General features: G+C 36.1%; 4 protein-coding genes across 4 annotated transcripts; all 4 read right to left on the bottom strand.

Annotated features, from left to right (window-relative positions):
• Positions 1-296: 296 nt before the first annotated feature.
• LOC146137611 (uncharacterized) lies at positions 297-25,277 on the bottom strand. Its single transcript, XM_083394396.1, has 33 exons — positions 25,197-25,277; positions 24,490-24,712; positions 23,828-23,947; positions 22,806-22,928; positions 21,982-22,140; positions 21,224-21,343; positions 20,795-20,917; positions 20,417-20,575; positions 19,636-19,755; positions 19,245-19,367; positions 18,700-18,858; positions 18,445-18,564; positions 18,089-18,217; positions 17,714-17,872; positions 17,243-17,362; positions 16,811-16,933; positions 16,436-16,594; positions 16,154-16,273; positions 15,436-15,558; positions 15,004-15,162; positions 14,087-14,212; positions 11,795-11,838; positions 11,168-11,384; positions 10,074-10,193; positions 8,775-8,894; positions 7,969-8,127; positions 7,732-7,851; positions 7,409-7,537; positions 7,033-7,191; positions 6,561-6,680; positions 5,648-5,806; positions 5,126-5,235; positions 297-551 (listed from the first exon to the last, which is right to left on the bottom strand). Exons 1-33 carry the CDS (start codon positions 25,275-25,277, stop codon positions 297-299), a joined length of 4,560 nt encoding a protein of 1,519 aa, XP_083250522.1.
• A 737-nt stretch (positions 25,278-26,014) lies between these two features.
• LOC146137612 (NACHT, LRR and PYD domains-containing protein 12-like) lies at positions 26,015-38,838 on the bottom strand. The gene is made up of 10 exons (XM_083394397.1): positions 38,743-38,838; positions 37,742-37,853; positions 34,832-36,630; positions 34,326-34,487; positions 33,615-33,776; positions 31,380-31,541; positions 29,527-29,685; positions 28,624-28,785; positions 27,725-27,886; positions 26,015-27,489 (listed from the first exon to the last, which is right to left on the bottom strand). Exons 1-10 carry the CDS (start codon positions 38,815-38,817, stop codon positions 27,424-27,426), a joined length of 3,021 nt encoding a protein of 1,006 aa, XP_083250523.1. The 5' UTR covers positions 38,818-38,838; the 3' UTR covers positions 26,015-27,423.
• Positions 38,839-50,801: 11,963 nt separating this feature from the next.
• On the bottom strand, positions 50,802-56,286 carry LOC146137613 (uncharacterized). The gene is made up of 7 exons (XM_083394398.1): positions 56,168-56,286; positions 55,322-55,428; positions 54,614-54,638; positions 53,604-53,678; positions 52,727-52,843; positions 52,302-52,403; positions 50,802-50,902 (listed from the first exon to the last, which is right to left on the bottom strand). Exons 1-7 carry the CDS (start codon positions 56,256-56,258, stop codon positions 50,802-50,804), a joined length of 618 nt encoding a protein of 205 aa, XP_083250524.1. The 5' UTR covers positions 56,259-56,286.
• Positions 56,287-58,635: 2,349 nt separating this feature from the next.
• Positions 58,636-59,436, bottom strand: LOC146137614 (uncharacterized). The gene has a single exon (XM_083394399.1). The coding sequence runs from the start codon at positions 59,434-59,436 to the stop codon at positions 58,636-58,638; it is 801 nt and encodes a 266-aa protein (XP_083250525.1).
• Positions 59,437-60,842: the final 1,406 nt, after the last annotated feature.

Genomic DNA, 60,842 nt, shown 5'->3' on the forward strand with positions numbered 1-60,842 from the left:
TTATAAAAGTGCTTTAAATATTAGAAAAAAATAGTTGCTAAACTTTGGCACGGGAAAAAGTTATAAGATAAAAATTGGCACGTCGGCATGTTTTAGTTGGGCAGCCCTGCTGTAGAGCTTAGTTGGAAGAGCGAAGGTCCCGGTATGGCCCGAGGTCGTTCGTTCAAACCTCACTACAGGCTAGTTGTTTTCTAGCCTGCCTTTTTTGCATCATTGATCGACAGACTCGGTTAGTCTGCGATGACTTTCGGTGTACTGTCCTCATAAAATATGAATTTAGTGCTTTGGGTATACCGTCAATCCCTTTGTTTGAAAGTCCAATAGATGCACCGGCATTTTACAATCAAACAGCCGATGAGTGAAAGACCGTCATTTTTCCTAGCTTTTGCCTTTGCAGCATATGGAAGCGCCGCTGCCACCCGATAAGCGCCCGACGTCGACGTCACTTTGCCAGACGACGACGTCATCATGTCGCCAGAAGACGCCGACATCACGCAATCTGCGGAGACGAGGCCGAAGAAGAGGAAGTCTTGGCCGAGGATAACAACGACCTTGGTAGAGTTAAATTCAAATTTTTAGTGCTCAAACAAACAAGGGTTGCCTAATCGACTTGTAGTTCTTTGTTAACAATTGGAGCGAATTAGTTGCTATGTACATCTTTTAAACAAAAAAGGAGACCGGCCCATGAAGTTAAAAAATAGTTCTCTAAAGAAAAACATCCGCTAATTGGGTACCATGTCTGGACACAAGTGCCTAAGCCTAGCAACAGAAACGACTATAGGATACAGTTTATCCTCTTTATAATCAAAACTGTAATTTTAAGTTTGCAACCTAACATAAAATATTACTTGACTACAACCTATTAGTAACCTACTTTTCGCGATTCCACTACTTATCTTGAGCTAGGTGTAAAATCCCTTTTCAAACTACTATACTTGGCTGTATAGCTTTTTTATGATTTTTATTATTTTCCGTTTGGTCGACAGATGAAGTTGAACTTGAAGATTCTGCAGAACAAGAATAGATCTCACCAAAACATCAAAGAAAGAAATTGATTTCTGTCTATCACGACTGTGCGAAATAAATAAATTTCGACCCAACTATCATTGGATTGTTCTTTTTTTAAATGATTATTTTACGGTGATGACACACCATATAAGGTTCAGGCAAAAAATAACGAGAAACGTGTTTTTGTTTTGTATTTAAAAAAACAAAAACCTAATCAGTTTTTGACATAGTAATATGTTTAGACTCAAACAACGGTATTTTGTAATAGTTGCATTTCTTGACATTCGGTAACGAAGAACTATTTCCCTGTAGGCTAGTCTTGTTTATAACAAATTTCAAAAGCAAAAACCCGCTGACTAAAGGATTGAAAAACATTGTCGTGTACAACGTAACAGTTAATGGTAATTTAGCGAACGAGATAATCGTGTGACAAGTTTAAAATTGATTCTTGTCTTACTTGTCGTAAATGTAAAATCTAACACTTTAAGATTATACAATTTTACCTCGATTTCAGGATTTCAAAATATCGACAACAATATTAGTGAAATCGTTGCCGATATATAATCAAAATCCATGTATTTTATGCATATATTGGCTTTTCTTTCTGACGCAGATTTCAACACTAAAATTGCCAGTAAAAAATCCTGACACATGGCAACCACACTGATATCGTAAACAAGGTAAAATTCGTTTTGTCACACGTTCGACTTTCGCTTTGATAAATTCTGCATAACAACCATCGTTGACAGTTTTCAACCTTCAATATAGAGCAGTGCTTCGCAACCGGTGTGCCGCGAGACCATTCCAGTTTGCCGCGACCTTACATCAGCGTTTTTATAGGTACTTTTCAATAATCAGTCGATTTAACGCGAAAAATGTATAGCTCATCAAGGCAGGTATTTTGACATTAGGCGCTAATTCGTAATTTTATGAACTTTCCGTAATATTAAAACTATAATTTTAAACCGACCGTTCTATCACCAGAATATATCACATATTAAAATAGTTTTTTAACTGACCCAACTACCAGGAGTATAAAAATACAACAAATGTTTTTAAACTTTACACTAAAGTGAAAACGTAGATTAACCATACACTCGAAAAACATAAAATATCCTTGTAATCATATTATTGGCATTATGTAATTGCAAAATTTGTCTTGGGGTTATTTTCGAAAAATAAATTAAGCAAAAAAAAATACAACGCACCAATGACAGGTTTCATTTTTCGAATGGCATGAAAGCCATCTCTTCTCTAAGATAAAGGTAAAAGAATGTAATTCGTAAATTGTTTAGCGCCTAGGGATAATATACCTAAAGCAAAATTCAAATGTCAAATACAAAATGTCTGTTTGGGAGTCGCGATTTAGGCTATACCGTATATCAGTTTCACACAACATACTATATTCCAGTGGTTCTCAACCGCCGGTTCGCGGAATATTACAACTTTATATCTCAATTGCAAAATGCTAGATGTTGAAGGCCTATCCATCAAATTTAGAACTTCGCCAGATCCGTAATTTGCAGCATTGTGATGTAACATAAAGATAATGGTCTACTTTATCGCACATCACAAGTGCTGTGCCCAGGTATAACACGTATGATATTAAAACAAACAGCATCAAATGTTTAATAAAGTGAAAAAAAATGTTTTGAAATTTTACCGGTCAGTAAGCTAAAAAGGTTGAGAATATTCAAAAAAAATATTCAAAGAAAATTGTATTTTTTCAGTTAGCAAATGTCATACCTAATGCAAAGCACAATTCCTAACAACTGAGTACATCAATTCAACAAATCCGTGCGGAAGAGGACGATTTTCTGCTAAAGCCATTTGTCAAATCAGTTAACGCATTTAGGAGTTTGGGAAGAAAAAGTTTTCTTCTGCGCAACAAACGCAGAACTAAACAACCCTCAACTATAAATGATGTTATGTTTATCGACAAACAAAGCGTTAAAATTTACAAAACAGCAGTGTTAGTTGACAAAGTTTGCTCGGTTTATTAGTTAAAAACAGATTGAAGTCTGAAGGGAATGAACGCAAACGAGGATGGCCAGGGACCAAAGTTTTTAGAGGTTATTCCGTTTGATACACGTCCAGTGTAGCGGGGAAATCCTCTTGATTTAAAGAGAGCAACAGAACCACCTTTGCCTGCCAAACAAAATCAGTTTTCACGTGAAACCAAAACTAACTTGATGGGTATAGTTGATATCGTTACTTGAATCACTTGTGGTTCAAAATCGAAAAAATTATAACATAATTTTCATAACTTAGGTACACTTTGCACAGATCTGTAATGTAAATTGATAATAATAATCAATGTCCTGATGCGCACATGTATTGTCATAAGTTAAGGTGAAATATATAAACACCTCACTTATAAAATATAGAACGCAATTCTTATCTTTCTGATTTTGTATTCATTGCTCTAAACCAGTGGATCCCAAACTGTGGGCCATGGCCCAGGAGTAGGGCACAAGACTAGTTTCATTGGGCCATAGAGCTATTTAAAAATATTGCAACTAAAAATGTTATGTTTTACAAAAATAGCTGTTATCATATTCAAAACTATAATAGGAACGAGGCCATTTTTTGGCTGTTTGTAAGCAATATACGTAAAGGCAAAATCTCACGCATATGTTTGTTTCGCTACGCAGTTAGCACGACAGTTTATTTTAAATTCAGTTCGTTTTCATCGAGATATTTAAAATTTCATCAAGATATTAAAAATTCAATTTGTTGTCATCGATATATTCTAAAAATAAGCCGAAACTAAAAACGATTATTTGGATGTTGTTAGAATCAATGCATTTATTGTGAAATTAGCCGACTATATGTAGGCGTAAATTGGGATTACAAATGGTAACGGCACATGGAGGCCCACAAACTGTTTTATGAAAAAAATTAGGCCACGGAATAAAAAAGTTTGGAAACACTGCTCTAACCGATTAGTAACTCAGAATGATACGAATTGCGTTCCAGCTATATAAGTGAGCTTTTTATATATTTCACATTAACCGAAGGTGATGGTACAAGTGCGTATCGAAAAGTCTTTATCAGGATGATGTCGATTTACTTGACCCTTAGACTTTGATATTCATTATCAAATTTCCATTAATCAACGTTAATATGTAATAATGTGGCGCTAATTATTTTAACAATTTGAGTTTTTTTACACCAATTATAAACCAAATTATATCTTTAATTTTGTTTCTAATTTCTCCTCTCGGCAATAACAGAATTATTGTTGAACATAAACGAGTTACCCGTGATAATTCTAGAGTGAATTGCTGCGGCGCATATATTCGAGTTGGAAGTGTAGAAACCTGAACCCCACACGCTGTAGTTCACATTTTGGCAGCCAGCAGGACAAAACAATCGTAAACTGCTGGAAGCTTGAGAATCGCCTTTTTTCAGACAGTTGCCTATAAAAAAAAACTCTGATAAAGAGAGAGATTTTAATTTGATCCGTAGCGGCATTTTTACAAAGCCACGAATCCTTTAAGTGGAACCCATAGCTAACTGAAAAAATCAAAAAATAAACAACGCTTAAAAACGTAAACAAAATATCAAACACGCTTGATACAGATTGTAACTACCGATATGGTACCGTTAATACACAAAAGTTGAAGAAAAGTTTCAAAAGATTTCCTGTGGTGCCACTGTAAATGCTTTTTTTTTCTTACTTGCACAGTCGAAACCGTTTCCATAATAACCGTCGTTGCATTTGCAAGTGAAAGAACCACTGGTACTTGTGCAAGTTGCGTCAGCATGACAAGGTTGTATTTTTATGTGGGCACAAACATCGAAGTCGCCTTATGCAAAAACAAATTTAGTGCATTTTTAGTTGAGTGTTATGTACACAAATTTTGGTAACTGAACATTTATTTGTTACTGTTGTTGTTAAGCAAACTATTAATCGAAATGCTAAGAAAAACAATTTTCCATCAATTGGGAATGAAATTATTGTTAAGTGAATAGGATGAGAATTTGAATTAAAAATAGTATAGACTCGGAGTCAAAATATATGTTTGTTTTAGTGTTACATCATAAACTTATGAACATGGAAAAATGCGTTTTCATATTTCAACATGTCAACAGCCGTTTTACTTGTAAAAACGAAGGACGATTTCCAAGAACCGTAGCTTCTGGTCAATATGTTGTTGTTAAAACTTGCCGTGTAACGCGGAGCGCCTATGACTTTATAGACTGTAACCAATCCGCCAGCATCTTAAACAGAAAAGATGGATGGCGAATAAACGATACTGATTATATCATTGATAGCTTTTCACAGTGTTTAAACAAGTCATTTTGAATAAATAACAAGTCAAGTCCAAGTCAAGTCATCAATAGAGCAAGTCTATTTTAAGTCAGGTCCTTGTAATAAAAATTAAACTTTAAACTATTAAAGTTGGTAAACTTTTCTTGTTATAAGCAGTAACTCAACTAAAAAATAATATAAAATAAAGCATATAGGGTGCAAATCGTTTTATGACTTAATTCAGTCAAGTCATTTGTCCAAAGTCATCGACTTTATTCATTTTACAACACTGGCTATACATTATACATTAAAATTTTTCACATTTGATTTTGGTACAAATAAAAAAATCATACAAACTAAACTAAAGTGTAAAACAATTACCTGAGATCACTCCACTATGAATGGCGGCTGCGCAGATATTGGAGTCGGAAGTGTAATATGTTGTTCCCCATACTTTGAATGCGGTCTGACGGCACAATGAAGGACATAATACATCGAATGTTGGTGAAGATTCCGAATCAGCTTTTCTTAAGCAATTGCCTAAAAAATATTATATAAAATATTAAAGAATTGCAAGCCAAAAAGGTCGAGTAGATCGATATCATCTTGATTAAGACGTTTCGATACGAACTTGTATCAATTGAAGTAAAAATGGTACAAGTTACTATCGAAACGCCTTATCCTAGATGTTGTCGATCTATTTGACCTTTTTGGCTTTGCAATTTATCATCAAGCTGCATTACAGATCCGTGCATAGTGTACCCCAAAGATGCTTGCAAATTCCTGGGCAGCTTTGGCAAATATGATTGATGGTTAAATTTTACCATACGAAAAAATTGTTTTCACTTCTTTGAACAGCGGAAATTGCCAAGTTATTAAAACTGTTTATGTGTTTCGATAAGAGTTGCTTGATACAATTTTGCGTGTTATCCGTGTATTTTTCTTACTTGTGCAAACCGCACCGTTCCAGTAATAACCATCGTCACACGTACAAGTGTAAGAACCGTCGGTATTCTTGCAAGGTGCTTCAGTATTACAAGGTTGCATGTTGGCACATATATCAAAGTCACCTATAGCAAGAACAATTTTCTTAGCGCTTTTCTTATTTGTTGATTGCTGGCAGTTAGTGCAAACTGCGAAACATTTAAATGTAGCATTATAAATAAGGATTTTATGACGTCAAATGTCATCCCAATCGGTATGCCCTAAAGGTTTGATTAGTCCTAATTAGCCTATATACATAAACAATGTTTGCTAAAACAACTTGTTTATTTTGCAAGTGATATTTCATTACTTGTAAAAACGAATGTAGAAGCCCAAGAACCGTAGTTCCTAGTTGTTATTCCGTTCTTTAGACTTGCATTGTAATGTGGAGCACCAGTGATTTTGTGCACTGAAACCATTCCTCCAGCGTCTAAAATAACAAAAAGATAAAACCAACCAGACAACCACAGGCTGATAATGGTCGAACTAACTTTACGTTATACTTTGCTTGATAAATAAAATTCCATAGTTTTAAAAAAACAATCAGATACAAGACCTGAAAGGTCTCACCGGGTAAATATTAAATCACATGTACAAAATGTGCATCGGGAGTCTTAAATAAGACAATAACCCAATTCGCTTAGTTGGTTAGTATTGAATAAAAGACTAAAATATTCTACAAGCGTATATAAATTTGTTTCAAACAAAACTATAGGTTTAATGTTGATAAAATTTGTATTGTCATACAATGACGATTATATACATAAACGGTAATGGCCTACTTGAGATCACTCCATTGTGAATTGCAGCTGCGCAGATGTTTGAGTCTGAAGTGTAATAATTTGTTCCCCATACTCTGTAGCCTTCCTCATGGCATACCGAAGGACAGTAGAGATCAAAAGTAGCAGAATATTCCGAATCAGCCCTCTTACCACAATTGTCTTAAAAACATTATCAAACATAATTTTGCGTAAAAAACTTGGGCAAATTACTTCTCGAAAATTGCATTACATTATGAATCAAGTAAAATGTAGCGATGTAGATTGCTACGAATAAGGCTACACAGTTTTAGATTTGTATAGATTTTGCTCCAAGTCGATGGGTTTAACTAATTCTTAGACTACAACTTTTTCTGACTTCTGCCTTTATGTTTCTTACTTGTACAATCAATGCCGCTCCCGTAATAGCCATCGTTACATACGCAATTGTAATTTCCATTGATAATCTTGCAAGTTGCGTCAGAATGACAGGTTTGCATTTGTACGTCGGAACAAAAATCAAAGTCGCCTGTTTTACAAAAAAAAATATTTATTGAAATGTCATTAATTTCCACAAAAATGTAAATAATACAGTAATCGAGAATTTAAGTAAGCTAAAATATAGCTTATATTTGTTTGGTTTTGATGGAGCCGTTGTTGAGAGGATCTTATTGACAAAATTAGGTGAATATCAGAAAAATTAGTTTTACATGTCTGTTTTACTTTTAAACACGAACGACGACTGCCAAGAACCAAAATTCTTAGTTTGGATTCCATTCATCTCGCTGCCACTGTACTGTGGAGCGCCATCAATTATGTAGACGGAAACCAATCCACCGGAATCTAAGAATTTATTAAGGGAATGCTGTTAACAACCCACAAAACAGCAATCACTTTCTGCACAACTATCTCAATGTCAGGTTTATTTAAAACACAGACAAAAAGTGTAAAAAGACATACTTGTAATCACTCCACTATGAATGGCAGCTGCACAGATATTCGAGTCTGAAGTGTAGTAAGTTGTTCCAAAAACTTTGTAGCGTTCGCCGTGGCACACCGAAGGACAATATGTATCGAATTGCGACAAGTTTTCCGAACTGGAATTTCTTCCGCAATTGCCTGAAAAGTATAAAAACTATGGAGAAATGAAGTACAAAATCATAGTTTCCACATAACTGTTGACAACTGTGTTTAACCGAGTTTAGAATATTAGTGAATTGTTTAATTTGCGCAATGCTGCTAAGTTTTAGACTATCAATTATCCTTTTCTGAAAAGGTTCACATTTTAAACGTTGTGTATACTGGCATCAAACTCTCTTTGCTGGCCTTTAATATCCCAATTTCTTTTCCGCATAGGATTTTATAGTATTTTTTTTTTACAGTAAGCTTACTTGAGCAATTGATGCCGTTCCCATCATAACCATCATTGCAAACACATGAAAAAGATCCGTCGTTATTTGTGCATGTTGCGTCAGCATGACAAGGTTGCATGTTGGCACATATATCAAAGTCACCTAAAACAAAGGCAATTCCAAGTAGTACGAAATTTTCCAACATAATGATATGCAAAACCAAGTATTGCTCATCCAGCAGTTTTATTTTAAACAATCGACGTTTTTGTCTTGCAAGATTATCCTGATAAAGGCGTCTTGTATAGGAAGTCGAAACGTCGATTATTAAGCATATAAAACTGCTAGATAAGCAACACTCGGTTATACATTATGCCTGGCAGCAACAGCTTATTTCATAATTAAATGCAATTTTACTTGTGAAGACGAACGAAGATTGCGAAGGACCAAAAGACTTAGATTTAATCTTGTTCAATGCACTCCCATTATAACTTGGAGCACCACCGATTTTGTAGCCTATAACTGTTCCTCCAGAATCTGGAAATAGGGAAGAACGGATTAAGTTTGTCGGCGAAATTAGTAATATCTTCGTTTTTTCATTCAGGAAGCATGTTTAACCATGAATTAAAATTGTTAATCCAGAACTTGAAATGACAAAAAAATTAACGACACGTCCAAATAATTTTAAGACGAACTTAACGGAAAATTGATTTTATTTGACAAGCCGTCCAAGACTCATATAATAAAAAAAAAATAAAAATAAAAAAAAAACATATAAAAAAAAAGAAGACATTTCAGGCTTGAAAACAACAACAAATGTAATTGGTCGATTTTTGATTGTTTTGAAATAAATCATTGTTATGTTCATATGAACTTTTAAAGATTAAATGTAAAAAAAATACTTGGAATCACTCCGCTGTGAATGGCTGCAGCACAGATGTTAGAGTCGGAAGTGTAATAAGTTGTTCCCCATACTGAGTAGCTTTCATGCTGGCACACCAGAGGACAAATTAGATAGAACGGGGATCGAAGTTCCGAGGCAGCCTTTTTAGCGCAATTGCCTAAAAATTAGATCGAAAAAATATATATGAAGGCTGAAACATAATATGGCGAACATAATCAAAATTTGTATGCCATTGAACTTTAGGAAAAGTACTGCAATGAACGGAAAAGAAGCAACTATAGCTTTTAAAAGATGGTAACATGTTGCTTTACGACTATTTTGTTACCGTACGTTAAAAAATACAATGATATACTTTTTCAAATTTCCATCAAAATTTTATCTGCTATTAACAAATTTGCGGACATTTATTTCCCTAATTTCTTACTTGTACAGTCGATACCGTTCCCGAAAAACCCTACGTTACATCGGCAAGTATAATTTCCAAGGATTTTATTGCAAGTCGCCTCAACATGGCAAGGTTTCTGTAGGACATCAGCACAGTAATCAAAGCTGCCTGTTAAAAAAGAATTTGGTGAAATATTACGATTCCCAGAAAAAAAAATATAAAAAAATATATAAAAATATTTGTTGATTTCTGTTATGAAATTGTTACCAAAATCGAAATGTGTTGGACGACAAATTTTGATGGAATTTTAATTAACTTAAAATAGTGTATGCTGAATCATCAGTTTTCATCTTGCAATTATTGATGGGAAAAGATGTTGAAAAAAAAAGGCCGAAATAATTAATTTTACGGACGAACTGCTTTATACTTGTAAACACGAACGATGATTTCCAACCACCGTCGCTTTTGGTTGCTATTCCATTCATTTTACTTCCCTTGAAATATTGAGCACCGCCGATTTTGTAGACAACAACCGTTCCTCCGGCATCTAAATAAGATAGAACGACGAAATTTGGTTAGACAGGCAATAAAAACTAAAACCTAACTGGAACGTAACAAATAGAAACAAATCTAAATAAGAATATTCTCTTGAACCGTACCGGGATACTTCTTTAGTTACATAAACATTAAACAAGAACATAATACCGAATAACTAAAAAACAAATTACCAGAAACATGAGCAAAGTTGATGGCTCCTCAAGAAACTTACATTCCCACAATACAAGACTGCGAGAAGAACAAAACTATTTTCAAGTGGACGCTTCCACTAATTCAGAAAGAAAAACCATAGTTTTTTTAGAGCCCAAATATTGGGCAAATTTAGAGTTAAATATTAAACGAGTACCATACAAGTATTTTGTTAAGGCAATTAAACTAATGTTTAATTGTAAGGAACGCTTGTTTTATTTAAACTAATATTATTGAACTCTTACCACGAAGGAACGTAAACACAAAATCAAACAAACCCCAGACAATTAAAACTGTTAAATTAGCTAATCTAAGAAACAGGTGTAAGAATAATATATTTTAGATATAAAAAAAACACTGAGTGCAATCAGTTCCGCATCAATGATTATTATAAATCATACAGTTTCCACAATGGGGGTCGCCGGCTTAGCAGTAAAATATCAAACTTGTTTTAAATGTAACGCTAATTTTGTTTAATAAAATGTATTGTATAATGCGTTTTTGTTTATCTTGTATTTACAATAAATTATTTTTGTACTGTATTTTGTTTCGCCTTTTTCTTGTAAAAATGCCTAAAACGAATTGAATCTCAGCCAGGGGGCAGTTTACCATAAATGACTTAACAGTCTTTCGCCGCCCCCTGGGAACAGCGGACGCTTCTTTTATTTCAAATTTCTTGCATGTATGTACCATTGTTTCGAAACTAAATTTAAAGCTATCCATCTATTATGTAAAAAAAATCTTGCAGAAAAACAAATTCCACGCACAACTTACTTGAGATTATACCGTTGTGAATGGCTGCCGCGCAAACATTTGATCCCGAAACGTAAAAATTTGTTCCCCATACTCTGTGCCTCATTTGCTGGCAACCTGCCGGGCACTCAACGCGAAACGTATTTGAAGATTTCGAATCACCAGTTTTTTCGCAAATTGCACTTTGCCTTTTTGTTCTCTTCAGTATTGCCGAGACTTCACCGTTTTCTACAATAGACTAAAAAGAAAATCAAACTGTCACATTCTTCGGCCATAACTTTTTTTTTTATTTGATAGCGTTAACTATGCATTCACCATTTTTTTCCCAACGGATTGTATTTAAAGTCGTATCTTAAAAAAAATACCTTACAACTCAAATATTTTCGGCAGTTCACAGAATAAAATAAATTACCTGGTGTTTCAATGCTTTATAGCCTAATTCACGTTTCATAAGGTACCTCACGTAAGACAAAACTATGTCTTTGACGGGTGCCTTGGTCCGCATTTTTGTAGTGCACTTTAAACCACTTATATGTTTCGACAAATTTTAAAAGGACACATTTTTCGCGAAGTGACTCGAAACAAAATTTTTAGATTTAACTTAAACCAGGAAACATTAAGCTTCCTAATTCGCAATGTTGAACTTACCCGAGTGTTAATTTCATCTGCAGTCGTTATTGCGTGCATGCCAACTGTCACAAACACAAGAATAAGTACAATTTGTGCCATTTAAAAAGTTTTGCCTACGTTCTGTAGGAAAAAACACACAGCATAAACAATATAAATTAACAACATACTCTGTTTAATGTATATGAAATCGCACAGCCTCAACTAGAACTGAACAGCCGAACAGTTTGAACCTAAAGAATATTTGAAAGCATAGCTATATACCCTACTATGCCCTCTATAAACGTTTACACACGTTAAAATTTTTGACTTATCATCACGAGGTAATTTTGTTTTTGCTGCCTTCGGCGTTTAACAGTAAAAATACCCAACATTTCTAGGTAAATATTAGAAAACTGGAAAAAATTGTTTTGCAAGTGACGTAGCCGATTAGAAATCCGCGTCTTAAACAAATCTGGCATTTACGTCAGACCGCAGGTCATGGTGTTCCCTTTTAAACTTTTGCTGAAATAACAAAACAACTGAATCATTATGCAACTAATAAAACTCAAAAAATAGCACTATTATAGTAAAATCAACTTACAGTACACTGGTTATTAGAGCTAAACACACCCATTTCTAATCAATTTTGGATTATTATTGATAAAGGCTATATAATAATGAGTAAGCAGAACATAACTCCATCGTAAAAAATACAGTAGACGATTGTAGTTGGTTTCACTTGTTAGCTTTTTTCCTTTTAATTTAAGTGTAATAAAACAGTAAAATTAAAACTTTGAAAGTTATGCGAACATACGATTTTCTTATAGAGAAAGGCCAAGCGCGATTTATCTCAACGATCTTCTGCAACCGTCTGCGTCAATGCATCAGCCAGTTGTACGGGACAACAGATTAGATGACGTCGGTTGACCCGCAGGCTTGTTTATAGTCCTAAACTCACGAAACCACCAATCGTGCTGCAATCTCGTTCGACGTGGATTTGGCCTACAAATCGAACAAGTAAAATTAGTTCAAATACTGGAAGTATTTAAACAGGCATAGATGCTCATATGAGCAACACAAATTATTACACTTGTATTTCGTATTTGCCTTGTTAGCTATTTCTTCATTTTAAGGTTACAAAACGTTTAATGCATATAATCTGAGGCAGTTTTATACTTCTACGTTTAGCATTTGGGTAAACGCGAAAAAAAAGGTTAACGAACACTGTTTTAAAGTTCTGAAAATCGTTTGAAATTGTGAACATCTTCTTCTGATCAGTTCTTCGCTTAGGTAAATTGCCCATCTCCACAAAAGCCGCAAGGACAGAGAATAAAGCAGATTAAGCGAATCGCAACGCACTTGTAGCTTGTCGCGTGCCTCGAAAAGCGCAAGTCGTCCTGTTATCATTACAAGTCCAGAAACGTCTCTTTACAAGTTTTAAAGAAAATAGTGAAGTACAGATGTCGAGAACGTCGTATTTTATTTCGATACCCGAGAGTTTGGACAAACAAACTCTGGTCCGATCCGATTTCAAGCGACTTCACTAATGTTAAACAAGCACTTATCACATTAAAACGTGCAAACGTCATGTTTTCCAAGTTCATCAAACTATTGCCCGGATAAGCTTATTATTCTTACATTTTGTAAAACCAAATACTATTTAGTGTAAAAACACTCAGTGAGATCGCAAACGAAAGTTAAATGACTCAAATCAATTTTGTATTATATCAGCACCGATACTACCCTAGTATCGATCGCGAACCAAGGCTCTGATCCGATATTATCGGACATCATCAATTAGAAGTTATTGCTAACAAAACTCTCATAAGATTTGCTCTTTTGAACATTTATGAACTATATGACACATTAACTTAACTTAGACCATATACAAACTCACCCTGACAAAGACGACCTGCATAGGTTGCCGAAACGTTGATAAAAATTAAAATTCTGTTTTTTTTTTATTTAACTTAGACAAGCAATTTACACAAAGCGCTCAAAAAGGTATAACTTAATGTTGCAAAAGAGCATGGACTTTAAATCAAAGCGTTTTTTTCTCTGATCTTATTCACAACTCTATCTGACTAAAATAACAACAAATACCGTTTCATTGAAACTTTAGTATAATTATCGTAGAATTATTTGTGTCCAGTTCATTTGTTAACATGCAATGTCGACCACAATATGAAGCGTTTTCAAAAAGCAATTATGAGCAATATATATATATATATATACCGACGAGGAAACATTTTTCTCGACGAAATATAAGCGTATATGTTTTTCGATTCAAGGGGTAATTATGAAAATTTGGCGATACAAGTTATCAAAGACACAAGTCAACAAATGTATACGAGGATCTCCAAGCAGCATATTTCTTTGTGGTTATTCCGTTCGATAAACTTCCAATGTAGTTGGGTAGTCCAGCAGTCTTGGTAACATTTACAGAGCCACCGTTGCCTGAAAAACAAAATATCACCTTAACTACATGAAGAAATTAAAACGAAACAACTTCTTGTTAATATTGCGTTCCATGCGTTCTAAACGTCCAATAAACACCAAATAAAATCAAACGGTATTATCATAAACTAAAGTATTTATGTATGTGTGCGTGCAACTGCGATCTGGTCCTTAAAACGTCTTACTGACCTTCAAGACTCCGGTTGTCTTATTGTCATAAACGTAGGCCTACCATATGTTCTCTTTTAGGAGGTTTGTCCTCTTTTCTCGATAAAAGTGATTGGTCCTCCGAGGACGCTCAAAAATGCCCAATGTCCTCGTTTTTCGTTTTCCGAGTTAGTTGCTTATTTTTTCAACAAGACTTTTAAGCAAGACGTTGTACTTATCCCCCAAAAAATGCAGCCATAAAACACGCTGAGTTGCTGGTTTAAAAATGTTTTCAAAGAATGTTTAGTGAACTGTTAAACATAAAGAAAGAGACAGCCTTATAGTTAAATCTGTTTCGAGCATCTTGACGGTTGTATATAATTTGAATGATATTTCGTGTAAACAACTTTACGATCTAGTTAAAAATGATCATTTCTTATTGGCAAAAGTTGAAGGAACCGCAAAGTATTCACGGGCTGTATCGGAAAAACAAATTTGATTTGTTGTTTTTGTATCTGTTTGTGCAACTTTTCCCTGCACAACTCACAATTCAAAAGTAACTATTCTACTTTCGTTTCCCTTGCCAGTAAAAAATGTCCTCTTTTTGGGTGCTAAAAATATGGTAGCTGTACATAAACGCTTACCCGAAATAACCCCAAAGTGAATGGCTGCAGCACAAATATAAGAATCAGATGTATAGATAGTTGTACCCCAAACACTGTAGCTCTCACTCTGACAGCCAGAAGGACAAATCACATTGAAAGCGTTCGAAGTTTCGGAATCGGCCTGTTTCTTGCAATTGCCTGACGAACAAACAAACCTCAGTTAAAGTGACTTATACATGTTGTTTATATGAGAAATGACACGTTTGGTCAAAACAGTTCCAGTGGAAGAATCTGTCCAATGTAAAAAACGACTAAGTTGAGTTAATAACAAAAAAGTCACAATACTGGGTAAGAAGTGCTAAAGATCATTTCATGTCGCTCCAGCAATTAGCGTTTTAAAAATCCAGAAAATGGTGTTTTGAAACTAAAAATCAAAGCGAATGGCAAATGGTTTTATAAGGAGGCACTTACTTTTACAATCGATTCCGTTACCGTTATATCCATCGTTACATACGCAATTGTAACTTCCATTGTTATTTGTGCAAGTAGCTTGAGCATGGCAAGGTTTCATGTCTCTGCATATATCGAAGTCGTCTGCCATAATAATACTGATCAATATGAAATACATGTTTGTTTGTTGGTGTCGTCAACCGTTTTGAAACCAATGTAACTGATATTTTCGGAAATATTGTGTTGTTTAAACCACCCTACCAAAGTACTAATTTTACAATATAATTTTAACACAAATAATATAGTTATTAACTCGCTTGAAACCAAAACTATTCTTTTAAGGACGATATATTGCTGTGTTACCTTTATGTTAGTTTGCGCCAACCGGCCAATTTAACACTTTTAAGGCGCACAACAACTGTAGTTAGCTAATTGTATCAAAAAATCTAAATCAAAAAAGTTAAGACATTCGTATCGGATTAAAAAGTTCAAACAATTAGTTCGAGCCTATAATAAAAGAGCGTTCTATAAACTGTGTTACGGTGTAAACTACCCTATACCATTTCAAAGCCTTAAACAATTAAACAATTTTACTTAACAGTTAATACTAGGGCTGCGGAGACGATTTGAACAACTGGAGCCCAGTCAACCTATATAACATAGCCGGGTCCCCAGTCTGACTCTAACTAAACAAATCGAATCCGTCTACGACGCCGAAGCCCCGGGTCTTACACGTTACCTGTAAATACATACGAAGATCGCCAAGAACCATAATTTTTTGTTGTTATTCCATTTTTCACAGAGCCTTTATAACTTGGAGCACCAATTATTTTGTAGACTGAAACCGATCCGCCAGCATCTAAAACAGAAGCCAAGAATGTACCAAGTTAACACAACAACATTCTGTGTTTTTTGTCATTGCCGGTACTACGACAATAAATAAATAAAAGGTGGACGGTAAATATTTAGGGTGATAGGTTCACTTCTCTTAGAAGGAAATCTTGGAAAAAAGAACAACTACCTGAGATCACACCGCTGTGGATGGCGGCTGCACAGATGTATGAATCCGAAGTGTAATAAGTTGTTCCCCATACTCTGTATGCTTCGTTTTTACATTTTGAAGGACAGTTTAGATTAAACGTGGTTGAAGTTTCCGAATCAGCCTTCTTTACACAGACGCCTAAATAATAGTTTTGTAACCGTTTTAAACATCATATTTTTATTAAAAATGTGTATCGCCACTTCGCTCGAAAATAAAACACAGAATATCAAAGGGACAATTGTATCCAAAGGATTATGCTATGTATTGGATCACAGCAAATTATTTATATGATATAAATTTTACTGACTGTTTCAGACAACAGTACTGTATTTCGTACATCTCCAGCTTTCTTACTTGCACAATCAAGACCATTTCCGAAAAACCCATCTTTACATGCGCAAGCGTAAGCTCCGTTGTTAACAGTGCAAGTTGCATCAGCATGACAAGGTTGCATGTCCGCACATATATCAAAGTCACCTAAAGCAAATGCAATTTAATGAACTATCCTGTAATGCAACATATCGTGTAGTTTGGTGCAGTGTTGTAATGACTTGGCTCAACTGCACCATAGTCACTGTTTTAAATAAAAAACAGATAACTTGACTTAAGTCTTTTGGCAAAATGACTTGACTTGATTAATGTCTTTTGATAAGGATAAGGACTTGACTTTGAAATGACTTGTTATAATTATGAGTTGACCTGGACTTGCGACTTGACTTGGGATTTAAAAAACATAAAAATTACTTTTTAACAACACTGGTTTGATGTATAGTGTCTTTAATTTACTTGTGAAGACGATCGAAGTCAGCCAATATCCGTAATCATTTGTCGATATTCCATTATTCTGAGTACCAGTGTAGCGCGGTGCACCGGTGATTTTGTAGACTGAAACCAATCCCCCAGCACCTAAAATCAAAGAGTATAAGAAATAAAACAATAACAGGATTTAAATGTTGGACGGGCATGATGTCAGGCCATTGGCTATTTTTTAAACATCTCATTTCTGTATATTTAAACTAATTACTTGAGATCACTCCACTATGAATGGAGGCTGCACAGATATTGGAAAGTGATAACGGGCGCTTTTAGTAACACTAAGTGAATTAGTCGAACGCATGGATATGAATCACAATCAAGGTTTAACAGATAAAAGCCTTATTTAACACCTAGCATATCTATCTTTAATTTACAGTGGATTATTAAACGAATCAAACAACTTTTGTTAAAGACAATGAGATATAAATATAAAAGGTTTACTTGAAATTCTTCCGCTGTGAATAGCGGCTGCACAGATATTTGAGTCAGAAGTGTAATAGGTTGTTCCCCATACTCTGTAGCCTTCCTCATGGCATACCGAAGGACAATAGAGATTGAATTCAGATGAAGACTTTGATTGAGCCTTTTTCCCACAGTTGCCTGAAGAAAAATATCGAAAATAAGGTTTAAGTTAATGTTTTTTGCGAATATTGTAAATACGAATCTTTAAGAAAATAATGCGCAAAGTAAGACTTTTATACATAACATTAAATTTTAATACGGAAACATTAACTTTTCATTACAATACCTATGTCAGAAAATTTACTGCACAATATTAAAATTATCTGCTTCAGAACTGAGTTGCTATTTTCTTACTTGTGCAATCCACGCCGTTTCCGGAATATCCCTCGTTACATACACAAGTATGATTTCCATCGTTATTCGTGCAAGTTGCTTGAGCATGGCAAGGCTGCTCTTGTACAACAGCACAGTAATCGAAGTCGGCTTTCACAAAACATCGATAAAAATTAAGTTAATATTGTCAAGACTAGATCATTTTGGTGTTGTTTTGTCGAAAAGGGGAAACAACAATGTCAATGCAATAGACCATATCTTTTCATAAAATTTAATTTTTGGTCCAAAAATATTATAGCCCAAAAGATGTTTTTCGTGGAAATGATAGACATAAGGTTTATGGAACAGTAAACTTTTATTTAAAAATTAGTTTTTACCTGTAAATACGAACGACGATAGCCAGGTGCCATAGTTTTTGGTTGTTATGCCATTCTTCACACTGCCTTTATAACTTGGAGCGCCACTTACTTTATAGACAGAAACTAAACCTCCAGTATCTAGAACAATAAGATCAGCAAGTAGATGCAACGCGTTTGGTCTGCCAGTAGCGCAACAAAACACTTTGACATACAAATATTTGCAGTTATTAGGTCTGAATTGATGAACAACGCTATAAATAATAAAACTATTACTTGAGATCACTCCACTATGAATGGCAGCTGCACAGATATTGGAGTCGGAAGTATAATAAGTTGTCCCCCATACTCTGTATGTTTCCTCATGGCATACCGAAGGACAATAGAGATTGAATTTAGATGAAGACTCTGACTGAGCCTTTTTTCCACAGTTGCCTAAAAGTATTTCAAAATAATTAATCAGCTAAAAGTGTTTAACGGAAGTATCATGGAGTGTATCAATTTTAGGACAGTACAGAAATTAAACGGGAAGTTTTTTAAATCAGATTTTTTTCGCAGTTGTCTACAAAAACCAAAAATAAATTTGGCAAAATCTGGTTGAGCATGTGCAATACCTTTGACATGCATTTCAATTTTGATCACTGCGCTTACAAAAACATTGAGGATATAAGCCAAGGTGCTATACTTTTAACACGATGACCCAACGTTTGTAGGATGAGACTGTTAATTAAAATTAGAGAACAAGGTACTGCAATTTAGTCTTAATAAAGCATCAGATTATCGATTACAAGAATACATTTTTGTCTTTATATATAGCTTACTTGTACATGTGAGACCGTTTCCGTAATAGCCATCATTGCACGTGCAAGTGTAAGATCCGTCAGTATTCATGCAAGTTGCTTCAGCATGACAAGGTTGCATATCGGCACATATATCAAATTCATCTAGCACATATATTAAAATGAAATAAATTCAATAAAACATGACAAAGTGTTAGGCTTTATGTCAAGCTTAAACTTCACGAAGTTTTTTTTATACAAATTTGGCGCCCATTAATATTAGTTTGGTGTGCACCAATGTGTTGCAGAGTTTTAAATCTGATCCACAAATATCATCCTCCGAATACTTGTTCTTCTCATACACAACGCTGGTCAAGTGATGATTAAATGTTTAAAATTGAATAAGATATTTTTTTAAGAATTAACGTTTTACTTGTAAAAACGAAAGATGATCGCCATGAACCATAATTTCTGGTTGTTATTCCATTGCTTACACTTCCCGTATAACGCGGAGCACCAACGATTTTGTAAACGGAAACCAATCCTCCGGCATCTGAGGAAGCAAAAAAGTAAGGAATGAAGCCAATAAAACCCACTAATATATTAATGTGTCAACCCTTTAAACCGTTTTTTACAAGTCATTCATACCGATAAAAAATGGCGTCGTTTCATTATGCCATCCCACCATCTCCTTGAATGTATTTAAACTAAGAATTCAGTTTCGTATTTTTACACCACATTTAACGATTACCAACGGTTGTTTCATGTTTTGCACGTCCCGGGTATGACGTAGGTTCGTGACGTAATTTTTAAATGATTTCTCTGCGTTTCGGTCAAAAAATTTTTTGTCGTTTCGATAAGAAAATATTTCAACTTTAACGTTTTTTTTCAACAGAAAATTATTCAACTTGAAAATGTATATTAAATGCAAACCTGTCACTTTAAGAGTACTAAACGATAACAGTTAGCAACCTTATGCTTGAATTCCACTAAGATTGAAAAGCAAAAGTAATGGCCGACATATTTAGATATAATTTGCGAAACAAAGCCGTTCATTTTCATTGAACTGAACAAAGTGAACTGATGATGATACAAGAGCGCGTCTAAACATTTTTTTAAGAAGATTGTCGATTTATTCGACCTTTTTGGCTTTGAGATTCACCATCGACCAATGGTTTGTTTTAAAAAAAGATGTATAAATAAAACAAAGTTACTTGAAATCCTTCCACTGTGAATGGCTGCGGCGCAGATATTTGAGTCAGAAGTGTAATAAGTTGTTCCCCATACTGTGTAAGCCTCATCGTTGCATACCGAAGGACAGTACACATCGTAAGCCGAAGCGGATTCCGAATCCGATTTCTTACCGCAGTTGCCTAATAAAAATTAAACAAATGAAAACTATTTGCAGAGTGTTACAAAACATTCTAGAAGAACCACTTTCCTTTCGCTTGTAGGCATAACGTTATTAATAACTATTATTCTGAAACTATTATTTGCAAAACATTTCAACATTTCGCAGCCCATTCGTTTTTGTTGCCGATGTTGCTCTACCTTAATGTCATTTGTCAGGCGTTATTTTATAGAGAGCTTACTAGTACACGTGATACCATTCCCGTAATATCCATCATTGCACGCGCAACTGTAAGATCCACTGTTAATGGTGCAAGTTGCGTCAGCATGACAAGGTTGCATGTCGGCACATATATCAAAGTCACCTATAGCAAAAACAAAAAAATAGCATTTTGGTTTAAACATGCTAAAAGTCATTTGAAAGTTTTAAGATGTTCAACTTAATTATAAGTCCAAAACAATCATACGCGGGGTTTGGATTTTTCATATTAATAAATATCTTGCTTAACCGGAATGCTTTAAAAATTGTTATAGTTCTGACATAGGCTACATTGTTAGTAAAATGCAAGTCAGAATTGCCAAACCATCTGACATACATAACTAGTTTCTTACATAAATTGCTAGTAACCCGTTATTAAAGTATAATACATTTACAAATAGCAATTTTTTACTTGTAAAAACGAATGAAGATCGCCAAGAACCATAGTTTATAGTTGTTACTCCGTTTTTGACACTCCCGGTGTAACGCGGAGCACCAACGACTTTGTAGACAGAAACCAAACCTCCAGCATCTAAAATAAAACACGTTGAAAATATAACAACAACCGGTTGTCAAATGGGGGGTAGAGTAAGTAAACATATTCTTTTACTTAAAGAATAATTTGGCTTTTAAATTACACACTCAGATATGTGTAACTGAAGAAAATGTTTGACAAACGAAAGCTGGAACGAGTAATCTTAAACCCTATTTATCAATTCGTAATATAACTTAATGATTAAGAAGAACTTCAAGATTTGGCTTATGGCAAATAATCAATTTAGGTGTTTAATGTTTTAGTAAACACGTAACATATGTAAATTAAGTTAAAATTCGGGTAAAACTGTGGTAAATCGTAGACAATGGTAACGGATACCATTGACATTATATTTTTCGGGGACAGTTGAAAGTTGTAAACCTTAACAAAATTTGTCAATTATTTAACCATCTGTTAAGTCTTATTGTACTGTCAGTTTAAATTAAAGTGATAACGGGCGCTTTCAGCAACACTAAGTGAATTAGTCGAACGCATGGATATGAATCACAATCAAGGTTTAACAGATAAAAGCCTTATTTAACACCTGGTATATCTATCTTTAATTTACAGTGGATTATTAAACGAATCAAACAACTTTTGGTAAAGACAATGAGATATAAATATAAAAGGTTTACTTGAAATTCTTCCGCTGTGAATAGCGGCTGCACAGATATTTGAGTCAGAAGTGTAATAAGTTGTTCCCCATACTTTGTATGTTTCCTCGTGGCAATCCGAAGGACAATATAGATCGAAAGTGGATGACGATTCTGTATTCGCCTTTTTCCCACAATTACCTAAAAACAATTAAAATATTCACTTTAGTGTTTGACGGAACTATTATACCGCGTATAGATCAAAGGCAAACGACCATATAGATAGAGTCGGCTTTTTTTCACAATTACTTGAAATCGCGTTAAATTTGTTAAAATATTAATGCGGAAACAAATAGCCACCTTCGTGACGTGAGTCCTAGGCAGCTATTTTGAAATAACAATAAGTCACCCTATGTAACCAGTTGCCCAAATCAAGTCCCAGTCAATTTATTATGAGAGCAGGTTACCTCCCAGGCATTAAAAACAAACGATAATACACTAAAATTGGCAAACTTATCCGATTATGAGCAACAAATCAAAAGAAAAAAACACAAAAACAACATGTAAGCAAGTCGTTTTAGTGCAAGACTGAGATAATAGCTCAATCTTGTACTAAAATGTTAAACGAAAACACTTAATGTTTACCCAAGTCATTTGTTCAATGAGTCCAAGTCGGATCATTTGTCCAGAACGACTTAAGTCAAGTCAAATCTTTAAAAAACGTGACTTAAGTGCACTTAAGTCAAGTCATTGACTTAAGTAATTACAACACTGTTGGTATTACACATACTGGCATTTTTCTCGTCCATACGACATTTGAACTGCTTCCAAAATACCACAACAAATTACTGTTGGAAAAAACTTACTTGTACAAGTGACACCGTCTCCGGTGTAGCCATTGTGACACCGGCAAGTGTAAGATCCATCGTCATTGCTGCAAACTGCGTCGCTATGACAAGGGCTGAGAAGACCACAAAGGTCAAAGTCATCTTGGATTAAAAATATTTTGTTATAATTTACTGGCACAATCTTCGGTTCAAGGTAAGTATAAATCCTAAAAATAGTTAGACCAAATTTTGGCTTTGACATTTAAAATGCATTCGAACAAAGTAAATGCAAAGATTGTTTGCGGGTCGCCCGAATCTAATTAGGTTGCTGAATGCCTTACCCCAAAAGATAAAATTATTGAGGCGTCGTGCGCAACATCGAAAATAAAGTTTGGGCAGCTTAAACGATATAAAGGCGTTTTTCAGCTTTTGTATTGAAAGTAAAGTCTGTCCAATCTAAAACGTTAACCAAATAAACGAACTGTGTGGTAGTCAAAAAAAAAATTTACCACACAGTTTTTACTTTTTGCGACTGTAGGTTTAGATTGCGCCTGCGCAGTGTGGACTAACATCACCTACATAATACTAATCCTACCATTTTATCTATTTAATTCTGTTTGCGAAAATATAAAACGTCTCTGAAATATTACCATCGTTGTATTGTGAATAACGCCTTTAGCCATCTTTTAAAACAAACGGAAAGTTTGCTGTTTTTTGCTTTATGCGATCTTTGTACGTGATTGCGGTGCAGACAGACAAGTGTGGAGTTATTGACCCGCATACATATGAAGCAATGTACCCTATGCATCTAGTCCCCCTCCTTTCAATAAACGCATTTTTTACGCTTCACGCGATTCACATAATTTAAGTTCCACAACAGCAATCAATTCGTACGACAGCAGTAGGTTTCCTATAGGATTACTTATTATGTCGTCATGTTATGTCGTAAATAGTGACGTCATTATGTAATTTGTTATCCTGGATCAGCCACTGTTCACTGATTCATCTATTCTAGGACAGTCTCTATAGATATCAAGTTTTAAAGATTTGAAGTTTTTCACCTGTGAATACATACGAGGAGCCCCAAGAACCGTAGTTTATGGTCGTAATGCCGTTACTGGTCGTCCCGGTGTAACTTGGAGCGCCACTGATTTTATAGACTAAAACCGCTCCTCCAGAATCTAAAAGGAATATCAACTTATTTCTAACCAAACGGGTATGTTTTTGTATCTACAAGAATTACACATAACGTCTACAAAAAATGTAGTATAATTAAGAAATAAACTTGGACTTCAAAAACGGACTTATGTAATTTACGGCTTTAAATGCGTTATTTTTTGGCAATTTCCTGCAACTGGCTGCAGAACAATAGTTAGTTGTACGACCTTGCAGATATTGGACCCGCAGGCTTGTTGAACCCAAGTCAAATCTATAAAACACTTTAACATTGCGATAAATGTAAAATATAATTCGCACCGATTGCTTTGTTGCCGTCATATGGTTATGTTATACGTCTTGAGAAGTAACCTTTAGTAAAAAGTGCTATTCTATGTTAAATGCGTCAAGTATAGGTTTTAACCTTTCAGCAGACACACTATTAACGCAAAATTGACCAACTAATGCACTCAGGAGTCATATCGATAACATAAAGTAATTTATTACGAATAACGCAAATGTATTTTAAATAAATTAATACAAACAAAAAAAATTGCTTAAAACCTACTTGAAATCCGTCCACTGTGAATGGCCGCTGCACATATATTCGAATCCGAAGTATAGTAGGTTGTTCCCCAAATTCTGTAGCTCTTATCCGCGCAACCAGGCGGGCAATTCACATGGAACTGTACTGAAGTTATCGTATTTGCTTTTGTTCCGCAATCCACATCCATTGCAGCCCTTTTGCTTCTTTCCAGTAAAGCCGAAATCCCTCCGTTTTGCTCGAAAGACTGAAAGCAAAGTCGATCTACCGTTTAGCAGGCGGTCGTAGGACTCTACCGACGCGATTGCGTTTAATGGCTGCCAACATTACTTTGATATATAAGTCACGCAATAATGTAAATGCCAGAAAAAAAGGGTAATGAAATCCGTATAACAATAAACCGAGGTCCGTATAAGAATAAAAACGCCTATATACCTAATTAAAAAACAACCAGTTGGTAAATATTGTGGTTCGAAATGAGCCATCATAATGCTATATTTACATCTAAAGGACAAACAAAATCGTGTTCTTGCTATGTTGGCACTGGGGCTAAAAAGGTCCTTTAATACCGGGTCAAACAATATATTACCAATTATCATGGTAAAGCGCGAAAATAAAAAATCTTGTATATACGCAGTTCAGATGGTAACGTAGTGTATGAGCCATGGCCAGCTACTGGATTCGCCCCTGATAGCAAAGATATTTTCGTGGAAAAAATAGTTCTTACTCACCCGAGCGCTGAATTCGCCAGCAGTCGTCGCTGCGTGTAGACAAACCGTCACAAATGCAAGAAGAAAAAACATATTTGCCATTATTTTCAAAAGTTTGGGTCTAGAGGTCCTGTCGAATTAGTAAAATATCGGAGGTACTATGAATCGTATTCGCTGATCATTGCACAAAACGCGCCTATGTTTAACTGGCTGTGTACCACTCTCTTGTCAAAAACTGCTTTATGCAATCAACCCGACAGTATTCATGTTAAAAGGTCAGCATTTATCACTAAATCAGCGCAAACGCAAAAGGTGTTGTCTGTAGGCTAGCGGCTTGTTCTGCAATGCCATGCAGTAAGGCGCCGCCTGAGCACTTGAGCGTTCCAGTTTGCCATTCATTATAACCTAACTTATTTTCTTTTCCCCGCCCTCGGCATTTTGCAGTAAACTCAACTGGTTTTTCCACATAAATTGAAGCTAACCGATGAGAAGTGTTTTGCCCACGTCATGCGTAACTTTACCGCAGGCTAAAAAGCACCAGCTATACCCGGTCATAAACGAATGGGCTACGTCGGATGATGTCGAAGTAATCTCCTTGTCGTGAAACGTTGCAAACATTGTTCTACAATGATACGAGGCAGAAAGTTCACAAAGCAATTGAAGGGTAAATAACAAACTTTTATGATTAAAAAACGAATTTACAGCATAATTCAAGAATACTGTGTGAAGTGCGAACCCAAAAGTGTGCAACTTGATTTAGCACATATTGCTATATGGGAAGATATTTCAATAACAATTGCTGTTTAAAAATATCGATAAAAGAGACTGGACCAGTGTTTCTCAACCATTTTTTCGCGGTGACCCGAATAGCGCAAGTGTAACAGCCAGGCTTTAGCGACCCAATTCTACTCCCTTGACTTTAAGTGAACAAAACATAAGACAAACAGCATAAATGAACTCAGATTCATTTGATAGGAGCCATGCCTTCGTATATCTGTTACAGTTTTCTCAAATTCTGAAGGAATCTTGCTTAGGACCGGGCTTATATAAATCTACTTTGGGTTCGCGACCTATAGGTTAAGCACTAGACTAGAAAATAAATAATTTGGTAAGATAATATGTTAAGCATGCACTGTTTCAGCAAACCCGTTCAAAGGGAATGTGACCAAACGATGCAATCGGGACCCAAGTCAAATTCATAAAACACTTAATATTGCGATCAATGTAAAATGTAATTCACACCGACTTTTGAGCCATATGGTCACGTTATGCGTCTTAAGAAGTAACCTTTAGTAAAAATGTTATTCTGTGTTAAACGAGTCTCGTATAAGTTTTAACCTAACAAGTAGTTATCGCAAGTTAAGCGTCTTAAGAAATAACATATAGCAAATATTTAGCAACCTCAAAGTGGTACATAAATAAAAAACAAGTGATTTCCCGAGGAACACTCAAATGTTGCGCACAACTCAATAAGTTGCAACCAAATTTGTTCGCCCTCCAAAAATAATATTATTTGCAATCATCTGGATTTTATGACATACGAAATATTCCAACAATATTTCCTGTCAGTATGCGTTCAGCATTTATTATTGGCCAGTGTGACTACCACAGTGTCCTATTTCAGTTACTAAACACACTTGGTTTTGTTGCACATCTTTTAAACTAACGGGCCGCAAAACTAGTTTAGGCCGCGGACGTTCAACTATGATGTTTTAATATGTGTTCACGAAAATGTAAGCTATACCCGTTTGAAACAACATTGATTTAAAGGAATTAGGTGCGAAAAAAACACGCGGTCGAAAAGCAGGATTTGGATTCGAATTACGATTGAACTGCATTTAATTTTACTTGTTTTGCCGACACGCAATACTGTGGGCCATGAAATAACTTTTAAGCAATAATGTGACGCTTGGAAAAAAAGGATTGATAAAAGTTGCCTGCAAGATAAAATGAGGTTTGATATGATAGACATCCAGCTTCAAAAAAATCATAAAAGTGCGCCGCGATATTAAAAGGTTCACAATTGTTATAGTAAATACTGTTTCAGTATGTAAACTTGCATTGCAAACAGCGATGAAACACGTTGTTTTGAACCGACTCTTTGACAATCTAAGCACTGAGCTCAAAGTCTGAAGCGCCTTTTGGTTTTCAAAGAACACAGGTAAGGCGCCTTGTCCCATTCCTCGTCGCCAGAAGCCACTTCGGCATCATTGGTGACGTAAACGACAGTATATGACGTCACGACCGATCACTGGATGGCGCAGCGCTTTCCGCGTCTGTCGCGCGTCAAACCGGGCATATCGGTCGTCATTACCTGAAGCAACAAGGCAAGTCTGTAGTGTGTAGGCAGTATTAATAATATGTATGGCCGTATACAAAGATTATTATCATGTGTATGCATTATTGTAAACACTTTGAAACAATTTATCCGTGTAAGTTATTTTCAAAAGACATTTTACCTTCTTTAAAGGTTCCGGATAAAGCGATTTAATAATATCTGCCGACACAATTTACAAACCGGATATACAAATCCGAAAAGCGTGACGTACGTTTTTATGACGTGGAAGAGCGAAGCGGATTTTTTCCTCCACGGCATCGGAGATTCCGCATTCGTTGCGGCTCAGAATCTCGATATTACCGGCGCAGGAGGCCAGCATTTGGCCGCCGACGTCACCCATAAGAGGATTGCTGTCCACGAAGAGCATCTTTATCTGTCATCAATTTACGTATACATAATTCCTGATAAGGCGCACAGCTGACCAGTCTCTTAATACCAGGGTTGGAATAAATTGACAAAATTAGCGCCGATTTCAAACGGCTCTATACTTTCTTTGTTTTTTGCGATATTTGTCGACTTTGATTTAAGGCGTTTTATCAAATTATCTTATCTGCCAATTTTGCCCGAATTAAAAGTTAACGTGGGCGCTTTTTATTCGGACAAAACCTTGTGCACACTGAACCAAACAGACATGTTGCAATAGCTCCTTATAAATGGTAGGAATTACCAGTGTTATAATGACTTGTGCAATTAAGTATAAATGTTTTCAAATGACTTGACTTGACTTTAAGTCTTTTAGACAACTGACTTGGGTTAAAATAAAGTATTTTCATTAAACAGTTCTTCGTAAAATTGGGTTATTTATCCTATTTTTTTAACATAAAACAATTTGCCCTCTATTGCATTTTTGGAATATTTTACTTCCTATAATCGGACGAGTTTACCCGATTTTATTAGCTTAACATGTAATTTTTATGACAAGGACTTAGATTGAAATTGACTTGCTTTAATTATGACTTGACTTCGACTTTTTTTATTTTACATATGACTTGACTGGTACTTGAGTCATTTTAAAATGACTTGTTTACAACACTGGGAATTACGGCTTGATTGTGGTCACCAACTTGTGGCCGACTATGCTGTAAAAACGTGTTGGCAGTAATATATTACTGGATTCTGTAGTGCTGCAATTGCCTCTGTCAACATCGCCATGTCGGCGCCGACGATGTCACAGTTGTCCAGATAGAGCATTTCGATGTTTCGGATGCAGAGTGAAACGCAACGCAAACCGCGTAAGTCGATCCGGTTCCCAGTCAAGCTCAGGATTTTCATCTGCACAACATATGTAATCACAAGTTTTTTGCAAGAATCGAAACGTACTGTAAATAAACGAGCCTGCCCGAATGTGATGGTGAAAAACAAAACGATTCGGGTGACATAGAAAGTGATACAGTTCATCCAAGTTTTCGAATGTTAATTTGGTACTTAATTAGATCTTTAGTACACCAATAGCCATCGCAGACTAACTGAATCTGTCAACAAATGATCGTAGGAAGGCAGGTTAGAAAAACTACTAGCCAGCAGTCAGATTCGAACTCAAGACCTCCAGCCCTACCGGACAGAAGAACTACCTAGATCAAAGTTGTTAAAAACATGTGTGTGTGTGTTTTTCATTGAAAAGTTAGATCTTTATCACATATATGATTGTGGCAAAGTTCACTCTGAAGGCGCGTTTGAAAACAACAACAAATAAATTATACAAACAAAAAAGCTGAAAAACAAAATTTCAGATCTGCGAGTATTTTTCAAATTGAAAATATATAAAATCGCTGAAGGTTGCATATTCTGAAACGTGTGTTCTTGTAAAAGTTGAACATGTTTATCAATAATTTGCTTGGCGTTCTCGAAACTATAATAAACATAAAGGGAAAATTACAAATAAAGAAGAAATGAACTGTAAACTAAAAGGTCCCCGCTGTTCGTTACAATGAAAATTGTATATTGGTATAATAGTGGTATGTTATTTAAACAAAATGTCATTTTAATAAATTGTGCTCAACGAATGTCACCCACCGGAATCTTCAGGGTGGCAATAGCGTTTGTCAAACTCTCCAAATCGCTGTCAATGTTGCAGCTGTCAAGCGCAAGGATCTCAATGTTGTGAATGCAATGCGAAAGCGAATTCATGCCCCCAGGCCCGAAGCTGTTTTTTGACAGAAATACCCATTTGAGCTGCGAAAGAAATTAATTTGTTTTAGTAAGTCATGAAAAAAGTTGATTTCGAACAAGTCTGGCGTCGGAGTAGTTAATGTGATAAATATTCACGTCGTAAAAGTTTTCTTAAGGCGGTATACCTTAAGCAAATCTGTACTCATATGAACCCACGCGGAAATATCAACATGGATTAGTTGAAATTATCCAATTTATCTCTTAATCTACTCATCAATTTAGTGTGATTTTTCACAAGTCATCACTATGTTGGCGTAGCCGCACTCTTTCAAAGAACTTACGGTTTAAAAAAAATTTAATTTGCGGTAAACTTGTTGAGTCAATGCATTACTAGCGAAATTTCACAATTTAAAATATACGTGATTTATCGCGTGAATTTAGGAAATTTAGGAAAGAATTGCTATTTTTATTGTTTCTCAAATCCATGGGTCGCGACTACAATAGTTTGCGTTGGTTTGATTTAGGTCGATTGGTTCTGAGTAAGACCCCCAATACCACTTTAAATGCTTCGCTGGAATATTTAGGCCTACACTTAGCATTAGAATCGACGAAAAAAAGTTTAAAAAGCACTGTTCTAGTATATCTGTCGGGGGATTTTCAATATAGTTTACGTTAATTAATGACCATTCACCATTAAGCTTCGAACCGAGCTTGTGCAATCTAAAAACGTAAAACCATCACGGATTGGGCGTGATTTATAACAAGTTATTAAAGTTTTAGCAAGGCTCTAATTGTAATACCCTATCAGTACACATGATGGGAAGGCTCGCCGAAACCATTCGGCCTAAACTCAGGCTTTCGTGCGACGTAAATTTTGATGCGTCATTACGGATCAGTGAAGCCTTGATCGTTGAACTTACATCACATGTCGAGACAAACATTAACTATTTCGTGGAGTTTGATGATTCGCCTTCGATGTTCACGCTGAGCATAATTATCAATACGTCAAAGGAAAGACCAACCTCTTGTCTAAACGTTTATCAAAAGGAATTGCTAGAAATTATTGTCGTAGGTAGGTAATCCGTCGTGGATTTGATAATGACGTTAGCAGCCTGAAAGAATGTGAAAACAACAAAAGGTCTTCCATAAAGCCCCGTCAATTTTACGTTTGTAATTTGGGTACTTTACTCAAGGTTTTCAAACAAAGGCGAAAAAGTGTGGGCGTCTGCTGCGCACGTGGAAAAAATTGAAGGACTACTGGTCACTTCATCTTAAGTAAAGAAATGCTCGAATGTACTTTCTGGTCAATAAAACTTGGATTTGGGATAAACTACAGTTTTTTCCATTTTACAACGCATGGATTTAATTATTGTGTGAATTTGATGAGTCATCTGCAAACCATTATTATTATTTTTATGAGTCGCCATGACTTGACTTGGACTTAAAATTACAATGATTGGAATGGGTACTTGGAATGGGTACTATTGGAATGGGTACTATTCTTGCAATTATTTCAATGAATTTTAAAGCCCGTACAAAAACAGGCACCATATTTCAAGTTTTGAAATATTATTTCATAATCTGAAATGTGTTTTCGGGTATTCTAACTTCAAAAGTCTAACATCAACCTCCAACAGATATGCTCCAAAGGCTAGACTTGGACTTAAATTTTCTTTGTTATTTAACCAATGACCTGACTTGGATTTAACAGCCTTTTTTAAGGAACTTCTTCACAGAACTGGTCAACACGAACTCACGGGTCGAGGGAGGTCTGCAATTGACCTTCCCAAATTTTCAAGGTCATCGTCGACCAGGTCGCACTCGCGCAGGTGGAGTCGTTCGATTTTATGAACGACGCTCGCGATCGACTCAACACCTCGAGAACCGATCCTGTTGTTGCTCACGTTGAAGTACTTCAGCTGTAAGCAAAGAACATCATATTTTAGATTTAACTTTTGAAATTGGAATTGTGCTTAAATTTATCGTCATATTTTTTTAAGACATCTTTTGGCATTAACTTTTGAATTAATTTGGAAATGTGCTTAAACTTACAGTCATAGCCCGGCCTTTTTTAAGACATATTTTTGCATTAGGTTTTGAATTTGGAAATGTGCTTTAACTTACGTTCACAGCCCGGTCTTTTTTAGGACATATTTTAGCTTCAACTTGAATTTTAAGGTGTGTTTGAATTAGTTCCATCCCGGCCTTAAAAAGGCTTATATTTCATTCGTTTTACGATAGGCTTATGAACTTTTTTCATCCGGCTCGCGAGTGTCAAGCCTTAAAGTTATCCAGCTCTGCATGAAAAATGTCTGGTACCCCCGGTTCTATGAAGGTATTTTAACCAAATTACTTTCTTATATTTACCTGCGGTTGGCCCTTATAAAATACGTTTGATAACTGGTAGGCCTATGTGCTACAACGCCGTTCGTATTTTCAAGCCACGCTAATTGGCCTATTTCAAAGGGTTATCTGGTAGAGTGATAGTTCCATAGATGTAAACTATAAGTTTGTTGTTTTTTCATTGTTTTTAAAAGATGTGCAATTTAATCCGTTTTTTAGTTAAATAATCTCGACTCAGCAAATACAACAGGTGTATTTCAGAAAATACAAGTAGTTGTAGCCAAATCAAATTAAGCACGCCTATCGTGCTCAAATAATTATTACATGTCGCCAAAGTCACAATTTACGTTTTTTTTAATTTAGTTGTTAACGAGAGAGAACAAATCCAATAACAAATAAAGGTCATTGTTCTATAGCAGAGGTTGGGAGCCTGTGATTCGCGAGCATATATGGCTATTTTTATAAACTGCGCGCAGTTATATCTAAGTTGGCTTTCATAGCTTTTAGGCCTACGGATATTTTTTATAACATGACATGAAATTCGTAACAGTTGTGCTACGAAATGCAAAACACTATGTCCCCTGACTTTGTTTACCAAGATATTTCTCTAAATTAAGTTGTTATTAATATTTCTGCTCACTGATCAAAGTTGTGGACAGCGACCACAGCTTGTGAGCTAGCTCAAGTGGACAGAAATAAAAAAAAAACACAGACCACTGTCAAATCTGGAATGCTCTTTATGTCTTTTATAACATACTGCAAAGAGTGTGAACTGCTGTACAGACCCTGTTAGGCTCAATGTGTTGGTTTTTAAACTTTTTTTGTGACGCCCTAGAAAAAAGTTTGTTGGAATTGCGATTCACCTAGCAATTTTACTAACTTTCACCAGAAATTATTGTACCAAAGCCAATTAATTTATTTGATATATAAAATCCTAATAAATTGCGACAGCTTTTTCGTAATAAAAGTAATAAAATGACAGGGAGTAATAATAATATAACTAAGCAATTTATTACTGCAATTAAGTTTAGATACGAAACGAAATCATTGTTTGAGGACCTCAGAAGGTTAAACGACGCATAGTTTGACAACCTCTGGCTTAATGAGCACTTTCAGCAGTCGTTCTTAAACTTAAAGTCATCGAAACCAATATACGATCTCATTTGACGAATGGAAACCTCAACGCTCGTATGAAGCCACATCAACTAACAACCAGACTACAAACTATCCACATTACCATTCATGTAGTACCACAAGTCTTATTAAGATTAAAAAGCAAGTTAGTGAAGGGTGAATTAAGATATTTATCGTTATACATAATTGTCGATTTTGCTAAAAATGCACATGTTAACTGTTTTAAGTTTCAAAAAGCTTCTATTGTTCTCACAAAATGCAAATAAAATATTTTTTTTTTAGCTTTCTTACAGCCAAAACGGTTGCTGAAACCTGTTCTATACGAACATGCACCTTTTTGCTACAACGTACAATGACCAATACGATAAAACATTTTTTTAACTCATATGTACACGTTGTTCAGAAGGTGTGGTTGTGTAGTAGCTATAGCCAACAAGAACTCGGAATAAGCCTCAGCAAATTGATAACGCGGGCTTTAGAGCAGAGCTATATAAAACCGACTGTCGTAAATTTACCGCAAAGGGGTTGTGGTGCATCCTGCTTGTCAAAAGCTCCACTTGGTTGGGCCCAAGGCCGCATGCCTCAAGATCTAACCTCTCGAACTTGTGTAAGCAGCGGGATAACATTTCAACGCTTGTCGGGTCCAGAGTATTGCCGGTCAAGTCAAGAACGTCAACCTGGTTCAAACAAAACACCACCAGTAAATAACAACCTTAATTTTTACCCTAATAGACTGGCTTCTTGTAAACCTGACGCTACTTTACATATGTCAATGTTTTTTTCCACACAAGGAAAAATTTCATTTACAGATAATTCCGCTTGAATACTTGGTCAATAACAGATTTTAAGCTGGTTGTTTAGTTAAACAAGACAGAAAAATTGACAAACCCGGTAGAATACACATTACTGTTTTAAAATAGTTTTTTTATCACGAAGTTGCATTAGTTTAAGCAATGGTAATTTTCCAGTGATTTTGATTAACGTTTATGATTAAAATGCAATTAAATGTTGCTTTTACGCAAAGAAAAGCAAAAGTGGGCATACGTTTAAGACACGCATTTCAGAATCATATTTGCAACAGATTAGTGACCAAGTTTACCAATTCTAGGAAACACATCTTAAAGTCCAATGTTCTTAGGCATCGCATAAATTCCCAAGCCTCTATACCTAACTTAATATTTACAGGTTAAATTACACTTTCGAATTTAGATTGTTTGTCAACATACCGAATTTGGCGAAGTGATGATGCTGTTCATTATTTGCCTGAAATTGTCTTGCGTCAGCTCACATCTCCGCAAATTTAGTTCTTTCATGTCAGGAAGGTGTTGGATAAGTCCAGCAACTTCCCCCGGTGTAATCTTCCGGTTTTGAATGCAAAACTTAATAATCTGAAAAATGAAGTGGAGAAAAGACTATTTGACAGGCTTTAAAAGTTTTCTTTGCAAAGTGATTTTTAGTTGAAAATTTGACATTTTGTTTGGCGTTATTTACACAGGCTTAAAAACTTTGCCTGTTTCATTTTCTCCTTCTTGTTGATATACATTTTAGCATAAATGTCGCTTAAACGGGTTTACATAGGATTCATGGTACTTTAAAAAGTTTAGCCCATTTTCTATCTTTTAACGCTTTCGAAAGGAATCATATACCCTGAGATAAACCAGTCCTTCGTTTACGCATCATTTGCAAAGCCTATACAATCAAGAATTCTAGACTCAGCTATAAGCCGTCTAACCTTGTGACCAGTTGTCTCTAGCTGCTGAAAGAAGTTGCGTAGACTGTTACCAGTAAAAGAAGCCGGTTCGATGTAGCATCCCACGTTGATCACGATTCGTCTGTCGGTTGCTTTGAGAACGTGACAGAGGCTCGTAACGTGGCTGGGAAGGATCGTCTTCGAGATAAGGATCATATCGGGAAGAGCAGAAGCTATTGAGCGCGCCACCTCGTCAAGCCTAGATTCGTAAGCCAATGCGCACAGCCTGAAAAGCAAATCGTCATCGGCGCGGTTCATGAAGCTGCTGAAGGCCACCACAGTTTCGGCCCGGTGAATCGAATCCAGGGCGACGGGGAAGTCCCGGTAGCACGACTCGGCGAACCGGCGCGTCATCGCTACGCACGTGACCTCGAGCAGTCGCCGGCGCTCGTCGAAATCGGTTCCGAGCAGGGTTCGAATCCCGGACTTGAGCTTTGCGAGAACTACCGGGTTCAAGAGTCCGAAGAGAAAGCGCAAGACCATCTCCCATTCCTTGATTTGCAAATCCTCTTCTAGCATCCTTTTGAACGTGTCCATCTCTGCGACGAAGATCAGGTGCAGCGAGGCGAAGTACTCCTGCCAGAGAAGGTGGGAGAAGAAGTAGACCTTGTTTCCTTCGAGTATTCGCACGCGGAGACCACCGAAACGCCACTGCAGGTTGATAAACTCTTCCCACAATTTCGCGTCGACTCCACATTGCTGAAGGTCGTCGTCGTCGAATGTAACCCTGTTGTTCTGCATGCCCTTGAACGCCAGTAGAGAAAGTTTCAGCAAATCCCTGGGCTTCTGTGTGAACCGTGGAGACTGGAAGCACTCGATAACGTAGGAAGAAAATACGTCGGCGAAAGAGAAAACCGCAGCTTCTGAGTCAAGACGTTGGGCGTAAGGTATTACCAGGTTGGCAAACACAGGTATAAAACACAGATCCTTCGCCGATGAATTTTCATCCAGTGTGCTCTTGACCTTTGCGCTTTCCTCCTCATTCTGACAAAGTCGGTCGATGAGCAGCGACTGGGATTCCTCACCGAACCCAACGACGCAAGTTGTGAAGATAGGCACGTAAGTTGGATTCAGGTCTTGATATGCCCCCGGTCGCGAAATGAGCATCTTATGAGCACGGGAAAGAATGTGGCCGGACTGCAAGTTCTTGAATATCACATCTGGAGTGGATGACTCGAACAAGCCCATAGCCGGGACAGTTTCCGACAAGTTTGGCATCCTTGCCTCGTCCAAGCCGTCTATAATGATAAAAGTGTGCCGGGATTTCTTAATGCGCCTCAAGAGCTCACGGTCGCTTTTAGTGCTGTGCTCCCAATCGGACAGTGAAGAACGCAGCAGGAACTGGAGAACGGTGACCGGGGCGCCGTGTGTTAAGTCACGAAGCAATATGTAAAACACAAAGAAATCTACCCGGGTGCCGTATTCGCTCAAAGCGAACTTCAAGAATTGCTTCCCGAGTGTGGTTTTGCCAATTCCGGCAATACCAACAACTCCGACCAAGTTACCGTGTGTTTTTACGTACTCGTCTTTAGCCTCCTGATTGTTGCATTTAATTTCCGCCTCGGTTTCCGCGTTTTGCTTGGCTGTCGTGAAAAGATCTTTCACTTCGAAATATCTTGCGTCACAGGGCACGTGTTTGTGACGTAACAGCGCGCCGCCGATGCCAAACTCTTCGCGCGTCGGCAACCTTTCGCGAATCACGTCAAGCTTAACTGGTTCGAATCCTTGTGATCCAACGACAGCCGAGATTTTTCTCTTGAGTTTCTTCCTTAACTTTTGACCTGCAAGGAGCGATAATGATTGGCATTTTACATTATAGAAAACCTTAAGCACATCAGTAAATATACCAAAGACGAAGTCCAGTCTAACTCCACACATTTGTTGTTCAACCTAAAATCTAAATTTAATTTGGAAATTTAAATTCTCAATTTATTTGTAATCCTTTGCGCATCTTGTTTGTCCATTTTAATTTTGTAACATAACTTTAAAAAAAAGATGGCATGCCAGTTAATTGAAGCATAAATAAATGCCTTCAGGAAATACATAATATACGCTTAGAGAGTTTTAAATCACGTTATTCACGCCAACGGCTGAAGTTAAATTCAAGTTATTTGGAATATTTAATGAATTAAACATTTTATCTCAATAAATCAAAGCAAGTCACCAAAAGAAAGTAACTTAAATGTATGTCGTGGTTGTAACTTATTATTACGACCCAGCCGTTAAACCATATATTAGTAGCAGTTTTTATAACGCATATCAACAAGGGTATGCGAAGTCGGTTAATTTTGATGGAGTCGGAGTCACGAGTCAGACGTGCGCATGCGCAGTACGACTTTCGAGACTGATAACGCCGCAAACTGTAAATTGTAAAGGCGCAATAGAATATTTTTCAATTATTTATTGAAGGTGTGATGAATTATATGACACCCCTATGATTGTATTGCTGAATATCCACCATACTTGAGTTACGTAAAGGGGTACAGGTAGCAGGTAGGTTTTATTGTTTGGGAAGCAGGTTCCCACTCTACAATCTATAAAGTTTGCTGCACCCCTTTCAAATCACCAAACAATTCTCGCACCCACTTCTAGAATTACTTAAATAACAAAACCGTTGTAATTTAATATTTATACAAGTTACTGATAGCACAGTAACATAATACCAAAATGTGAGTTGGGTATACGTTTAACTGAGCATACAGTAATACACTTTCTGTGTATGATTTAGTATCCCCGCAGCCCTTGGAATAGTTCTCTTAACTCTTGGCAATCTATAAAGTCGGAAACGGAATCGGAAATCGACGAAATCGCTCATTTGGCCGTAACCTGACTCGATCTATTTTTTTTGCCAGAGTAGGACTCGGTTTATTTGACATAAACACGACAACTTACTGATACGATCCACGTCGACCTTCTCCACTTGTTGTATTTTGTAAAGCTGGCGTCGATCTTGGTGATGAAGATGGACTTCGCCAAAGTAAGCGTGGTTAGCATGCACCGTTGCCTGTAACAATTTAACCAGTCTCTCGCAATAATAATATACCATAACATATGATTTCGAAAGTATTACATCAACATTTGCACATGTACATCGAACGAAACATCTGTTTGATTAACGTGTTGGAATAACAAGTTTGACCGTAGGCACGTTTCGTGTATAGTAAAAGTTGTCCTGAATCTTCTCACAGATACCAAAATTTATCGAGTATACTGATAATAAAATCTTGTAATGTTTGCAATTTTAGCAATGAAATAACAAAAAACTTAATTTGAAATAAAGTTTACGCTTGCACCAATACGTGATTATTTATTGATTTGGGTTAGGGTTGGGATTAGCGTTTAAGTTTTGGAAGTGGTAGTATCAGATTGAATTTCCCGATTTTGCATAATTTCATTTTCATTTCGAAAATAGATTTCAATGACTTTTTTAGTCGGGTAAATAGTCTTAGGACGGCGGTTCTTAACCCACTCACTGGTGAACCATGGAAACTTTTTAGGTGGGCCACAAACCAATTTAAAAAAGCTAGATTTATTAAAGAATTTAGTTTCATTTGTGTCACTATACCTAATTTTACAAGAATAATGGATTGGGGAGGAATTGAGAAGGAATGTAAATGAAACGTAAATTTATTGATATATGCTCCGCTCTTTTTTGTTCTAACACTTTTATATAGTTTGCTCTTTCATAAAAGTTTATTGGGCCACAGAACTTTTGTGCAACAAAAATGGGCCACGGAAGAAAAAAAGGTTGAGAACCACTGCCTTAGAAGGTGGCTATAGGCTATTTGACCGGACCCGCTAGTGATTTAAACTACTTTGGTGTCCGGGTGAACAGCCCCTTTAATTGTATATTTGACATGCTGCTGCACACGTCCGAAATGTAAAGCATTTACCGAAGTGGTGGGTCGTTGTCCACTGCTTTCCGCATCCTGATTCTGATTTGCTTGTTCTTGTTCTTCGGAAGCCATTTATCAGTAAAAACAAATATCTTCTAGAAAATAGGTATATGCATATTTGAAAAAAATTAGATTTTGTAGCAAGGTAAAGAACCTCGACGACATAAAGCACAACAACATTTCCCCAGTAAAACAAAAGAAGTTTACTAGTAAAAAACTAGTGCATAAGTGCCAGACACACTCAACTGTTTTAGCTTTATACGTTAAACGGACTTTTATAGATAAACCCTGGGCTGTCAAAATGCGTGCCAACTAATCTTTTTGGTAAATTCCTTCTTGATAAAATTTGTCGCCTTATATGTGTCATTCAAAATATAACTGAGGGTCGAGTTATGATTAATTTACATGATTTTTGTTTTGGAAATAGTTATCATATACCTAAAAACATTCATTGAGAGGTTTAAACAATACGTGAGAAAGAAAAATGGACAAAAACTTATTTTAACCGGTGTCTGAGTCATCTGAATTATTTCATTTAACACTGAGGCAGTGAGGCACCATTGGAAATTTGGCTACAAAAAATTCTGTGGTGCCCCCTTTCCTTGGTGCCCTAAGCACGCGCTTATTTTGGTGAGTGGTCAATCCAGCCGTGTGTATGACGCTAGACAAGCTGATATTTATTGTGCACCACTCAGCAAATACGTGCGTCGTGCGGTATAGGCGGACTTGTGCTGGGAGATGTGCTAAGTCAGTGCTGCGCAACCCTTTTTACTCACTAACAGAGCTAAAACAATTCAGCACCTACAAAATATATGTCCATCGACAATTCACAATATCAGCATGTATCCATAGCATCACAAAACAAAAGTAACATTTTATAAGCAAATGCGGAAACTTCTACAACAATGTTCCGTGGGTTTCGAGCGTATATGGACAATCTTCCTTTTCAATTGGTAGAAAGTTTGAAAGCCAATTCTGTATAATTCAGAGTTTTATATTTCAGGTAATTGAGTTAGTTAAAAGAAGTGTTTTGATATTAACTTCCGGCGATTGGCGTGGCACAGGTTATAAAAAAAGAAATGTTAAGGAAAGCCTGTTTTGATCCACAGATTTTGTGTTAATTTTTCTGATTTAAAATGTGGTTGCGAAGTACTGTATTGGGAGACCAACTAGTAGCATATCTGGGTCGCGTTTCCAACATTAACTAACTTAGTTAACATGTAAATAACCCATAATCTGAATTTCCTCGGGGTCAAATGGCATCAAATGTGTCTTTTAAACTTTAAAGCAAACAAAAACGCATTCGGTTCTGAATATTCGCATAACAAACACCTAACACTGGACATATCGCACGCAATTTGTTGTACGTGTACCAAACTTAGGGAATTAAATAATTGAAAGGTTGTTTAGGCTAAGGTGATTTGTCTCACCCAGTAACTAATAAAGAAAAAGTCAAGATATTGCGGTTGTCTTGTAAAGTTGACATCATACAAACAATAAGATACAAGCTGAGTGATCATTACTTTCGGAGATATTGCTTTTAAAGAACCCTCCCCCCCCCCTTTTTTTTTGTCACCGCGCCAAGTTCGCCCAGGTTAAACTGTCGTATTGACTAAGTAACAACATTTACAACACACTCCTTTTCACGAAATCAGCATCTGCACTGTTTTTATAGAACGTACGCGGTGTGCGATGGACCGTGGCACAAATCTCAAGGCGTCGCAAATTATGAATAGCCTTGCGGGAGCCAGACATAATGTTTTGACAAAGCGGTCATTGCGTTTTATGGATGCTGCGTTTTCAACGTATTTGCTTCCCAGTCAATTTATACCGAATCCAAAACTAAGTAGTTGTTTTTTAGTTAGGACACCGTTATTTACATGTAGCGCTCAAGCAATTAACATGGCGACGTAATCAACACACAACACCGTAAAAGATTACTTTATTGTTATAGGCACTTATTTGGAGCAGGTGACTTTTTGCCCTGAAATTCGCGTATTAACCACGTAAAACAAATCTGTGAATTGAAACTAGAAATTTATAATACTTTGTAATTTATTGCTATAACGATGCCCTAAATTTTAGACAAACCTATCTTGCTACCTGAAAAACAAATGGTCTCTTAAAAATGCTCTTAAATTAAAAACTATTACCCTCATCAATTTGATTTTGCCTAATTGTCATCTTCAGCAATAACACCTTAGCGGTTTAATTTAAACATCACGAAAAAATATCCAGACTAGCAAAGTATAGCATGTGCATATTTGGAGCCGTGAACATGTGACGTAATCAAAACTACGCACAACGTCACCGGTTTCAAGCAGGCGATAGCCTAAAAGAATAAGTCGACTCAAGTTCTGCAAACATAGCTTATCTAAGTCCCGCGTTAGAACAACTTATAGCGCCATTAATTTTTCATGCGAAACATCCCAAACTGTGAAAATTTGGTACAATATGTTCAAGTGGGCTGCCCAATAAACAAACTATCTTCAGCCCATACCCAGTGTTCACCTATAAATAACAGCTATTGCAAACCAATTTCAGTACGGTAAGGCATTGTGATCAACGTAACAGGGGGAATTTAAGCTTATTTTCCCTTTGCATCCTGATAACACTGTCAAAATAATACATAACGTGCAATACGCTTTTAGTCTATAATTATACTATACTGTAAAATCTTAGTTATTAAACATTACAAGCAAACAGAATAGCACTATAACGCTGTCCTTTCACAATTCTGTTTAAGAACTTCCTGTATTGGCCATGTGCTAGCGGCAATGTTTTTCAGTCTGTGCTAGCGGCAATACCAATTCCCTTTGGCTTTCAGTACCAAATTGAGTTACAATATCCAACATAGTCTACATATTTTTGTTTATTTGAAAAGTAATACAAGGAGACGTCTATCAAGTTTATTAAATTAGCGTTGTTTTTTTACTTCTTACAAGTCAACTGTTCTGTAAGCTGCAACGATTTATGTATCTTCTAACAATATACCTGTTTAAACTAAACAAACAAATACACCCGTTAAAACTGAAGATTTAAACTTAAGAAAATCATAAAACATACTTAAGCTGAACAAGCTTTAGGTTAGCTAGCCTAACTAATACACATCTACAGTAAACTTGAAACTACCAGCAGCAACTGTTCGCTGAGAGAAACGCTTCTTGTCGCGAGTAACTGCACGCTCAAAAGGATGAACCTTTTGTTTCGTCGCCAAAATCTTTCACAACAATTCAGCGCCTACAGTAGGCAATGTTTTTTGGTAATTTTAATTAATAAAATAACTTCGAGGTGGTATTGTCACGTGTGTTGTTGCTCTTTTCGGAAAACTGACTACAATTAATAGGCTTAAACAATGTTGTAATGCGAAAAACAGGTTGTAATTTGAAAGCTTATACCTACACTGATCTGGTTACTACAATACATCACCAGCCTTATCCAACGTAAGCCAGACTAAAACTGGTTATTTCTCATCTCATGTTTGTCGATTACGTGTATCGGTGCATGTCGCGAAAATAGCACAAATTATCCTAACTGCGATGGTGTAGGATATAATTTCTCGTTTGTAGTAAACATTTTCTATCAAAAGTGTCACAAGTATAGCTTTGTATGTAGGGTACGCGCAACACATATATAGAGCACATGCAGAATGTTTTTCAGGTCAGATAATTTGGATCTGCTATAAGTTTACTGTCCCAATTTGAAGGTTTAAAACCAGTACGGTGTCATTTATGACTGTTCAAAAAATACCTAGATTTTCTTGGTAATATGATAATTGAGACTTCCTTGTTACACATCAAAAAACATGAAATAATATACAAAACGAATTTTCGGATAGTCTACATTAAGGTCTTGCAAGCTTGACTTTCTCGCTTGCCAATTTGTAATACAAATAGGTTTTGCAAAGTAACAACAATTAAACTCCGTGGCATACTTTAAGTGTCTTTCGAGGCACACTACTGCGCCGCGGCAAGCATTTTGAGAAGCACTGGCATAGCCGCTTTTGCTAGTTCAACTTGGAACTCCGTGGTGCTTCAGTTTGGCAACGCAAACAAGGCCTTATTATTATGTATCGCACTTTTTATCCTTCATATTTGTATGCCGAAAATTTGATCACAACCACAATCTGAATTTATTAAAAAGGTTTGTTTGTAGCATTAAAAGTCTGAAACATATAGTAGGGCTTTAGCGGTGTCTCGTTCAGCTTTTACCTTATTTTTTTTTGTGAAAGACCTATTGTATGAATGTTTGCTGGACTAAATAGGACAATCCTCTGTCCAAAATTGTAGGTTTATTGTCACTACAAATAAATTCGCCAAAAACGACTGAACTGAAAGGCATTCAAATGTTCGATATTCTTCAGATACCGGGTTGCGATCTCGTACCACTTGCTTTTTTCGTAAAAGAAGTTTGTCCGGGATATATAAGTCGGCCTCCGTGCCCGGCGTTGCATCATTACTCGTGTGTGTTTTTCCCACATCGCTAAACACCAAGACATTTACAGTCAGTGACAAACTTGTGTTGTAAATACGACATTTCAAAACACCTTTAAAGCCCAAGTCAATTCAAGCCATTTGCAACAAATAGCAAGTCCAGTCCTAGTTTAATTAATAAGCCATTGTCTTTGCAATTTAACTTGAAAGCATTTGCATTAAAACAAAATGCTAAACTATTAAAAAGGTGAACTCGTCCAACCCTGAGCTAAATTTCGAATATGCAAACTCCAAAAACAAAACTTGAAAATTTATCAAAAAATTTAAGCCTATAGTTTGCCCAAAACTCGTCCACATCTTTTAAAATCTATAAGGTAATTTATTACAAGATTGCGAAAAAAAGCCCTCAATCAAATGTGTGGTACGCTCGAAGCGTGTCTGAAAAATGCAAGTTCTGATAAGCGTGTACTGAGTTCAGTGTTACGCAATAGCCCAACGTAGATATTTGTATGTTAAAATTAAATTTGTTACGCTTAAAATAGCGCAATATATTGTACCGGGACGGTTTGAGTATTTGGTAATTTCCCTTCTCGTCGGACGATAGTTAGATTAGGATTTTTCTAGCTTCGTGATATTTTTTAGTTGGTTGATTAAAATATACTAGCACCGTTCAATTAAACATATAAGGTATAAAATATACATACATATTTATATTGCGCCAGAAATTCGCAAGAAGTACGTTTTAGGGACTTACCCAGCTTGGTGAATTGGAAGCCTTTTGTTTTTGTTTACCTTTTTGCGTTTTTCATGTTTTGTATGTTAGAAATAGAATTGTAACAATTGTTCACTTGTTGTGATAAAAAAATTCACGAAATCATGCAAAATGGAACATGATGTAAGTAAAACCTTTTCAGTATGACCGCTAACAAAAAGTGTCAAGTCGTTTCAGGATTATTATTAGTCCTAAATAGTAGATACTAGGCAAAACGGCGCTCTTTTACTTATGTACGTGAAAAGTTATACAAAAAACAAAACAAAATAATACCGCATACCACAACGCATATTGTTTGGGTGGGGGTGGGTCAAGTAATACTATGTTTATTATTAATAATAACTTGACCCACCCTAAACCAAATGCTAACCCGCACCCTAACCCAAACAATATGCGTTGTGGTATGCGGCATTTAAAGAAAGTTTTTTTTTATGAATTTTCACGTACATAAGTAAAAGAGCGCCGACAAAACATACTTGAACTGAAAAATCCCGATTGATCGTACAAATAACCACCTTCTCAATTATTTTATTTGCATTTGTGCCACACAGATAAGAGAAGCACCTCCTTCTAAAAACAAAAGGCTGGCAATTCAATGCGAAAAACTTTATTCTGATGACCACCAGTTAGGTTGGTGGCTTACAGGTCTAGTTATTATAGAAGATATAACTTTTCAGACAGAATTTCTTACATTATATTCCAGAAACGTTTACATAATTGCTCATGGACATATTTATGTAGCTTAAAATTGTGCTGCTGTAATAAAGTTACTGGCATTAATATTTTGCCTGGCTGTAGTAATTTTCTTTCTAAAATTTGCATGGCTAATTAGTAAAGTTCTACCAATAAACGTGAAAGTGACCGAAGTTCTTGCATTTAACCGTTTTTTCGCATGGGCACTCTTTTTATGCCCATTTTTTTAATGCGCTTCAATCTTCACAGCTTAGAAATCAACAGCATGATGATAAATGCGCTTTTAAGTATATCTACTTTGCGCCATAGGCCAAACTTTCCAATCTAAATTATATATGTATGTCTAATAATGTCTCAACATTTTAACAAAATGAACCAACCGTATTTAGTATATCTACTTTAAGCTATGAATGATTGTCAAAAGTTTTATACAATATGGGTTGTAAGTAATTATTACTTTCTATCTATAACCTATTGTTCTCACAGACAAATTTATTGTACTGTAAATTGTTTTACTATTGATTAGACTAAAACAAAATAATTTTTATGTTTAAATATTTTGTACGCTACAGCTTTAATACAGTTAAGTATTTTAACAACTTGCAATTTTTTCTTGCTTTTCTAGCTGACAAATTGAAAGATGTTCTTAAAAAGTCAGCACAGCTTAACATTCGTAGGATACCATCCACAAAAGATTATGAAGAATGGCTGAAAACAATGTTAGTTGCAAATAGTTTTTTGACGATATTTCAAATTCTGCAATTTGCATAGATTACAATACTTCTCTAATCAGGTCATTTTTTTGTTTCTTTCAGATAAAGTTGTTGGACCGAACTTCAAACCCAATTTACCCGGAGGGCGCCGAATATCTGTTCAGATGTCTCCATAATATTGAAAGTCTGAGTTTGCATTCAGCTATGATAAACAACAGCACAGTATAAGCCCTATTTAGGCCTACCTCAACTTTACGCCAGGTGAGATTTTTAAGGCACACCACCAATGGTCCACGCGTCATCCGACTAAAATCCGACCAGTGCAGTGTTATTTTCCTGCTCTATAACTTTGACCATTATGAAAAAAAATGCAATTGGCACCCTTTTTATCGAAAAGCTAAGCTATAAAATCTAGTAAATTATAGTTTTAATTACTAGGGAATACAAAAATAATTCCTGAAACCTCCCCGATAAACCAAACAGGTGTTTATGTGAACAATGTCCACCGTTAAAAAAATATGTTGTTATTTTGGAGCATTATGGTTGGAGGTTGTAATTACTAGGACGCAACACGAATAGCAAAGCACATACAGAAGTAAGTAGAAGTTTCAACATTTCGAATAACTCTTTAGGGGTGGGCAATTATAAAAATATATTCGAAACATTCAAAATGCTTCCTACTTTGTATGAGCTTTATTCTTACTATATATGTTGTTACTCATTGTGTTTTTTGTTAGATGACCTTGCTTGACTTGTCGATGAACGGGCCATTGGGCTCCAAATCCGTTCACATTATTTGTGAGCAAATGCATAACATCGAGCAAATAAAGTTGTTGGGTTGTCAACTTGCACCGAAAGATATGGAGACGATTGAAAGAAAGCTTCGAAATCAAGATTTCTACCTAAGATTAAGACTAGAGCAGCAGTTCTTAACCGGGGGGGGCGCCAAGCAATTTTTAGGGGGGCGCGAGCTCTACTTCATTATATGCAGTGATTTTTGGGTTGGGCACCACTTTTACCGGCTGTACAAACTCTGTTTTTTGGCAACTTTAACATTAAAACAGCAAAATATTTTCGCGCAGATCGCCAATCTTTTCTTTTATACTTTTGTTGCCTTTTTTAGCACAAATTCTATTTGAGTGCCACTGAATTTTTCATATTATGAAAGGTATAACGGCCCTATTTAATTACAATATTACTAACATATATAATATATATAAACCAGGGGTTCTTAAACTGGGGTCCATGGACCCCTTGGGGGTCCGTGAACTTATTTTAGGGGGTCCATGAAGGACAAATTGAAATATTAGTGTATACTTAAAACGTAATCAAATTAAAAAAAGAGTTTAATTAAAAATAAAACGTTTTACCACTGAATGTTAGACTCTATTTACTTAAATAATCAGCATATTTCAAACAGGATATTTGATTGTGACGTCAAATTATGACGTCATTCTTGAAAATTTCCTGCCTACAGGGGTCCACGCGAAGCAAAAGAAAAAATTAGGGGCCCGCGGTTAAAAAAGTTTAAGAACCCCTGATATAAACAATAAAACTTACCCCTCGTTCGAACTATTTCATCCATATTTATATATGAAAACAGGCGAGCAACAGGGGGACTCGAAGTTTTACGCGCAAATATATATTGTTATTGCAATAATGCTGTTGTATTGTGTGTCGTCACATCTTTTGAAACACGATAACGCAATGTTTGCAATGTTTAATTTTTGCGATTGACATGTTTACGTGGTTTCTCTGCAGCCTTACAACTGTGGAGTCAATGCCCTCACAACACGTGTATCAAAATCAGCTCGATAAAAACAATATGTCCAGCACGAGCAATTTGTTAGGTGACCAATGCGAAAAGGTCTCCTAAATTACAGTTTGGCCAATTCACCCATTTCCTAAGGTGATGTTGTTCTTACTTTGGTCTCAAGGCTATAGAGTCTCTTTAAAGATATGCAACTATAAAGCCTATATAATAAAAAAATACAAGCAATTTAAGAGAAATACAGGTACACCTAAAAAATTTCGCGCTCGCAAAGTGCGCCGCAACGTTTTCAAGTTTCAAATGCCTCTAGGTGCGCCCAAGTAAAAAAGGTTAAGAAACACTGATATACACATACAACATGTGCAATCTGCATCGTTTTGTGTTCCCCAAGCGCTTACGTCCCCATTTTGGTTAAAGTTTTGGCAATTTAAACCAAACAAATGCACTTTATGCGTTGATGACTTTATTATAATATACGAATTTCCAAATGCATAAAATACTAGATTCGCCCCTGAATCAGTGGTAGTAGGCTATAATAAAATGCTTACACGCCACAAGTTTAATAACAAAATGTCTAGTTGAAATTGGTTTTGGCCAGCGACTAGGAAAAGTTTGCCCACCCCTGGACTAAAGCATACTGGGTTAAGGTTGTAGTTAGACGAAGAATGAACATACGAGCCTATATAGTATATGGTAGCATATTTGGAACGTTTACATTTTTTCTTATTTATTTCCTCATTCATCATTTATGTTAAAAAGCAAAAATAAATATTAGAAACGCTTCGCTGTTAGTTTGTTTTTTTCAAGAAAAAACGAGTGCTGACGACGTATCCGCGAAATGACCGAAAGAAAACGCAAGGCCATATCACTAAGTAATTTTTTTCTTTATTGAACACATCGGTAACTTACGCCTCAAAAAGCAAAAAAAAATGTTGTGCGAAATTTTTTATTTAGTTTAATCTTTTTGGGTCAAAGCGCTCCACAACTTAATAAACGCCAATATATCAAGAAATGTACATTTTTTATCTGTGGTCAATGCGTCACGCCCCTTTTAAATCTAAATTAAAGTTTGCATTTTACAACAAACTTAGTCGCAAGTTTTTCGACGTCTATAATAGCCTTCTTGAAATTCGACGTAAATTGCACAACTCCAAACGTAATAACAAGTTCGTTAGCTTATCTGTTTTATACCGCCAGAGTATGACGTCATATTGCATCTATTTGAGATCCTATTTTTGACCCGGCCCGCACAGCATTTAAAGTTTCTCATGCGGCCCGCGGTTAAAAATAATTGCCCACCCCTGCTTTAGAAAGACTAATACCAATCATTTTAGGTGTATGACGTGCTTTATTTCAACTGACGTTGTGTCACGTGTAACACACACTCTCCTTTAATCTATGTCCTTAATTTGCATTTGTACCGTACATTGTTATTATGCGCTTGATAAATATTTATATTTTTCACTATGTTGCGATATTACACCTCATTTTCACCATATTCGCGTCATCATGCAATAAAAATCCTGAAACAATTTCTTTGAAATGCTTATAAATAGATAGTCTTTTGAGAATATCAAGTTACTCCATAAACCACGCATCGTCATGTATGTTTTACGAAAGTACCTTAACTTTTCTGAGTTAGTTTGTGGGATCTAACAGCTGTTATATTATTGTTACGTCAGCTTTATTCATTGACCTGTAGTGGGAGTAAAACCTAATCGAAAACAAATCTTGTTGGAATAGCTTGATTCCACAGAATGAATATATTAATTTACAAATTGTATTTATAACATTTACTAAGAAGAAAGATCAAAACAGCTGAAACACTTCAGAATTGTATCAAATGGCGTTTCATTGTGCATTTGTCTTCGTGCACAAAAACGTAAAATACTATTTACCCCTTTTACAACTGTTCCGATACGTAATCGCAGTTACATTTAAAGTAAAAAAAACGGCATTGAGTTGGAAAAATTATCGCAATTTCGTTTAGCCTCAGCATGTTTGGAAAATCAAATAACACGTCTTTGGCCCTTAAAGAAAAGAAAAGTAAACATAAAAAAGAGTTTTAAAATAACTGATGCCCGAGTGTTTTTGTCATCTCTTAGTTTGTGTCGTTTCTGCTACCCAAAACCACTCTGACCGCTGTTTATTTTCCAGTTGCGCATTTAAAGCGCATCATAGTGGCCTTGATGTTTCCCCACATGGGTTGTCCGCCGCGCAGCCAACTAAACCAAGAGGAAGGTCTCGGTACGTTGTTCAGTCCTCCTGCTCTTTTTAGCACGCCGTTCAGATTGGTGCGGGGACTGCAACCCAAGTGCCACCAAGGACCGGACTGCAAGTATTGCGCGCAGTTGCCACTGGGACTGTACAGTAAAATGCAAGTCAACAGTTCAGCAATTTTTATATCATGTTGAAAGCAGATCAGTCTTGTCAAAATATTGTTACATATATGCAGTGTTGTAAACAAGTAATTTTGAAATGACCTAAGTCCCAGTCAAGTCTTTGTCAAAAAATCTAAGTCCCAGTCAAGTCATAATTATAGCAAGTAATATCCAAGTCAAGTCCTTGTTTTTAAAAATTAAACGTTAAACTACTAAAATTGGCAAACTATAACTCTATAACGAGCAATGACAAAAACGCAACATATAGCAAGCAGATTGTTTTATGTAGAAAAATTAAAATATATATCGCAGTTTTATAAAAAAAAACTTAATAAAAATGTTTTACTTTAACCAAGTTAATGACTTAAGTCAAGTCAAATCATTTGAAAACAGTGACTCAAAAGACTTAAGTCAAGTCAAGTCATTTTAAAACAGTGACTTAAATGCACCTAAGGCATTACAACCCTGCATATAGGTCATATGCGTAGGTTACCTACGGAAATAAGTGGGAAAGTTTAGAAATAACATGGGTCATGATTCTACTTTCGTTAACCCGATTTGTTCGCTTTATTGTTTCAAAATTAATGATTTCGCTGTTCGATTCGCAGAATTCGTTCAAAAACGAACCAGGATGGCTTAAATGCTAAACGTAAACGTTTTTAAATGGTGTTAATGAACGAGGCTATAATATGAATTCAGTGTTAGAATTAGCGCTAAGTATTTTAGTTTTACTTCGACTGTTTTCGCAAATATGCTCCACTCGATTGAAAAAATGAAAAAAAGAAACTTTGACTTAAAGAGTCGTGCGACTTACGGGTAAGTTAATTGTTTGTCCCATTAATGGGACAATTACAAACTAAAGATAAGATCCGGGGAAAATAAAATGCCCTGATTCTTACCAACCGCGTTTTCTACTGCGATTTTCTAAAGCAAAAACGATGTTATTTCCAATTGGTAGTATACAACCTACTAGGTATCGTGGTCTTGGTCAACGGTGGTAAATTGCTGATTGTTGCATTTCGGTATAAAATAGTCCTTAAAGGAAGGAGTCATATACTTGCCAACGCTCAATCGAAAATTGTCATTTGGTGGACCGACCTTAAAAGAGCTGTACACAAAAAATCCTATCGTTAGTATATGTGATATGTGTGTGTGCACTGTACATGTTTCATTTCATATCGTTATTGTCGATTTTAAAATTTCTTAAGATTATTTCTTCAGGAATATATCTGGATGTTTATGTCATATAGTGTTGATCAGTTTAATAAATAACTTTCGAAGAAAGTGTTTTAATCACCCGTAATTTATAGACACGGTCTGGTTATCAAAGTCACACAGATCAAACTGAAGCTGACATGTTCCACTTTTTGTTGCGTTGTGTACGTTGTTTAGCCCTAGCAATGCAACAATAGGTAAAATAAACGAGTCTTATACGTAAGTATATAAAGAAACCAAAATTGACTATCTAAAAGCACAGCACCACTATCGCTAAATGTGAATATATTTGACAGTAGAAACTTAAACGTACATATACACAATATGTATTCTGTGATCAAGCCCTTCTGGAGTCGTACTGGTAAACGATAATAGCACCCACATTATATAAAATGCATGGAGGGGCTTAACAAAATCAGTCAGCCTGATCAGAAAGATAGCAAGCAAAAAAGTAAGTGTTTGGCTAATGTCCCAATGTAACACCGGGCAAAAATCATTGGTTTAACTTGATCACAATATACGTAAGTATATAGTTTTTGTTTTATGAAAGGTATATATTCCACTTTCATCAGTTTGAATGTTCCATATAATCAATTGTTATCTTTATTTATTGTTTTTGCCACATAAATACATTATATATTACATAAAAAAGGTCTAAAATTATTGACTTCGAAGTCCTGGTTAGAACAAATCACACACAGAAGTATATAGAATCTAAAAATCGATTATTTAAATAAACAAAAAGGTATTTTTGTTCTCAAGGAGAGCCATCCAAACAAATATTTACCCAGCCAAAATTCTGACGTAAATATTCCAAAGCCATTCGAATATTCGGTCCAAGTTTTATTTTGGAACACGACATGGCCATCAAATCTTCTTTGCATTACCTTGGCAATAAAAAAGTAAAATTACAAAACAATTTTGTGTAGGCTACGAGGCTTCGGATGTTGTAAATTCTGCGTGGTAATGACTTTCATTGAATCATCTCGAACCGTTAATAGAGTTTATAGGAAGCTAGAAGCTCTCTGAGGCGGCAAATTTACACTAAGCAAAAACTAGCGGTCGCTTATACTAGCGATGCAAACCTTACTGTCGGTTATCTATACCTAACCTATCACTTTGTTTTTAAGATTAGATTCATAGTTTGTGACGCTGGCATAATGACTTAACACAAATTAGCATAAAGCATTTTCATGTGAGCTATATATACTCGATAGTTTAAACCTCTCTTGAACAAGCAACGCATGATTGAATCACAGTCATGTTCGTGGAGTGTACACTTAGGTCATTGCAAATGACGGCAAAAAACGAGCTGTTTTAGGTGTTTATGTTTTGATAAATATATTATGTTTACTTACGGTCCAACCATTGTAAAGTGGGGTTCCTGATGAAACTGTAAAGTTACCGTCACTCCAGTTGTTGCAAAGAAATCCCGCAAAACTAGCTGAAAACATTTTACTAATAGAATAATTTTAAGCAACTCTTGATCTATTCGAAGTTTTTGACCTATTCAAAGTCAACCGGTAGAGGCAGAACTACATAGGCCTACTGTAGAATCCATACCTAATTCACAATTACGTCCACTAAATCCAGTTGAACAACTACAGGTATAATTTCCAACAGTATTGGTGCATATCCCTCCATAAAGACATGGCCGACTTGATATGCATTCATTGATATCTAACAAACATAAAATAATATAAAAAATACTCTAGTCTAAACTGATGCATGTAATAGTGGACCTTTTCTCACATTATATGACAGATTAATTAATCTAATGGTAAAGATGGTATACAATGGCTTGCCTTGGTTAACGCTTGTAGCTATAGTAGCTATAGTAAGTCATGGGTCATATTCGGAGAATTATGTGCAAGAAAAATAGGTTTGTCTAAATCTAAAAGCAAATGGCCAAAAACACTATAAAACGATAAAACGTTCGGATGATCAATTTATAAGCAGCAACATAAATATGACTGTATTGAAAATGCAATGTTTATTCTTACCTAGTTCGCAATTGTGACCTCCAAATCCTGTTGGACAACTACAAGTATAGTTTCCAACGTTATTAATACAAGTCCCTCCATTTTGGCAGGGCGGCTTTGGAACGCATTCATTAATATCTAAGACAAAATGCACAAATAGTCTTGTTTACAATATGGTCCTCAGACCTGCTTATTTGAGTATGTAGCGACAATTAGGTATTTGTTTACTACGACCGAAAGTAAAACGATATGTTATCACAGCCCAAAAGGGAACCATTGTTGTGACCTACTTAGGTAAGTAATTTCTATGTTTCTACCAAATGTTAGGTTTTTGTATGTTAAAATTTTTGTCGGGCAAAATTAGTATGACATTATAATTGACGTCACTAGTAGTCTTAAAGAGAAAAAAATAAGGAAATATGACGTGAAAAAAATATGCCTTTTTTGTTGTAACGTCGTTTTATGTGAAGTTAAACAGATACTTGCGCAATAACAGCAGAGCTTAACAAAACCAAATGCTGTGGGTTTTTGATAAAGCCACCAGAAGATCTGAGCATGCCTACTTAAGAACACTATTAAAAAGATAACGATCAGACACTATTACAAAGAGATTGACTTTTTCGCTACCACTTGGCGATATTGTATAGCCTAACCTACGCTTTAAGTATTTTAATAAAGACAACCAGGAATTCAAACTAGGAGATTATCTCTCATCTCTTGCCTATACCTTAAAAAGCTAAGCAACAGCGGCAAATCCCACAAGGAAATGTTTGCGATTACAATATGTGTGTTGTGTTTTTTAACCAGAGGTTCACAACTTGGTGAAAATTCTGAACTTTAAACTGAAAACAGTGAATTTCCACGTTTTGCCTGGAATTTTATCTAAGTCCCATTTTACCGATTTCACAGCGTCGTCCAGTGAAACCAGGTAAACACGTGCATGTAAAGTTTCTCGTCAAACTTCCTGTTGAGCCTAAGAAAACAAAATATATAATAAGAGGTTCCCATTACCAGTTGTTAAAAATAAGGATTGGCTGACGCTATATAAAAGTTGTTTTTAAACAGACGAAAATCAAAAAGCTGCTATCGCCAACCAACTGTGCAGTTCTAAGAAAACCTAAATGGTTGAATTTTTATAAGTTTAAATCTTTTTAGATTTTCCTTTTTATCGTTGTATGTTTTTTACAGTGTTGAAATTACTGACCGTTTTGTATTTTTTTTTTTTAAACCCGCGACGCTAAACATTTTAAATTTAACCTTGTGTATGACTTGTGTCCATTTGCCCTAGGAAAAAGTGTTTTGGCCCTAAAAAATATGTCACATATTTTTTGAAACATCTAACGAAATTTTTAAGATTTTTTTTTATCTCAACACCTAAGGTTAACGTAAGTCATTTGCCTTAAGACTTTAGTCCAGGTTGTTTTGCATGTAATATTTACATTGCAAATTGAAATAATGCTGTTTAAAATAAAGACAGCATTGCAATATGTCAAAACTATATACTGACCAACAGAGTGTCTTTGACAAGCATCGGATATCAAAATGCATTTGTTAAGTTTTTGTACTTACCGCGTGAAACTTTATTACTGGCTCCTGGAAACAGCAATAACCTGAAGAACTCGCTAACACAACATTATAGTTTGCTAACGAGGTGACCAATAACTTAAGGAAGTTAAGCTTATCGTTATACAGGCACGTCTGTTTTCTGGGGGTTTACGTCGTTTTGAAAAAGGATTACTAGTTGCGAGTCACAAAGGTTTTGCGTTATATCGGGCTCTTTGACCACTCAATAAATAACCCTAATATCTATGAAGGCCGAATACGTATGTTTAGTGTATTCTTCTAAGGTCCTTACAGCTCATATATTTACCTAATGAACTACTTAACAAATCAAGTAATTATACTGACCTTGCGTCTTTGCCAGTTCGCTGCTCTGAAAAGTAAAAAAGTACATCAATAAACGAGTTAAGCAACATAGTTTTAAAGGTGGCGCAAATCAAGGTTGCGTGGTTGAAACTTACCATTTCTAACACAATTTTTTCTTAAATCGCAAATAGGCTAAAAGCTGCTAAAGTAGTGGTCAATGAATGTGCATATACTCACAAAAGACATTCACCAATGTTATAAACAAGTCATTTTGAAATGACTAAAGTCCAAGTCAATTCATTTGTGAAAGAACTGAATTCCAAGTCAACTTTATGAAAAAAATACCAAGTCACGTGCCAGTTGAGTCAACAAGAGAGCAAGTCAACCTAAATTAAAGTTACTGATGTAATGCTAAAACCAGAAATAAGTAAAATTGGCACACCTGTCCGATTTTGAACTACAATACTGCTAAAAAAAATAACAAAAAACAGCATGTTGCAATCTAAGCTTTACGTGCAAAACTTGAGATAAAGAGATCAATTGTTTAATAAAATGTCAAATAAGGACACTTCATTCCAACCCAAGTCATTTGTCTTAATGACTTGATTCCAAGTCAAGTCATTTGTCCAAACGACCAAAGTCAAGTCATTTTACCAAAACGACTTAATGAAGTTAATTATATATTCATTTGAAAACAGTAACTTAATTAAAAGTCATTACAACACTGACTTTTACATAAACCAAACTCACCACAACGTTTGCGATGACAGCTCCTAAGATGGCAGAAACGACCGCCGCTATCAAGGTGATAATAAAACTGGTTCGCAGCGTAATTTTCTGCTTCATTGAAGGTTTTACTGGAATATACGTGATGTTGTTAAAAGGAGGGTATGAACTAAATCTATTATTATGTTTATCTTATAAATCAGCCCTAGCACTTTCCTTCAGACCAGGGTTATTAAAAACATTTTACCGCGGACACGTAAACTTTTTGGGGCTTTGCTTGAACCACGGTAGGTAAGAAATATTCAAAAATAACGTTAAAAATTGACGTTACAGCACAAATCGACTTAATCGACACAATTTGCTGATTTAAGTCCAAAAATGTTTAAGTAAACTCTTTTCTTTGAAAATTTGATTACTTTTTCAATATGCACTATAAGTATTTCACTTAGGTATTCGTGGAACCCCTGAGGCTATTTCACGAACCCCAAAGGGGTACATGGACCCAGTTTAAGAACCCCTGCTTTAGACCTATTATTTATAGAAGATACAACAAATTTTTAACACAGGCACAGACGATGACCGAAGAAATGTCATTAAGCATGGACAAATCTTTACTCTGCTGTAGTTACGGAAGTAGGCTATGCTTTGCGAAACCATGGGCGAAGTTAAAAAATGCTTTTTAATACCGCCAGGCGTGCCAACACAAAATCTTATAAGCGTGACAATAACCAGTAAACATTATTCAAATCATGTTAAATAGAGCCGTACGACGTACGTACATTGTGTACCCTTTCTTGAAGAAGTGGTGTCCTTTTCCAACATCTGAAATTGATCCAGATACATTTTATTTACCGCTCTATGTCTACTTACCTAACTTGTTTCTCTCTATGGGTTCAGCAGCTGGGATGATGTACATTGGTTCGTCGTTTTCGTATACTGGTCCGTCACCAGGTGGACTCATAGTTCTTTTTTTGTTACTTTAAACGTTCCGATGCGGAAACCACTACAATAAACTATGATAATGATTCTTTTGGCTTAAATCACATCTGCATATCTGTTAATTCAAAAGTTGCAAAACTAGCCCTAGGGTTGTGCTGTATAAATAGTGGGGTTCAATTAGGGTTTATTGACTAAACGTTGATGTCAACTGTCTTTTTTTGTTACACAAAACGGACCAAACCATAAAAGTATCATGATTACCGAGACATAAACCAAACTCTACGCAGCAGAACTAAAATCACAGTGCCATGGAGTATACATACAGTTAATACTGTGATTACCCCCTGCTGAAATTAATCATGATAAACGTTGCACACCATAGCATTTTTCTGGCACTAACTGCTACACAACATGGAATTATATGGACGCAAATATTCGTAGAGTGAGCTTTGACAACAAACAAAACATGCTGGTTTCAGAAAAACATTTAGGACCTACCTTCGACTAGCGTTTTTCAGCTCCTTTCGGATAGCATCGTCATCTATGGCTTCCTCACACACAATCACCGGATAAAGAGCTCATTAAGAAACTTACGCTATTGTATGAAGTCAATTGTATGACGTATTTAACCTAAATAACCGTGTTAATGTACTTTGGTGCGTCGTGTTTTGATTTGTTATCAGGGTGTCTTAAGTTGATGAGAAATTATATTTTTTGTATAGGAATCAGGTGCCCCTGTATAAAGACAAATTGTATTTGATTCTCGACAAGCTTTCGCACAACCGTGCTTCATCAGGTCAAAGTATAAATGAAAACAATTAAAATGCACGTAAAAGCACAGGCGCAAGTAAAAGGCGATAAGAATGGTGAGGTCCAACATATCCACAGGCACATGCTCGCAAAAGCGTGTTACTGACGCAAAAACAATTATACTACGAGGCCTGCGCTTATATTTTATATTTTTTGTGTATTCTTAAGTGATTTTTTCTTTGCGCATTTTCGTGCAAAACGAAAATAAATCAATTTGGAAAAAACTATATTGATTTATTTTCATGCAATATGAAAGACTTAATAACCCGGGAGTTGTAGTTTGGTGATCCCTGCCATAGAGCATTTCCCCCCTTTTTTTGATTTTCTACAGTATTTAACTTTTGAGTAACTTTAATTGTCCCGTTCTATTAGCATGATATTTGTCCTGTTAAGTCCGCTTTGTACTTTACAACAAAATATGTAATGTGTATTAAAATAACTGTTAACATAAATATAGCAATCCATTTTCGATAAGGTTTGTTAGTCTTCTACTATAGCCTATAGTCTAGTGCAGACCTTGGCAACATACGGCCTGCGGCCCGGATCCGGCCAGCCAAGCAGTTTGATCCGACTGGCGGCTTATTTCCTTAAAATACATAGGCTAAGCGAAAACCAGGGCAAGTTGACGGATCTAGTCAAGACCCCGCCAAATTCGATTTTTAGCCTGTTTTAAATAGTCAAACGGAAATTATTTCGCGCTTCGCGCGAATCTCTTCTGTCTTTCTCGTAAGTTCCATGCGACTTTTTGGCAGCTTTTTAGACAAATAGCGTCCTCTGCACTGTGGCACGCTCTCCAACGAAAGTTTAACAAACTTAGCCCAAAATTTATATATTTTTTGCGCGTCGAAAATATCCCGTCTTTAAAATGTGAACGAAATACCTCCCGTTTTCTAAACTCTGAAATATACCGATTCACATTTTGTCAACCTAATTTATTTAAAGCCATGCTGTGTGTTTCTCCCGTCTTTGTAATATAGCCGTTGTGCCGCAAATAAAAGATCGGTAACTTAAAGCTTTAAAAGAAAAAACACTATTAGTCTTTTTTTGGCATTTTCACGTATTTTAATCTTAACTGCTGAGCCAACGCGCCCCACAACGTGATAAACGCCAATATATCAAGCAACGTACATTTTTTATGTCCCTAATGCTTCACGTAACCCTTTAATTCTAAATTAAAGTTTGCATTTTCCAACAAGCATAGTCGCAGTTTTTTCTCGCGTCGCGCGACGTTTTGTGGGCTTTTTTAAATTCGACTTAAATTGCACATTTTCTCAAAACGTAATAACAAGTTCGTTAGCTTATTTGTTTTATACCGTCAGAGTATGACGTCATATTGCGTGTATTTCAGATCTATTTTTGACACGGCCCGTCACAACATTCAGTGGCGTAGCCAGCCGAAAATTTTTGGGGGGGGCCAAAAGTTTGAACTTGAACTAGTAAGAGTATTTGTTTGTGACACCGCCTATAGATGCAGAAAAAGACAAGACACGCTCAATAGGCAAACTATAGTTTAATTTAATAACTTGAAGCTGTTACCTCACAGAGATAAATAAGTATTTACAATTAACAAATTAACAATGACACTACGATTAAAAGTCCGTTCGTCGCTTTCCGCCAGCAAGGCTCGTTACAACTTGATCGATCTTTTCATTGATCCTTTCACGGTGACAATGAAGCACACATAAATCTGCGAGCCGATCGGAAGTCATCGCTGAGCGTAACCATGTTTTAACGCGTTTCATACACGAAAAAGACCGCTCAGCCTCAACGGTTGTTGCAGGTAATGCCATGATAATTTGAATTGCGGCGCTAACGCTTGGGTAATCTTGAGCGCTCAAATAAAGCTCCTTTAAGCATTCTGCGTTAAATTTAGGGCCCAAAGAAGATCTCCACAGGCTTACTTCGCTATCAAGGTTATCCAAAGAGTACAAACGCTCAATCTCATCTATTTTTCTTGGTTTATTAGGGGGGAGGATTGATAGCAAAGCGAAAAACTGTGGGTTTTCATTGAATCGTTCCCTGAGAGAGCAGATCAGACCATCGATGTATGGGAGATATACTGAACGATGAAAATACTGTAAAGCCGATTCAGCACAGACGTTATTACGATAAACCTGTACCTCGACTACTCTGGGCATTGTCAGCTCTTTTATACCAGCTACTTCACAAGCTTCACTATAAATGTTCGACGAAATGTTAAAGTCCACGCGTTCTTCTTCGAGAACGCTCTGAAGGGAAGAAATAAGGCTCTTTACAGATGGAACACTGACTCCGACAGTCTGAAGCTTCCGCGCTAATGTTTCTATGAGCGCCGAAAATCGACCAATCAAACACACGGCGTAAGTCACGGACTTCTCTAAAGCAGATTTTAAAGAAAACGCCTTTGCCATTGTTTCACTGCTTGCCTCTCTCATCGAAAAACCAAGTGCATCAAGTATACGCTTGAAGTTACATTTAAAGATTCGGATGCTCTTGTACTTCTCGGACTATCTGGTTGGGGAGAACAGAGGAATGTTAATTCCCAAACTTGTGCGCCTTTTAGGGCTCTCTCTGAAGAAACGAATAGTCTCCCTGATAATATCACAGGTGCTTCTAATGATTTGAACATTACTTTGGTCATTGATGACCAAGTTTAAACAATGACAAGCACAGTGCACAAATATTGCGCGGGGGTACTTATTGTAAATACGTTTTTGAACACCACTCACGTGACCTGCCATTGTTGATGCGCCGGGCTGGTATACTTGGCATTTCCTGCCATCCCAGCAAAATGCTTTTTTAAATCTTCATCCCCAGCGTCGATCCGAAATTGAAGAAGATTCCCGAAATTTCCTTTATCCTGGGAATGTCCGCGCAAAGCTATGTTACTTGAGGCACAGAATATCACAGTCTTAACAATTGAAGTCATTGTATTTCTATTTTCTCTCATTTTTACAGCATATTTTGTCTCCAAGCTCGCACACACATTTTGGCCAGTTTCCATACTTAAAGTTTTAGCAGCAGAAGTGGCTTCTTTGTGGTAAACGGTATCCCGGTGGTAGGCATCCTTCTCAATGAAGTCAATGCATGGTTTTTGGACAAAAGCGGCGTTTATAAGATGTCCATGCTTTAGACGTGCTTGCATCACAATGCATATCTTGCACAAACCGCCTACACCAGATAGTTTAGTGTACACTAACCAAGACGAAAACCTGTCATCCTCCAGCCATACTTTCAGAAATTTGCGACGACTTTGCGTAACAGTACCAAGAAGTGCTACGTTTTTCGGACCATTGGTAGTTAGAAATCTATATCTCTCTGCATCGGTAAGTTGTGAATGGTCGGCATTGTATATTCTGACGTATAGAACACTAATAAATATGATAGCAAACCGTTTCGAGCGGCAACTGACTAAGTTTTAACGCAACTCTCAAACCATTCAAAGAGTAAAGACAGAATGACTTAAAAGTATTAAAACTGCATGTATAAGTATAGCAAACGTCATAATAACTACATTGTTTGTGACTTAACAATGCATGACAATTGAAGGTGTGGCAAGCTTGCAATCAACTGTTGTGGCACTGCTCATAAATGCTACAAAACAAATTATTAAGAGTAAAAATTTATAAATTTTGGGGGGCCATGGCCCCTTTGCCCCCCCCCCCTGGCTACGCCTATGACAACATTTCAAGTTTCTCGTGCGGCCCGCGGCTAAAAATAATTGCCCACCCCTGGTCTAGTGCATCGCAAATAATGCCTGAATTTCTAAAATAATTTTTCAGTTTCGACTGTTTGTTCTACTTAAGTGCACTTGCCA

The sequence above is a fragment of the Ascidiella aspersa genome, chromosome 7 (assembly GCF_963924565.1).
Source record: "Ascidiella aspersa chromosome 7, kaAscAspe10.2, whole genome shotgun sequence".
In the NCBI taxonomy this organism is placed as follows: Eukaryota; Metazoa; Chordata; class Ascidiacea; order Phlebobranchia; family Ascidiidae; genus Ascidiella; species Ascidiella aspersa.

What these genes read in the sequence shown, in the direction of transcription:
- LOC146137613 (XM_083394398.1), bottom strand. Translation starts at nt 56,258, where the DNA reads ATGAGTCCACCTGGTGACGGACCAGTATACGAAAACGACGAACCAATG. An exon ending in CATAGAGAGAAACAAGTTAG is followed by an intron (nt 55,429 to 56,167) that starts GTAAGTAGACAT and finishes CGTATATTCCAG; the next exon opens with TAAAACCTTCAATGAAGCAG. An exon ending in CTGTCATCGCAAACGTTGTG is followed by an intron (nt 54,639 to 55,321) that starts GTGAGTTTGGTT and finishes TTTACTTTTCAG; the next exon opens with AGCAGCGAACTGGCAAAGAC.
- LOC146137614 (XM_083394399.1), bottom strand. Translation starts at nt 59,436, where the DNA reads ATGGCAAAGGCGTTTTCTTTAAAATCTGCTTTAGAGAAGTCCGTGACT.
- LOC146137612 (XM_083394397.1), bottom strand. Translation starts at nt 38,817, where the DNA reads ATGGCTTCCGAAGAACAAGAACAAGCAAATCAGAATCAGGATGCGGAA. An exon ending in GACAACGACCCACCACTTCG is followed by an intron (nt 37,854 to 38,742) that starts GTAAATGCTTTA and finishes AAATTGTTACAG; the next exon opens with GCAACGGTGCATGCTAACCA. An exon ending in TTGCCACCCTGAAGATTCCG is followed by an intron (nt 28,786 to 29,526) that starts GTGGGTGACATT and finishes TATGTTGTGCAG; the next exon opens with ATGAAAATCCTGAGCTTGAC.
- LOC146137611 (XM_083394396.1), bottom strand. Translation starts at nt 25,277, where the DNA reads ATGGCAAATATGTTTTTTCTTCTTGCATTTGTGACGGTTTGTCTACAC. An exon ending in GTATACATTTGTTGACTTGT is followed by an intron (nt 11,839 to 14,086) that starts GTCTTTGATAAC and finishes TGTTTGTGACAG; the next exon opens with TTGGCATGCACGCAATAACG. An exon ending in TCATAGTGGAGTGATTACAA is followed by an intron (nt 7,852 to 7,968) that starts GTATGTCTTTTT and finishes ATAAATTCTTAG; the next exon opens with ATTCCGGTGGATTGGTTTCC.